Genomic DNA, 65,340 nt, shown 5'->3' with positions numbered 1-65,340 from the left:
ACAAGTTCATGGGGAAATCCTTTTATCTCTCCACTTTATTTGCTATGAACTTTTGGAAGTCTTCTCATAGGTAAATGGATATGGATAGAGAAATGTGAATTTTGTGAATATATGTCAATATTTTTCAAGAATCATAAAAAACTTTCTGCAAAGAAAATGTTCTGTATAGAGCCCCATTTAGATATTAATCTCCAATTTCTTTTTTTAATCATTTTATTGGGGGCTCACACAGCTCTTCTCACAATCCATCCATCTATCCATGTGTTAAGCACATTTAATCTCCAATTTCTGATGTAGGCTCTATGTCAACTCAATATGTTGATAAGGATTAGATACCAAACTCAGCCTGAAAAAGATAAGACAGAGTCTACTCTAATTGTATTTCCCAGAATTTCTCCTTTGGAAAATAAAGTTTTCCAGATCTCTTAGACTTGTTTCATCTTCTTTCAGCAAAATCCTGTTGAAAAACTTTGAAAATAGTCAAATTGGGTGCAGTATTAGGAGGCAAAAGTGACGAAACCAGGCACATTGAACTTTCAGACACTTTGTAATAAAAAGATTTTTAAAGTTCAAAGGTGGAGAAAAACCTCACACATGTAAGGAAAACTCGTACCCTGACCTTTGAGCTCAGCACTCACAGAGGTGCAATGAATCACCAATGATTCAAAGGGAGAGGTAAGCAGATTTTTCCTGCTGCAGTAAAGGGAACAGCCTTTAAAGATCTTATCTCCCTCAAATTGCACACCTTTCCATGGAAACCAACTGTCCCATAGATTCCCAATGGAAAATGTTCAGTCTGGAGGCCTTTCTTGCCCATAGCTCTATTGATTTCTCCACATACCAGATCATAGCAACATCTTAAAAATGAATTTGTCTTAGTAACATTTGCCTATAATCTGTTTGTTTGTTTTTCTTTTGCTATTGTCATATTCCTCCCATTTCCTATTTCCCATTGCCTGCCACTGGAAGTTATAATAATAATAGAATTAAAGCAGGTAATATCAAGAGCATCATTAATGCTATACACTTTCAGAATATTGTTTTAAATCATTTATTTTAATGTTGAATTTGAATTCTCTTTATTCCATCATAAATGCAATAAAAACAATAAGGAAATCCAATACGTAAAAGAAAAATTCATCAGAAAGACTGGTTGGTGCCTGGCTATCATTATGTTTTTGTTGTTTATTATTTTTTATTGTACATTTTAAAAATCATTTTATTGGAGGCTTGTACAATGCTTCTCACAATCCATACATACATACATTGTGTTGAGCACATTTGCACATTTGTTGCCATCATCATTCTCAAGACATTTGTATCCTTATTAAATACTTTACTTCAAAGATTCTGTAGAAGAATCTTGATCAAACAGGAAAAGTGCAGAACAGAACTTCAAATTTTCATGGACTCCAGATTTTCTGGAGATAAAGAGGCTGGATGAACCCTGAAGCTATTGCCCTGAGGTAATCTTTAAAATATAAAGCAAAACTATCCCCCAAAAACTTTCAAAAAAAAAAAAAAAAGAATGACCAAATAACTGTTTAGCTTAACCTGGAAAAAAAATACCTGCCTTAAGCAATGTGTTTTTTGAAAGAACTATTTGTTTGTGTTCAAAGTAATGACAACACTGCAGAATTAGATTTGGTACCTTCGGGGCCAGTGCATTGATATTAATGAGCGAAGAATAACTCCCAAAGGAGAGTAAGAATGGTGGCACAATTTGAAGAATGTTATCAATGTCCCTTAATTGTAAATGTAGAAATGATTTGACTGGTGTCGCTTTTCTGTGCATCTTCTCATCAGCAACAGTATAAAGCTAAACAGACATGAAACATATTTTTAATAGGTAGGGGGAGCCTAAAAGTGATGTTTTATGTCAATGATCCTTTCCTAACAGGCCTCTCCGCCATCTTTCAATTTGTATCTTGAAATTTGGTGAACGAAGCAAAAGGACTTCTATTTCACAAATACTTCTGGGTGAAATGATAGGATATGGCATTAAAGGAAGTCTGCTAACGTGGGCGGGATGTGGAGGTAGCTAGATCCTAGGTTAGAAGGGCAAGACTCTCCTCCTCTGGGCAAGTTTCCAATCCCCATTCAAGCTAGAAATATCCAGCATATGGCTTGGAGCCTGAGGACTGGTTCCTGCACATCGCTTAGAACTCTATAACTATTATTCAACTATTCAAAGTTCAATCTCTACAAAATTCCTCCTAGAAACCCTTTGCATAGGGGAGAAAAAAAATCACAATTTTAGCACCGTAGGAATATGCACTAAATTGAATTTTCTAATTCCAAAGCATAATTTTCTATGCTTTGCCTGAAAAATATATCACAATGAATAAGTAATAAAAGTAAGTATTATAATGAATTAAATGCCTGCTATACAACGAGTGTTAATCTAGTGAATTCTGTTTGACTAATTTACTAAAAAGGAACCTGATATTTGTGGAGTTTCTACCAAGCTCCCTAATTCACTCTTGCCTGTGTATACTTGCCCTGATACATCATCCTTTCATGGAAATAAAATTAGTTCATCAACCTGTTGGACAACCTCGGTGCAGACGAGACGTAGACCACATGTTGACCCAGAGATACAAATAGTGAAACAACTTTTTCATTCTAGAAGGAAGCAACAGGAGCCCTGGAGGCATAATGAGTTGGAAGTTGATCTCCCAACTGCAAGATCAGCATTTTGAACTCACAGACTGCTTTGCAGAGAAAGATTGGGCTTAAAGCTCCCCTCAAGATTTACAGCTGTGGCCACCACAGGAGAAGTACTACTGTCTTAGAGAGTCACTGTGAGTCCGGATTAGCTCAATAGCAGTGAGCTTGGTTTGGAGAAGGAAGCTGAGGGCCAGAAGATTGTCAGAGCAGCTTATCTTCCTTCAACCTCTGTTATATCCAAGACATGGGCAGGCACAACAAGGAAAAGCAGACAGAGACGTCTCCTCTTCTCCGATATTCCCAACCTACCTTTTAAGTACCCCTGTTTCTTTTTTTAAATTAATTTATTTATTTTGGGGGGGCTATAATTTTTTTAATCATTTTATGTGGGCTCATACAACTCTTATCACAATCCATTCATACAGACATTGTGTCAAGCACATTTGCACATTTTGTTGCCAACATCATTCTCAAAACATTTTCTTTATACTTGAGGCCCTGGTATCAGCTCCTGCTTTTCCCACCCTCCCTCCCTACATTCCCTCCCTCATGAACCCTTGATAATTTATAAATTATTATTATTATTTCAAGTCTTACAGTGACCAGTGTCTTTTTTCACCCACTTTTCTGTTGTCCATCCCCCAGGGAGCGGGTTATATGTAGATCATGGTGGCCAGTTCCCCTTTTCTCCCACCACCTTTGCCTTCCTCTCCTGGTATTGCTACTCTCATTATTGGTTTTGAGGGCACTCCTAGTCCTTAAGAAGAAGAAGAGTTAGAAGAAGCAAAAGGTCATATATTTGATTTATTCTCTCTCTGCTACCCAACAAGTAATAAGAATGATATTTTGCCCATTCTTATCCATCCATTTGCTTCTTATAACATAAGACTCAACATTCTTGGTTAACTCTTCCACCACCCATTATTTTCCAAACCACTGCCAGAGTTTCATTTTCCTATGTCCCCTTAACCCTCATCAATATCTTAAGTCTTTCATCATTTCCTCAAGTAACTAAGAGTTTTAAGTAATACCCTTTAAAGATAAGCATTTCCCTAGAGAATCCAATTGTTTTTACATGCACCAAGCTCAAGCATATGCGCTTACACTCTGATCCTGAGCAAGTCATACAGGTGAGGACTCAATTACAGGTTACAGCAGCAAAGGCATCATACAATGATGGAAGAGCCTGTACTTCAAATCTATACTGGATTATCAACTTTATCTTCTGAGATGACGAAAACCACAGGAACAGATTGCTTCCCTGTGGAAATAATACCAATGCCCACAGAGCTACCTGCAGAGAAAATCTGGCCCCTTCATTTCGGCAGTGAATCCCCAGAAATACTTTCTTTGCTTCCAGTTTAGTGGAGCATGGAAGACCGAGAAAATGACAGGCTACACTTTGATAATGAGCCAATTGGGCAGGATTCCTTGATAGCGTTGTTTTTCATAAACTTGCTAGCACGTTGCTGATGCTCTATAAATGTCACATATTGTCAACTATCAATTATTCAATGCGTAATGAGGAAAATTGTAGGCATGCATTACCCAGATGCTTAAACAAGAATCAATGTGATTCCAACACCATATGATAAAGCGGATTGGCATCTTTACTTAAACTGCTAGACTGTGTACAATTATATTAGTAATGACACATCCTTAAATTATTCCACATTTCGTAGTGATGGCCAGTAGAAATTGCTGAAATTTTCAAGCATCAGGAATACTTCAGGAACTGACAGTTAATTTGATGTTAATTTGATGGCTCCAAGGGATGCCTAACTAACGAATGTGTCAAATCATCTAATGGCTAATTTTAACATGTGCTGCTTCTTTTCCTAGAATGTTCTTTCTCTCCCCCTTGAATTTGCCCTCGATGGAGATTCTAATCACCTTACTGAGAAACCTTTTCTGAAATTACTCTCTCCCACACAGAAAACAGCATCTCGTGGATCTTTGTAACTCTAGTACTTGAGACAAGGCACACGGTATGTATTCAGAATAGATGGATCACTTTAAGTGCCTAGATTATGGGGTGTGTTGTTAGCTGTCATCACATGAGCCCCAACTCGTGGTGACCCATGTTTATGGTGCCCCATGCACAATAAAATGGAATATTCATTGTCCAGTGCTATCCCTGTGACGGGTTGTGGGTCAGACCAGTATATTCCACAGGCCTTTCAATGGCCGAGTGTTGAAAGCTGGTTGTCGAGTTTTCTCGCCAGTGGAAGTTTCAGTGAAATCGGTCCAGCATCGTAGCTGCACACAGCCTCCAGTCTTTCCCTGGTCTAGGGCTAGTGGCTGTGCATGAAGTAAATTAGCCACAAAGCAAGCGCAGGTGTCTGGCCTCCCTTGTAGAGGTATCAAAGAGCAGCCAGGTCTGATGGGAAGATCAAAGAAGGCGTAGTCAGGAAGAAAAATATACTGTAATTCCCTGTGAAGCTGAGTAGCCTAGGCCATATTCACCTCTGAGCACATTAGGACCATATCTAATAAATGTCATTTCACTGACTCGTGCACCCTATGCACATAGCTACCCTCTACTTCTGTTGCAAAGTTTCACGTGATGGAATTCCTAAAATCTCCTTGAACAACTAACGAAACCTCTCTGAGCCTAAATTCTTCGCCTGGAAAATGGTAATAATTATCCCTTCCTCACCATTGCTGTGGGGGCTAAATGGGACAGCGTTTGTAAAGCGCATGGAATAGAACTGACACTTCATGAAAGCTTAAGTGAAAGTTAATGATTACTATTTTATATGGGCACTATGTGTCCCATGCACTTTTGTGAGAGAAGTAAGGTGAAGGGATAGGAAGAAACTTCCAACTCCCCTTCTCCAGACAAGCCACACAATTACTCCAAAGGTTGAAGAATGGTGGATAGAAAAATGGGTGAGTGGATGGCCCACCAAGCCCGGAGGATGACCTTCCTGCTCAGAGCAGCCAAGGCACCGAGAGGACCATAGGGTGGGCCCCACCATGAGACACAATGTCCCTCACTGACCCATAGCACTACAGGGACAACACTGGGGTCACAGTGCGGGAATTGTGCCCAATCTGACCCCGCCACACCAGGGCTAAACACTAAGGGTGTGCAACAGAGCAAGCAAGGGGAGCAAACCAATGAAGTTCCCAGGGCATACCAAAAAGAGACTTATGTACAAATTGCTTGACACAATGGATGGATGTGTTAATTGTCATAAGAGCTGTAAGAGCCCCCCGATAAAATGATTTAAAATAAATAAGAACCAAAAAAATATAACCGACCAACCCTTTTTTTCTGTGTTCCACATGCCCTGTTTACATAATCACGCCCAGTCATTCGGTAGGAGTAAAAGAGAGTCATATTAAGATATGTCACGCCACCACAATTACTCATTCAGCTGTTATGAGCATTCCTTACATGTTTTCCTGTGAATGCAAGGTTGCATTGCTCTGAGATAAATGCCTGGCTGGGCAATTATTGGATCGGGTTCATTGCATGTATAGTTTTATAAGTAGCTGGAAAGCTATTTTCCAGAGTAACTTAACCACTCTACCTTTCCACCAGCACTCTGTGAGTGATCCAGTTTTTCCTGGTTCTTTTCCCCTCACCCCCACCCCTGCTCAGCATCATTAGTCTGTGTGGCTGGCAAAATTAGTAAATAAATAAATGACCCATATAAAGGCAGTGTGGATAAAGTCCAAAGGGTAAACAGAGCAGGTGTATATATATAAAAAAATCCTCAAGCAAGGTCCTTTCTGACGGCCTCAGCTCAGAGTGCTCCCAGGCATGCGGCAGTGGTTCTGCTCCTAAGAAGTGCCTGCTGTACCCCCCAAGAAGGCGCGGGCTGAATTAAAATAAATAACTCTCTCCAGAGATCATGGCCTATAAAATGCTTCAAGTGGCCCTGTGCTCAGCATTACTTCTCGGTAAGAGCCTGTTTCTTTTTTGAATTGCTCATCTTTTGTACCTATTAGGTTGCTAACCTCTTGTGACTTTGTAAAGGAATGAGCAAACACGTTTTCTTTCTAGACCAATTCTAAGGCCTTGCAAACCACGCTCTGTCATACTGTGGTTTTGAAAAGGTTAATGTTAATTGTGTGTGATCCTTTTATCCTGATTGTGGATTAACATGCTGCCACAGTACTGCTGCTGATAAGCCACTCTAAGGACTGCTTCAAAGGGATGGTTACAAGGATGGTGTCCTTCAACTAAGAAAATGTAAATATGCCTTCTACAAATTGCAATGCTTACATAGTACCATTATGTGAAGCCGCAAAGTACTTTGGATTCATTAACCTTCAGGTTCAGCCAGCACTCCAAAGAGTACTGTTTTAAAGACAGATCCAAGGAAGGTGCCAAAGGCCAGGAGATTTGCTGCCAAATTAATTCAGGAGCTCAGGGGTTAATGCCAGAATTAAACTGAGAGGACATTGGCTTTTCCTTTGGAACCCAAACTGGGAATGCTGTCCAAAGTGCATACTATTTGCACAGCTAAATGTCTATAATTTATCAACACATGGGGCCTCAAAACTTTGCACATATTTCTAGTAACCTTTACATTCCTTTTTTCACAGATTTTTGTAATTCCCCTCATATTTCTGATGAAATTGGTTAAAGCAAGATAAACATCTATTTCTCTGATGTATTTGAGACATACACAAAAATATCTTTTGCTTAAAGTATATATGTAGATATAAACAAGAAAATGCATTTTATTAACAGTATGTTAAGTGTATTTAATATATATTATATAACATATGCAACCAAACCTTTTATATATTTATGAATTGTAAGTAACTCAAACCCCTTCCATCAAGTCAATTTTACTCATGACAACATACACACACAATTATCCTTTTTTGTACAAATATATAGATAGTTTTAACACTCTTTAATCATCAATATTGCACTTTGCCTTTGGGCAATGCTTAAATAAATGATTTAGAATTATTTCAGCCAAGATAGTATTTAGCGTTTATCACAAGGACATACATGGTTATATGCCCTTACAGCGCCTATATTTTTGATGCTATTAGATTTCATCTGCAGATGCAGAAAGCAAGGCCAGCTAGGTGGCAGTGGATGTCTGAGACTCACAAGCACACTGTCCATTGAGGTCGTGGGCTGGTTGTACCTCATCAGGGCACTGTTTTGTCTTGTCCACTGATCCATTCCATGGCTGAGAGTGGACTGAGATGAGAGTGGGTGGCTACAAAACCAAAGCAGTAGAGCTGGGCCACATGCACCTGTGAGAGTTTCCAGGGCAAAGCCGTCTCCTTAAAGAATTCATTGCAAAATGGCTCCCATAAATTTGCTCAAGAAATAGGTTTGAGTAAACTTTCACTCTGGATGAGGAAAAATATATATCTACCTGTAAAGAGGACTAGTTTGACTTACTCTAATTAAAAAAAAATCTGTATTGAAGTCCATGAAATAACAAGCTGAGAAACAGAAGCTACAAACGAAGGAACATTTACCCTGCTTGGTTAACCCTTCCAACCTCAAGGATGAGTTTTCACAGAATGTTGACTGTTTGAAAGAGATTAAAAACCTCAGACTGCAGAAGGAAAGCAAAAGGAAACAGAGGAAAGGACTAGGAGTCAAGAACCGCATAGAGAGATATGTACAAATATAAAGATAGGGGTTTTGATCTATGTATATAGATTTATGTTAAATTATTAAGGTAGCACACAGACATTGAGCCTCTACTTAAGTCTTCCCTAAACACAATAACACTTTATTCTAATAACGTGGCATTCCATGATACTCACCTTCCTGACATGATCACTGAAGACAAAATCGGTGCATAAGCAAATGTGGTGAAGAAAGCTGATGATACTCGGCTATCAAAAGATATAGTGTCTGGGTTCTTACAGGCTTGAAGTTAAGCAAGTGGCCATCTAGCAGGAATGCAACAAAGCCCATATGGAAGAAGCACACCAACCTGTGTGATCATGAGGTGTCACTAGGATCAAGTATCAGACATCAGAAGACCCCAAACAAACAACATTTCCATGAGACCAAGTGTGGTTGAAATCGATACCCAAAGCCCATCTGTAAACAATTGGACATCCCCTCACAGAAGGTCATAAAGAAGGGATGAGCCAGCCAGGGTGCAATATAACACCCACAAAACACACAATATTCCTCTCGTTCTTTAATGCTTCCTCTCCCCCCCTATCATGACTCCAGTCCAATCTTACAAATCCAGCTACACCAGACCACATACACTGGTACAGATAAGAGCTGGAAACACAGAGAATCCAGGATAGAGAAACCCTTAGGACCAATAATGAGAGTAATGATACTATGAGGGTAGGGGGAAGGTTTGGGGAAGAAGGGGAGAAAAGGTGAAGTGATCACAATGGTCGGTGTACAACACCCCCCCCACACACACACACAGGGGTTGAACAACAGAAATGTGGGTGAAGGCGTCTAGACAGCGGATGGTGTAAAATATGAAAATAAAAATAATTTATAAATTATCAAGGGTTCACAAGGGTGGGAGGGTAGGGAGAGGAGGGGGAAATGAGGAGCTGATATCAAGGGCTCAAGTAGAAAGAAAATGTTTTGGAAATGATGGTAGCAACATATGTACAGAGGTGTTTGATACACTCGATATGTGGATTGTTAGAAGAGCTATAAGAGCCTCTAATAAAATGATTAATTTTTTTTAAAGATATAGTATCTGGGGTCTTAAAGGCTCGAAGATAAGCAAGCAGCCATCTAGCGAGGAAACAACAAATCCCACATGGAAAAATCATGCCAGCCTGTGTGATTACAAGGTGTTGATGAGATGAAGTTATCAGATCAAAATCAAATAATTATATTGATATGAAGAAGAGGGTCAGAGTGGAGACCGAAAGCCCATATGTAGACAGTCGGACATCCCTCACCGAAGGGTCATAAGGAAAGGACAAGCCAGCTAGGGTGCAATATAGCACTGGAGTGTGTACATTAGTACAAATAAGAGCTTTTGACACATGGAAGCCAGGACCTTCAGAAACAGTAAATGGAATAGCAATGCCATGAGGATAGGGGGAGAGGAGGGGGTGAGAAAGGGGGAAGTGATAGCAATGGTGAGTGAATAGCCACACACACCCCCACCCCAGCCCAGGGGAAGAAACAACAGATATATGGGTGAAGGGATACAGCAGACAGTGTAAGATATAATAATAATAATATATAATTTTTCAAGGGTTCATGAGGATGGGAGGGTGGACAGAGGGAGGGAAAAGAGAGATTGATAAATGCTCAAGTAGAAAGATAATGTTTGGAACATGATGATGGCAACATATGTATAAGTTGGCTTGATATAATTGATCTTCGGATTGTTATAAAATCTGTAAGAGCTCTGAATGAAATAAATTAAGAGAGAGTGAGAGCGAGATTGGGAGAGAAGCGAGAAGAACCTTGGACCGAAGCCCATGGAACTGTGCTACTTCCTGTGTTCTAGAAGGCCTGGGACCCCTCTCAGCCTCATGGATGATGGGATGAACTGCTGCTCTGTCCCCAAATTGCCCTGTGATCCGTTTCAGAGCATGATCCAGTCTTGGTCACTGGTGATTTAGGGGCTGATTTTCGGAAGTTGATTGACAGTTCCTTTTCCTGGCATGTCTCAGAACAGAATGGCAACCGCTTTACTATCATAGCAACATATAAAGCGCCACCCCCAGACAGAGGAGCAGTGGCTGTACATGAAGCTCGTTCGCTGGGAACTGGAGCTAGGTCCGCCACTTCCAGAGAGAATCCCATCCCTGAACGATCCATGTCCTCCCACAAAAGAATTCATTAGTTTAATGGACATTTTATGATTCATGTCATTGAAAAGCAGGAAGTACTAGCTTGAATCGAAAGACTTCCTTTGCCTTTCTAAGAATCCATCATAGTTAATCTGCAATTCCCTAGAGGATTGTTGGTCATCATAAGAAAATATTTAAGAAGAAAATGATTAGGGCAAAGAATGTACAGATGTGCTTTATACAATTGATGTATGTATATGTATGGATTGTAATAAGAGCTGTATGAGCCCCTAATAAAATGTTTAAAAAAACAATAAAATATTATCTTTTAAAGTGAAAAAAAAGAAAATATTTAAGAAAATATTTTGCCATCTTTCTTTTAAGAGTACTTTTTCTCCACTACCTAAAAAAGAATTCTTCTGAACTTGATTTAAGATAAGTAGGGAGAAATTTTCATTATGGTTTTTTTATAGGAACGCCGAGGAGCTTTATGCTAGTAATTACATATTTTAATAGATCCCCTCAAAATTATTTTACTGAGTTTCTCAACATAGTAACATGTACATATTGCCGCTGATACTCTGGTCAGAGAATTAAAGGTTTAAGTGTGTTTGATTTTTTTTTTAAAAAAAAGGGAACAAATCTTTCTTTGAGCATGTAGAGTTCAATAATTTCCTTCTCTCTGATGGTAGTAAAACCCAGATATGATGAAGGGGAAAGCATCAGAGCTTAAGTTGTAAACACTCGATTTGTGGAAGGTTAGGGAGGACAGTGGCCCCATAAAAAGCCATCTGCAGAATATCTGGTGAGGTGATGCCCCTGGCACATCCCCGCGAACCACAGGCGAGGGACTCACAAAGCGTACTCTCGGCCAGAGATGTTTGCAAACTTGATTATAGTGGATCAAACTGTGATGTAATATGATACTTGGTCAGTGCACTTCCCTCTTGACCCAAACTGAAATTGCTCTTGGCGCAAATATTTTTCATTTGTTCCATGACAGATATTTCTCCTCCGGCTTTTAAAAATATTGATGGTGCTCTTATCTTTCTTACACTTTATTTGCATCTTTATATTAGTATCTTCTTCTTGCTGTTTTGTTCTGCTTTTGTTTATTATTATTATTGTGGCTATTGGGTTTCCCAGTTTGGGAGGCACCGGAGTGGATGCAGAGACAATAATGGATGCAAAGGTGTATGGGGGGATGTGGGGGGGAGGGTACGGGAATTGGGGGAGTAAACAATGAATGCAGGAGGGGAGGGAGCATTAGAACTGATTGTGATGATGTATATACAACTCTTTCTATTTTATTTTTTTCTATACAACTCTTTCTAAAAGCTATTTAACTATGGAAAAGCAAAAACAAACCAAAGAAACGCCTTCTCTTGCACGGCCGCACCATTGTTCTTTCACAGAACAGCTGCTGTATTCCAGTCCCTGCAATCAGTTAGCAGCGAAGCACTTTAACCACTGCACCACCAGCGATGCTTTAAAATGAAACAAGCAGTATCAAGGCTATGTCTAACTCCTCCCACTTGTCAGTTTATCCTACAAATAGTAGTACTGCTACGTCCCGCCACCCCTTTGGCAATCTGAGTCACAATCGACTTGCTGGCAGTGACGGTGGCTCGTGTGTGGCTGTGACACTAGCAGCTTCTCCAACAGGATTTCAGATCCAGCAGGGTCACACATGGTGGACAGGTGTGAGCACAGCTTTAGATGAACATAAACCAATAAATGAAAGATACTATCATCGACTCGATTCCTACTCATCGAAGCCCTCTGTCTATGTCAGGACAGACCTTTCCCTGTGGCTTCTGGAACCTGTAACTTTTGACAGGTTCACAAAGCCTTATCTTGTTCCCACAGAGGCTGGGAGCTTCTAATGGCAGCACGATCTGTAACCACTATGCCACCGGAGTTCCTCAAAGACTAGGAAAAAGTGCTGGGGTGGTGTGACTTCCAAACAGGTCACCCTTTTGCATCACAGCAGAATCATCTGATTGCCTTGGTTTGGAGCCCATCCCCAGGAGGGCTCGTTCACCGGAGAAGGACCTCGTGTTTGGCGAAATAAAGGGCGGACAAGAGGGAGAAAGACCCTTGGTGAGATGGATTGGCACAATTACAGCAATCAAGGCTCCAGCACGCTGTCAGTAATGAGGATGGTGTAGAACAGGCAGCGTTTCATTCTGTTACACATAAGGGTGCCGTGCATTTGTGTGGACTGCCTGATAATGCCCCTCAAGGGCCGCCCTTGTGTGTCAGTGGCTTTACATATGATGCTGTCATTCAGCTATGATAATCATTCTGGAAATGAGTATTCAATCCTTATTTTACAAAGAGAAAATGTAGACTAGAGAAGCTTAAATGATGAAGTTAATCAGTGGTGGATGCAAAGTTCACGCCAATCCTATTTCCTGATCTTCCGGATGCAAAATTGTTCTTTGTGCTGCTTCTGTGGACACTGCAAGGCCAAACTGCTCTTTGCAGATCAATACAGGGAGAGGAGGCCAATGTGTGACAGGCCCTCCGCCCGGAAGAGTACTGGAGTCAGTATTGTAGCCATTGGTACCACAAGACAAGCCCCAGAATTGGGAGGTGGGTGTGATTCTGTATAGATCAGAATCAAGATCATCAAAATGACCGTCTCTTTTTCTTTGTTTTTGCTGCTATATTTTTAACATTGTATTAGGGGCTCATACAACTCTTATCACAATCCATCCATACATCAAATGTATACAGCACATCTGTAAACAATCTCTAATGGCACGGCGGGTGAAAAATACCCCTGAACTCAACTCGTTTCACCTTAGCAGGGCATTCATTAAAAGAAAACATTCTCATTTCATATAAAGAAGAAATCTGGGGAGTAGACATATTTAGGAAGTGCTTCCCTAAGAAACAATTTTTGAGCATTATTAGGAATTAGGCTAATCTTTGGAGATGTTTCTTGTCTGTGTTTTGGAAGTTGTTGCTTTCACTATCACGTTAAGATTACATAGACTATTTTCCTTCAGAATCATGTGCTCATGGGATTTGGTATTCGGAGATCCCCATATATGAAACAATGTGGAGGCGCATACTCACATTATTGACCTGCGATCACATCTATTCTGCTTCTGTTCCCTAGCATGGTTTCAGCTCTCATTTTTCACTGCATAGTTGGTAACCAAAATCGATCTATCTTCCAGAGTGCTGTTCTATTTTGTTTTGTTTTGGGTGTGGGGAGAAGCTTTTAAGCTCACCTTTTCTTCTCCAACATTCTGCCAGCTTCCCATTCTTTCCTCCCTCTTGGTCTACTTGCCTGGCTGGCCCTTTTCAGTCATCTCTTGCAAAATATGTGCTCCTTGTCACAATCTTAGGTTCTTTCAACCAGATCTTATTGTTAACTTTGCCTATTCTATTTGTCTGAAGATATCGTAATGCTCTGGAGAATGTGCCCAGTGAGAACACATTGGGAACTAATTTGGTTCAGGGAAAAAAATGATGTCATTGTCTATAATTAGATTTATTCTATGCCAGGTCCCTGGGAGTCCGAATCAATTCTATGGCAGTGAGTGAGATAATTGGATGCATTGAGCTCTCTGGATGTTGTAGAAAACTATTTTCTTCCCACATGGCATCATTTGTTAAGGTCTAAGAGATAGAAATCCCATGAACACACACGCACAGTGATCCTGAAAGAGTATTTCATGAATTACTGACCTCTGTGCACGGATTGAAAGGTACCAAAACATCTGTGAGCTCCAAAAACAAATCTGAGGGAGCTGGGTGTCTATACTGTATATTGGGAATCAAGTTAAAACCAACGCAAACTACACTCAAGTGAAAGCAACTTCTGTTTATTTATCAAAGTACGCAACACATCAGCAGTTGTGATGTCAATAGATCCAAAGGTCTTGAGTTAAGAGTTCAGCTACAAAAGGATCTTCAGCAGACAGCTTAATATGGAGGTCCTGCAACTCAATGCTCCTTCGCTTCCCCTCCTTGCTTCTTTCCACCCACTCTCTCGCCCCCTTTCTTTATATCCCTCCATGGACTCTGCTCCAGTTGATGACTTGAAGTTTTCTCCTATTTTATAACTTTTTATTTTCTATTTTCCTTTCTTTTCTTTTTTTCTTGTCCGTTTTCCTCTTGCTTGTTTTCACAACCAAAATTTCTTCTCTTTTCATCTCAATTAATCTCTCCCCCCCCCTTATTCTATCCCAATTTTATTGAAATTAAAATTAAGTGAGAGACTCCATTGTATGTGTATACTCAGATATACTCATATATTCATCTATCTACCAATAAGAGGATCAACATTTACAGTGAAAAGAAAAGAAAACTGACCAGTTTAAGGACATTGATTTACTTCATAAGGAAATGGAAGTTCAAGTGTATGGAAATATTAACATAAACATTTAAATTTTAGTCTCTCACAACTTTATAAAAGTTCTCCTAAAAGAGATATTTTTGAAGTTTACCATATTTTTTATATTAGAAAATCTTTTTCTGATCATGTTTTATATATAATTCTGAGTTATCATTTATACTTAATTATAGTTCTTAATTTTATGTGTACATAATTGTCCAGGAATTTTTTTTGAGATATAAACATTTTAAAGGCAGAGACTAAGTAAGACTTAATTCATATATAAACACATCAATTACATTGGATTACAGATCACTCTATTCAAATATGACCTTATGTTAACATCACATATATTAGCCCTATATATAAACAAGGTCAGATTCACAAGTACTAGGGTTTAGAATTCAACATATCTCTTTGGAACACAGAATCCAGTTCATAGCAAAAATCTGCTACTGTCTAGCTCATTCTGATTCATAATGACGCTATAGGACAGTATAAATGCCCCCATTGGGTTTCCATGGCTCTAAATCTTCATGGACTTAGACTGCTACATTTGTCTCCTGTATGGTAGATTTGAACCATTGGCCTTCCGGTTAGCAGCCAATATCTAACCACTGTGCGACCAGTGTTTCTCTATAACAAATAGCAAATAATGGTTGCTTTTTATCAGAGTCCTTTGAAAAGTTCATGGAAATTTGCTATTATTTTTAACTAAATTTTCCACATAATTTTAAAAGTCTTTTATACAAACGTATAGGGGTGGCAAAAGAAGAAGGGCCTTGACAAGATGGATTGGTGCACAAGCTACAACAATGAACTCAAGCATAAGAAAAATTGTGAGGATGCTACAGGACCAAGCAATGTCTTGTTCTGTTGAGCATAGGGTTGTCATGATTCAGAAGCAATCCAATGACACCTCACAAAAACAACAATTAAAACAATATTGATACTAAAACAATTAAACACCAATATTGAATGATAAGTGCTTTGCATTTAACATCCCCTATAGAAGTTGCTTTTTGTTGTTGTTGTTATTTTAACATGAGCCATGGCTATAGATTTCATTCTTCCTCTGGAGCATCGGGTATTAGAAAATATCATAAATACCAGTATCACCCATCTCCTAAATGAATAGCTAGTGGTGGACCTTTTGGTGGCTCTGTCAGGGATTGATTTCTTTAGCTCTCATTGAATCACGTAAGATTTCTTTCAAAGCCATACATAGACTAAAAGTTATTGGAGTAAAAAGATTCACAGTCATGGCTGTCCAGGGTTGGCAAGTTTCTACTATTAGAATGTCCTGGTCACTTCTCCATTTATGTATATATGAAAACAAAAAATATAATGTATATATGTGCTATCTTTCCTTAGTTCTCAAGGACAAGAGAACTGTTGGGATCTCTGAGTACCTCCTCCAACAAACCATGTCTTTCTTTAGCTTCACTTTGATCAACATGAGAAACAAGCAAAAAATGGTCATGGATACCAATAGATTCCTTTTATTACCTAGAACAGGTAGTTTGGAAGATATAGCTTAGGATAGGAACCCATGAGTGAGTGGTCCAACTGGTTAATGTGTTTGATTGCAAACCGAAAGGGTGGAATGTGGGGCCTTCCCTGAAGTACCTTAGAAGAAAGGACTGCTGATTTACTTGTAACGTATATCCATTGAAAACTCAGTGGAGAACAGTTCTATTCTGATACACATGGAGTCACAGTGAATCAGAATTGACTCAAGGGCAACCGGTTTAACTGGTGAACAGAAATATATTTTTCAATTCACATGTTGTATTAGTCTAGGTACTTTAGAGAAACAAATCCACCAAACTCAAGCCCACAAGTCCAACATTAACCCATATGTCCAACACCAATCCACAAAGTCCTCCTCCATCTCACAAAACACACACAATGATGCCAACTGCAGGAGGAAAGCTGAGTCTGTGAATGTGTAAGCATCTCAGCGCTAGCAGGGGTCTCCACACACGGCTGCTCCAGCCCCCAGGGATGCATTGGGGTAGGTCCATGTGGCTTCTCCTTGGGGATGTCTTATAGGAAGTCAGCCTTGCCAACTGAAGCAAGGAACTGCTAAGGCAGCTGCACCCTGGTCCAACCATCACAAAGCAGGAGACCCAAGAACGAGAAAGGCAAGGCAAGGCTCACTGAGCCATTTACCCCTCCAATTTCAATTAACCCTACATGTGTTTATCAGCCTGGTTGGCACAATAAACTACCTACCGCACATGAAGAGTACTGGCCTGATGACCTCAAAATTTGAGAAATAACATTCATTCACAGTTTGGAGGAAAAGAAAATAAAGTATGAACTCTAAGAGCAACTCACCACAAGAGGAAAATTTATCTGGATATGCCAAGTGATGGGTCCCAATAGAGCTGTCTCTTCCAAAGGACAAAGGGTCACAGAAAGGCTCCAAATGAACTCCTTCCACATGGGGGAATTGTTTTTTAATCTGCTATCAGATGCTGCCCTTGAATACTGTATTTTAATTTTCCTGTTAGGCTATCTTATCTCTTTACTAGGAAGGTATCAATTACAAACATCACTTTCATGGTCATGTGCACAGCATACTGAACGTTCAGTCGTTTCTACACCATCAAATTTTAAGACCCTTTTCAACCTTCTCTGGAAGTCTTTCCATCTCATTATGTATGCACCTTTAATTACTCCCATGCTGCTCATCAGTCAGTAATGAATACTCTGTCCTTTGTTTATGCAGAATGTGAATATATTTTTGTTTACTTTTGCTTTAATTATAAATAGGTCTTTGGTTTCTCCTTTATTTCTTAGTGCTGAATATATCAGCATGTAAATTACTTAGATGTATTAGAAGCTATGCCCATTTAGAAAATTTGATATGATTCTGATGACATAATATCATGCACAAAAGGTAATTTTAAAAATTAATTACCTATTTGTTATGAATATATTCAAGTCCAAATTAGAAGATTTGGAGGATGCCTTAAAGGTCATATAATTCATCCCCATTTTGCACAAAATGCAGGTGCAGTCTGGCTTACCAACCTAACTAATCACTGGAAGAAAACAAGATAGAAATCTGAATCTTCTGAACCTTGGTTTGTATGACGAGAGCTGCGACCCTGCTTATCTCCACACTATGAACCATCTGCCTGATATGCAGAATATTCTACAAAGTATATTCAAGACGTGTTCTGTTAGTAGAATGAGGCTTAACTATGCTCTAATTAAGAATTATTAACACAGGATAAAAGGAAGGAGTGTGTGTAGAGGGTTGGAAAGAAAACAAAGATGTTTTTCATAGCTTCTAGGCATAAAACTTTACAAAAGGCATGACTTTGGCTAGTATTAACTACATGAAAAACAAACACCGATTAAAAATGAGGGAAGTAAAAAACTCAAGACTTGGTTTTCAAGCTCTGGCAGCATCACACAGTCTCACAAACTCAAAGCCCTGCTCTTTCTCTCACTAACGTTCAAGGTTGATCAGGCGAAATGAAAACGGGTGGGGAAACTCCTCAAGCAGAGAGGATAATAGAATGCCCTTCTATATTACTTGTGTTTCATTTCCAGCCCTGTCAGTGACTTACTATGTGACCTTGACTGAGTCATTTCATCTCCGTGTATCAGTTTTCTCCTTTGTAAAGCAGTATAATAAATGCTATACGTCTGTCCCTCATGGGTGATGTTATTATCACCATCAATTAATATTGATGGGATGCCTATGGGGTGCATAATGCTGAGGCAGGTGGCTTCTTCTCTGACAGGGGAAAGGCAATTATATCAGTAACATATTTTCTGTTGAACTGAGCAAAAAATATAAAACATTTATAGAAGTTGAAAATATTAGAGCTTGAACTACCTAGGGTATATGTTTTTGAACATCCTTCTCAATCAAGATTTGTAAAATAACATTTTCTGAATGATTGTACAATGCAACCAGACTAATTGTGATGCAGAATATTGATTATACGTTGGGGTAATTCCAAGTAACATTGACTATACTTTTCAAAATCTCGCCTTTAAGCAAATATAATCCATCAAAAATATTACATGAGATCACTTCTAGAAGGATAAACACAAAGGCGGGCATCTGCTCTCGGGTCACGCACTCTTCTAATCACGTCTCACAAGCAGTGAGATGGTGTGCCTGCCAAATGCTCAAGATCCATCCAAAACTGCCTTATTGGTACTTCTTAAAAACCGCTTAGCTAGAGGAGACTTCAACTCAGTTGGGGTCAGTTTCTTAGGCTGGGGAGAGAGGAAAAAGACCAATCAGTCCCTTTTGTGTATCATTTTTCTTTGGTCACTACAAATCAACAGACACTCCTACAAGGGGACTTAATGGACCTTAAGGGAAATTAAAGTCCGTAGATTGGGGGTGGGGGTGGGGGGGGGAACAGGTCTATCTCAGAGAAGGTGATTTCACTTTCATTGGTGGGTAAGCCATATGGGATAGCCTGCCATTTGAAACAATGCCTAACATGACATATACTAGACCCCCCCCACACACACCCATGGGAGACGACACCTGGCATTTTATTCCTAATTGGACACTTTTGATCTAGTTTCTATCCAGCCCTTGGTAACCCAGGGTATAAGCTAAAGACTACTGGGACTTGAGGCTCTGTCCTTTTGAGGTGCGCAACATCCTTCATAGACCACACTAGAAAGAAACCCAACTGAGTGAACTGGACTTTACCTTAAACACACCTGAGGCAAATTAAAGGAACTGAATGAAATACTCCCTTGGACTTAGGCTACATTGTCCAACTGTGAGAAGCAGATGACTACTATCCCAAGGTTATGGATAAGGTTCTCGTTCTCTCCCTCTCCCTTTTCTCTCTCCCTCTTAATTTGTCCCCATGCGGCCAAGACAGACTGGCCACTCTCTCCAGCCTATATTTTCAGAGCTGTCCTCAACAGTACATTCTTCTAGGGAGAGGGGGCAACATAGCTTGGGGCCAGCCTGACAGTCCTCTCGCAAGTATGTTGCCCACAATGTTTGGTACACCAGAAAGAATTGTTTTTTCTCTCCCTTGCCTGTGAAGACAAAAACAATACCCTCCCCATAGGTGATAGTGCCTATCCCCCAACTAGCAGCATCTTTCCCCTCCCCCCTTTTTTGGCTGGATGCCATATGCATATCTGGGTTGGGTCTGGCCCCTGGCATAGTACCTGGACCTCTCCCCAGGAATATATGTGTACAGTAGCTTTCCCCTTTACTCCTTTTGCATTTTTAAACTTACCTCAGCAGACTCATGTTGTACTTGTCCTTTAGTGCTTGGCTTACTTTGCTTAGCATACTTTCCTCCAACTCTTCCCAAGAGATGATATGTTCCATACATTCATCACTGCATTGTAGGATGAAGGATGCATAGTACTCTATTGTGTGTATATACCAGAGCTTTTTAATCCATTCATCAATTGATAGAAATTAAGATTTTCCCAATTACTTGTGATTGTGACCTGTACCCAAATGATCATTGGAGGGCAAATGTCTGGTTATAGTCTACTTCTTACTTCTGGGTATATGCCCAGTAGGGGGATTGCTGGGTCATATGGTAGCTCAATTTCCATTTGTTTTAGGTATCGCCAAGTCGATTTCCATAGTGGCTGCACATATCCCCAGAACGACCAGCAGTGGATGAGAGTTGCTATCTCATCACACCCCCTCCAACACTTGTTGCTTTCTGATTTTTTGAATTCGGCTATTTTTGAGGGTGCTGGGTGGTATATCATAGTTGTTTTAATATGCATTTCCCTTATGGATAATGATCAGGAATATTTTCTTATATGTTTATGGGTCATTCTGATTCCCACCCTTGAAACTTCTGTTTAGGTGTTTTTTCCCACATCTTAACAATGGGCTATTTGTTTTTTGCTTGTTGTTGGCATTCAGAGTATTATAGATTTTAGTAATAAGACCTTTGGCTGATGTGTCATTGCTAAAGATGTTTTCCCAGTCTGTTGGGCTCTCTTGTTACTCTCTTGGTGAAATCTTTCAATGTACTAATGTATTTTTAGTATATCCCATTTGACATACTTCCTCTGTGTATGTGTCCTTCCCAATTTCCTGTAGCCTATGAATTTCCTGCACCAAAGTCCTTAGGTTTGTCCCGATTCCCTCATTGATGACCTTAATAGTTTGGGAGTTTACCTCAAGGTCTGTGATCCACCTTGAGTTTATTCTTGTTGGTGGAGTGAGATAAGGGTCTTGCTTCATTTTTCTGCAGGTAAATATACATTTTTTCCAACATCACTTGTTGAAGAAAACATCCACTTCCCATTTGATATTTTTTGGACCCTTATCAAAGATAAGTTGTGGTTCTTATCCTTTTTATTGTCAATGTGGTGAATAATGTTGATGGACTTTTGGTTTTGAATCATCCCTGGAATGAATCCCACTTGGTCATGATGAATTATCCATAGTATATAATTTTATATTCTATTGGTCAATATTTTGTTAAGAATTTTCTAATGATGTTCTTTAGACATGTGTTAGTCTGGGTAGATTAGAGAAAATCCACAGAAACTCATATGTATATAAGAGAATTTTATATAAAAAGAAAGTGTACATTAAGAAAGCATCCCAGCCCAGTCAAAGCCCATAAGTTCGACATTAGCACATATGTCAGACATCAATCTACAAAGTACTCCTCAAACTCCCAAAACACACACAATAATGATGAATGCAGGAGGAAAGCCAAATCAGTGAGCATGTAAGCATCTCAGGGCTGGCAGGGGTCTCCCATGTGGCTTCTACTGCACCAGGGCTGCATCAGGGTAGGTCCATTTGGCTGCTCCTCAGGAATATCTCGCAGGAATTAATTAAGCCTTGCCAGCTGAAGCAGGGAACTGGCTCAGGTAGCTGCACACTGGTCTCACCATCAGAGAACAAGAGACCAGAGAAGAAGAAAGGGGAGACTCCCTGAGCCATTTATCTCTCCGCCTTTCAATTAATTCTACTTGTGTTTATCGGCCAGGTTGGCACAATAAATCTTAACTATCACAATAGTTATAGATATTGATAAATATCTATCTCTAGTTCTTAATTTTGGTGGGATCCTTCCCCACTTTAGGTAACATCGTTATACTAACGTCATAGAAAGAGATTAGGAGTTTGCTGTCCTTTTCTGTGCTCTGGAAGAGCTTGTGTAGGACTGGTGTCAGTTATTTCCGGAATGCTTAGTTGAATTCTTCTGTGAAGTGTCTGGCCTGGTTTTTGTTTTTCAGTTGATAGTCTCTTGATAACCTTATATATTTCTTCTATTACTATGGGTCTGTTGACGTTGTTGACGTCTTGTCTGGGATAATCTTGGGAGGGATTGTTTTTCCAAATATTTGTGTCTTCCAAGTTAGTGAATTCATTGGAGTACAGACTTTATTGGTACTGTGCAATTAGCCTTTGAATTTCATTAATGTCTGTTGCAATTTCCCCTTTTTCAACCCTTATCCTGTATATAGATGTTTGTTCTTTTCTTCCTTTGCTTAGGTTTGCCAACAGTTTGTTGACTCTATTGATCCTTTCAAAGCACCAGCTTTTTATGACGTTGATTTTTGTATTATTTTCTTTTCCCACTCATTATCTCTGCCCTGATTTTTATTATTTAATTTCATTTGCTATTTGTGGGATTATCCTGTTGACTCTGTTCTAGTTGCTGGAGGTTTCGTGACGGTGAATTAATCATAAGTCTATCTTCCTTTGTCATGTGCACAGTTACCACTATCAGACCTCCTCTGATAGCTGCTTTTGCTGTGTCCCAAAGGTTTTGGTACATTGCATTGTCATTCTCATTGGTTTCTAAAAATTTTCTAAGTGTACCTCTAACCTGGGATAGTACACACTCATCTTTCAGACGAGAGTTATTCATTGTCCAATTGTTTGCCCTAGTTCTCTTGATCATCATTTTGTTGATTTCCTGCAAGATGGCACAGTGGTCCAACAGGGAAGTTCAAGTGATCTCTCTGTGTTTTAATTTGCTCAGGATTGACTTGTGACCCAGCATGTGGTCCATTTTTAAAATATATGCCATGTGCTCTTGAGAAGAATGTGATTTTTTTTAGTTATTATTATATTTTTACATTTAGGTGGAGAGCTCTAAAAATGTCTATCAGGTCAAGTCACCTAACTGTAGGGCTTATTTGGGGAGTTTCCTTGTTAAACTTTGTTCCCAGTGATCTATATTTCTCAGAGAGTAGTGTATTAAACTCACCTACTATGATTGTTGAATCTGTCATTTCTTTTTTCATAATTTGAAGAATTTGATTGGCGAATTTCGCAGATCTCTTGTTGGGTGTCTACATATTGATTATGCTCACTGGTTCTGGTCCACTGATCTCTTGAGCATTATGTAGTTCTCATCCTTATCGCTTGTTATGGTTTACACCTAACAATTTTGTCAGAGAGTAGGATTGGAACCCCTGCTTTTTTAAAATTGCTGTATGCTTGGTATATTTTTGCCAGCCTTTAATTCTCAGCCTGTTCTTGTCTGCGAGCTTGAGATGTGTTTCTTGTAGACAACAGATTGATGGGTTATGTTTCCTAAGTCTATAGAAGGGCTCAACCTTGCCTTTTTTCACCGTTAAGTCAATGTTATCCGTGGGGATGTTTGTGTTAGACAGGTTTCTCTATAGAAACAAAACAGGACACTTATGACTACATAAGTATAGATAGATAGATAGATAGATAGATCGATCAATCGATCGATCGATCGATCGATAGATAGATAGATAGAGCCTGAAAGCATATAGCAGCTAATTAGTCCACATAGCAGTACAAGGGGGTCAGTTCAACTCACTTCCATGGAACAGTTAATATACAGGAAGTCCTTCAACTCATTAAGGTCACTGGGTCAAAAATCAAGAAAGACAGCTGAGTCTTTCTTAGGTCAACAGGCAGTCTGGTCATAGGCAGCGAACAGCAGGGTGGGTCACCAACAGTCAGCAAGATGACAGCATCCGACAGTCCCAAATTCAAGTGATCTATACACCAGCAGCATGGTGAAGCAGGTCTCCAAGAAACCTCATGCTCTAGCAACACAATCCATGAGTTTCCAGGCCCACAGGTAGTGTAGCTCCCAAGTTGAGGCAGAGAACTAGCAGCCACATACTGGTCTGATCACCAGAGAGCAAGAGAGAGAGAGAGGGACAGGGCTTGCCGAGCCATTTATATCTTTGCCTCCAATCAACCTACCCTTATTAATTCCACATGTTCCTATTGGCCAGGTTGGCACAATAAACCTACCTATCGCACTGTTTTCAGTGTGTTGACTTCTGGTGGAATTACTCTATGTGATGGTCTCCCATTTGTGCTCAGTGAATGTTTTTCTTATGATTTTAGTGAGTCAACAAGCATATTTTGTAGTGTTGGGTTTCTTTTAACATATTCTTTGAGTTTTTCCTTTTCTGAGAATACACTTACTTCTCTATCTTGATAGATAGCTTGGCTGGGTAGAGTTCTTTGGTTGGCATTGCTCTCTTTCAACTTTCAGAAGATGTTACTCCACTCTCTCCTCCTCTTCCTAGTATCTGCTGATAGGTCTAAGCACATTCTTATCTGAGTAATTTCATAGGTGATCCTTGTATTGCCTACCTGCTCATATGATTTTCTCCTTTTCCTCAAAATTGTATAACTATTATATGCCTTACCAAATTCTTCCTGGGGTTCAGTCTAATTAGTGTCCTCTCTGCTTTCTGGACGGTTTCCTGATTCTCATTCATTAAGTTGAGGACGTTTTCTTTCAGGAATTCCCTCGCGATTTTTGCTGTGGATTTCTTCATGGCGTCCAGTTCTTGTAGGCCAATTATTCCAATGTTGTTTCTCTTCACAGCATCGGGGATTATTCTTAAATTTTCTTCAGCTTCTTTGATTATCTTGTTTGACTGTTTTTCCCATTTAATGAAATCTGCCTGGTTATTCCCAAGGTCTCTGTTAGGGTTCTCCACTTTTAGTCTGTGGGTGATATCTATTAACTTTTCATTTGATTCTGTTACCTTGTGTCATAACTCTCTCTTTATTTCCCTTTAGTGTGTGGCCTTTATCACCTCAATCATTTCATCCTTTTTCTGTATTGCTTCCCTCATATCCTATATGACGCCAAGCAGCATTTCTGTCGGTTCTAGATCAACATCTGCTTCTTCTCTGCACGTCAGTAGATTCTGGACTTCCTCTGACATTGCATTGTTTCTCTGCTCTTTTTTCATTGAGGTTGTTAAGGCAGATTGCTGTTTGTGTGTTGCTTTGGAGGAACTAGGCACCATTTTCCCTGGAGTCAAAGAGCCCTGGGCTTCTCTTTAGGAGGCTGGTAAGAATGCTTCTGCAGACTGCCTGTCAAACTGTGCTGGGAGTCAGGCTATTGCCTTATCTCACAGGGGGTTCACTCTCTCCTTAGCCAAGGAATTCCCTTTGCTGAGTCAAGGCTACTCTAGGGATCTAGGCACATACAGTGTGCAGCTGCCTGTCAAAAGCAGCTGCTCTAGTCTTATCACAAGCAGTGAGGATGGCACTGGGAAGGCTGGGAGAAGGAGGAATCTCAGCTCAGTGGTGCAGCTTTCCCTATGGGCAAGAATCTGGGTGGGGAGCCTAAATGGCTTCCATGTTGCCTTGAGCTGAGTCCAAATTCCAAGTTCTCTGTGTTTGCCTGCTTTGGTAGGGGGCAGGGTTTCAACCTGCTCTGGGGAGAAAATTACAATGGCTGGGTGAGGGGAACCTCAGCACTGTTGCGCTGCTTTCCCCAGGAATAAAAAACTGCGTGGAAGTCTAAATTGCTCCCATGGTGCTCTGATCTGAGTCCGAGTTCCCTGTGTTTGCCAGCTTTGGTAGGAGAGTGGGGCCACAGGCAGCACCAGAGAGGGGATTTCAGTGGTGAGGGGAAAGGGAGACCTCAGATCAGTTCGACCGTGTCCTCCATGCTCGTGAGTCAGAATGGAGGGTCTGAGCTGAATCCACAGTTCCAAGAATCTAAGCTCTGCATGTCGATCCCCCTACATGGCCTCCTTACCGATTGTTGTCTCATTCACACAAAGAGAGTTCTAAGTAGCATATTCTCCTTTGGCACCATCTTCCCGGAACTGACTTCATGTCTTATTGAAGTTCATGTCAATTGTTGTCTCATTCACACAAAGAGAGTTCTAAGTAGCATATTCTCCTTTGGCACCATCTTCCCGGAACTGACTTCATGTCTTATTGAAGTTCATGTCAATTGTTGTCTCATTCACACAAAGAGAGTTCTAAGTAGCATATTCTCCTTTAGCACCATCTTCCCGGAACTGACTTCATGTCTTATTGAAGTTCATGTCAGTTGTTGTAACTCCCCACAAATAGTATTGGTTAATAGATCAAAAGGTCAAAACCAATTGCCATCCAGTTGGTTCTTGTTCATGGCCATCCATGCGTGTAGAAGTAGAACTGTGTTCCACAGGTAATTTTTTTCAATTAAAATTAATAAACTAGTTTAAAGTCAGCTAATATTTTTCAAAAAGAGGTCACCAGAGACTTTCTTCATTGGTATCACGAAGCAGACTTACATTGTCAACCTTCCTAACAAGACGCTATAGTATTAACCTTTTGTATGACCAATCGAAGCCTATTGATTATGAGACTGTTGAATTTTTATGTAATGTATTCATAATTAAACTTTTTAATAAGCATATTTTAAATTGTAGAAATTATATATCCTATATGTATAGAGCCTTCAAAATGTACATGGGAAATATCCACTTTACACAAGCCTTTTTAAAGCACCCTCATATTTACATTTTAGCTTTGTTCAGTATAAAATTAAGATGTTAACTGATACTTTTTATCACAAGCAACTGGCAGATTATATCATTACCACATATAGGTTCAGATTATATTCTCCCTTTATATTATTAAGTTACAACTCTGACACATCATGTTGTATTTAGATGTGAATTCACAATATGAGCTTAACATATCAAAATTCTGAAATTATGAATTTTTAAAAACCATTAGCATATTTTCTTTTGTAAAAATAATTTTTGGAAGCTTTTATGGATATTATAGCAATCTATCATTTGATTAGATTAAGCATAATTGTACAAAGAAACACAAAACACAAGCTAATTCAACTTCATGATGAATTTATCAATACTGATCATTTAAATCACAGTATCAGAATTGAGAGAATTACTTTATTTAATAATCATACAAACCTTAGACATGGTACTTGTCATATCAGGCTGAAATATATGTTCTATTTTTGAGGGCTAGGAAAGCAAAATTCAGATTGCTGACTGACTATTAATCATTTACCGGCCAGTGGCTTACGTACATTAGTTTATCCATTCCTCAAAACATTCCTATCTTCATTATTATTTTTATTATTATTCCCCTTTACCTACAAGAAGGAAGACTTGGTGATGCAATGGGTATGTATTCACTGTGATCCACAAGGTTAGCAGTTTGAAACCACCAGCCACTCCTCAAGAGTCATGGAAATAGGTGCTAACTGAAGTTCTCCTCCTTACCTCTGAATTACAGGTGCCTTGGGAGCACCTTTTGCCTTCGAGGACCCAGCAAACCAATTCCTACATCTCAAAAGGCATATATACTTGCAGGATTACTGGGACCCAGATCACAGGCCAAATGTGTGGGGAGAGACGCTGCCTGATCAGGTATCTGCATTTGAAAACATGCCTTTGGTCTTTTTACTATTGACATCAGCTGACATTAACACATCAGCCTACCCCTGAGTTTTCCCCTCAGGCTGCCTGAAGTCTCCCTTTGCCTAAGAAATCCTACCTCTTCCTTAAAGACTCAGGTCAGAACACCCTTCTGTGACACTTTTTCCTTCTCCAGAAGATGGGTGCTCTTCTTTTCCCTCCTATTTCCATGCTGTTCCTATGCGAATGGTTCCTGAAATATCACTCCAGAATGATAGCTTCGGTGCACCCATCTTATCTAGACTACAAGGGTCAAGTTGCTGCCTTGTGCATCGAGGTAATTATTTTTTGAACCTAGAAAAAAGACTAGTTTGTAGTTAAGATGCAGTAAATTATTACATGCTTGGCTAGGTGGATGGATCGATAGTGGTGGCCTTTTAGTTCACTCGCAGTTATTCGGTTTCTAATTTCCCTCTGGGGTGATTATAGAAGCCTTCACTATAACTCTTCATTTGCTTGCCCTTTGTATATTTTCCTACTCAGGTTCACTCCAACTAGAGGAGAAATTACAAGGAAGCTTGCATGATCCCATTTTATTGCATGCTTGCCTTGCTTAAGGAAGAAAAGAACACTCTGACCTGGAAAAGCTTGCTAAATTATTTGAGGATATCAATAATTTGTAATTCCTTTCACGACTCATATTTTTGAAAACTATATAATTAATTCTCTTAGTCATATTCTCTCTCTCTCTCTCATGTTCTACTATGGTCTTTCTTTCCTTCTTTCAACAGTTACCAAGCTCTCACATTGCCAGACATAAGGATCATACAAAGATTTTTTTTTAATTGGACACCCTTGCTTTTGAGGGCCTCAGTCCTACCCTTGCTCTACCTGTGTGATAATTAACTGATGGTCTTCCAGGATCAGCTTGTTCCTGCTTAGCGTTTACTGATGAAAACCATCAGCTTGAATAATGCATCAATTTTATGACTCTTCTTCAAAAGGCATAATATAGAAGTATTAAAACAATACTTTGTTTATTTGTCAATTTAAATAGTTACATAGGCTGGAAGACTGTCTTTATCGTGGAACGTTGTAATTTTCAAGAATGCTCTTGCCTATACTTGTAGACTAGTTGTGTGATCAACTGGAAAATATATAACTAGACGATACATTTGAGCGTTGGCTTAAATAGGACACTGCAAGTATGACAACCAAGCCGTCTTCAGTATTATTCCATCAGGAATATCTGCATATTAATCTGATTAATTGTTGTAATTGGTGTTCGATGGATTCAGAGACCATGACTTCTGTTTTCTTTACTGCAGGCTCATGAAACGTGGACTGCTTGGAAAACAAGGGCACAGTATTATTTGGACCCATTTGCCTTCACCTCTTAGATGTCCGTGGATCGGTACATGTGCTTTGTTGGTTCAACCACAAAGGCAATATGATAAGATTTGGCATGAAAATGTGTCAAAACCAAGGGCTTTGTAGAACTGGGGACAAATCCCTCTCATCTACTAGGTGGGTTATTGTATCTCCTAAAACTATTTCAGGGTTTCGTTTTGATTGTCTTCCCTGTAATGCTGTTTGTTGGAAGTAGTAAACATGGCAACCTGTGCAAAGATCAGGAATTGGCAGTTCTCAGGAAATGATAACCCTTGAAAGGAGAACTAAATGTTATTAATAGTCAGTTAGAACATTCATGTTCTAAAAAGGGAACTTTTCTGGGGCAAGCAGAACCACATGTCAAGAAATGATGTCAATAAAATACTCTGCTCACAATTCTTACATTCTGTTGTCTCTTATTTAAGAATTAGCGCACTTCTGTAGTTTAAAGAAGGGAGAGTCAAGTGCAGCTGATTCTCTCCTCTTTGGTCATTACTTGTCACTTACCTGAGCCCTTGGTATCAGCTCCTCTATTTTCCCCTCCCACCCTCGTGAACCCTTGATAATTTATAAATCATTTTTATTTTCGTATTTTACACTGTCTGCTGTCTCCCTTCACCCACATTTCTGTTGCTCATTCCCCAAGGGGCTGGGGTTTGTTGTACATCGATCATTGCTATCAGGTCCCCACTTCTCCCCCTTCTCCCCCTATCTTACCCCCTCTCTTCATGGTGTCACTACTGTCATTATTGGTCTCCAGGGGATACTCTGTCATGGATTCTGTGTGTCGAGGGCTCCTATCTGTACCAGTGCTGTGCACTGGTACAGCCAAATTTGTAAGGTAGAACTAGGGTTGTGATATTGGGGGGGATTGTGGAATTTAATAACTAGAGGAAGGATGAGTGTTTCATCGGTGCTATACTGAACCCTGACTTGTCCCTTCCTTGTGACCCTTCTATGAGGGGATCTCCAATTGTCTACAGAGGGGCTTTGGGTGTCTATTCTGAACCACCTTGTTGACATCGAAATTGTTCTTTTTGGGGGTCTTCTGACGCATGATACCTGATCCTGTCAACAGCTTGTGATCACCCAGTTGATGTGCTTCTTCCATGTAGGCCTTGTTACTTCCCTGCTAGGTGGCTGCCATTAACTTCAAGCCATTAAGACCTAAGAAACTATATCTTGTAATAGTCAGGCACCATCATCTTTCTTCACCACATTAGCTTATGCACCCATTTTGTATTCAGCAATCATGTGAGGAAGGTGAGCATCACAGAATGGCAGGTTATTAGAACAAAGTGCTCACGATGAAATACACAACTTTCCTCTAGTTCTTTAATGCTTCCTCCCCCCACTATCATGATCCCAATTATACCTTATAAATCTGGCTAGACCAGAGGATGTACACTGGTACATATAGGATCTGGAAACACAGGGAATCCAGGACAGATGGTCCCTTCAGGACCAATGGTGAGAGTGGCCACACTGGGAGGTGGGGTGGAAAGGGGGAACAGATTACAAGGATCTACATATAACCTCCTCCCTGGGGAATAGACAACAGAAAAGTGGGTGAAGGGAGACGTCGGACAGTGTAAGATATGACAAAATAATTATTTATAAATTATCAAGGGTTCATGAGGGAGGGGGGGAAATGAGGAGCTGATGCCAAGGGCTTAAGTGGAGAGCAAGTGTTTTGAGAATGATGAGGGGAATGAATGTACAGATGTGCTTTACACAACTGGTGTGTGTATGTATGTATTGTGATAAGACTTGTATGAGCCCCCAATAAAATTATTGGAAAAAAAAGAACAAAGTGCTCTTGCATTGAGAAAGGACTTGAGTAGAGGCCAAATGTCCATCTGCTACCTTAATACTTTGCCTATAAATATATGTACATAGATCTATATCCCTATCATCATATATTAATATATTTACATATGTACATACCTATGTTTGTACATCTATAATCGTCTGTTGCCTCCTAGTTCTTTCCTCTGTTTCCTTTTACTTTTCTCCTGTCCCACTATCATTTTTGACCTTCATTCAGCTTTGCTGTACTTCCCCTCAGCTATGTAGTACTTAATCAGATTCCACCAGGCATTCTGTGCCCTCCTTACCACCGATTTTAGATCTCTTGCTATTCCCTTGTCCCTGGCTTTGTTATCCCTCCTCCAACCAATTTTCCCCACACAGCGATAGCTTGAGTTAGGCACACCTTAGTTGCTTTTCAATACTCCCAAAATAACATGGTTGCTTTTCAATACTCCCAAAAGGTCTTGTGCAGCAAATTTACCTAATGAAACTCATCTTTTGAACTACTGACTGCTGCTTCCATGAGCATTTATCATGGATCCAAGCAAGACAAAATCCTTGACAACTCCAATCTTTTCCCATTTACCATAATGATATCTGTTGGTCATGTTGTGAGGATGTTGGTCTTCTTTACATTGAGTTGTCATCCACACTAAAAACTGCCATCCTGGATCTTCATCAGCAAGTGCTTCAAGTCCTCCTCACTTCCAGCCAGCAAACTTCTGTCACCTGCATCTCTAGGTTGTTAATATGCCTTTCTCCAATCCTAAAACCACATATGCCAACTTTTCTGATGATTTGCTCCATATACAGATCGAATAATTATAGAGAGAGGCTACAACCATGATGCACACGTTTTCAGATTTTAAAAACAAGTAGTATTCCCTTGTTCTTTACACACAACTGCCTCTTGGTATATGCACAATTTCCACAGGAGCACAATGAAGTGTTCTGGAACTCCCATTCTTTTCAAGGTTATCTGTTCTTATTATGGTCCACACAATAGGAAGATGCCTTTGTATAGTCATTGAAACACAAGTAACCATCTTTCTGGCATTCACTGCTTTGAGCCAGGATCCTTCTGATATCAGCAATGATGTCCCTTGTTTCACATCCTCTTTCAAATTTGGCCTGAATTTCTGGCAGTTCCCTGGCAATATGTTGCTGCAACCATTTTTGGATGATCTTCAGCAAACTTTTACTTGAGTGCCATATGGATGATGGTGGACTCATTTGAGTATTCTGTTGGGTCACCTTTTAGTTGTCTTCAAAATTTTCTGGCATAAACAAGTAAGTGCTTCCAATGCATAAACCCCCTTTGGAAACATTTTAATTGGTATTCCATCAATTCCTTGAGCCTTGCTTTTGCATAATGCTTTCAGTGCAGCTTGAACTTCTTCCTTCAGCTCCATAAGTTCTTGTTCAGATGCTATCAAATGCCAACTAGTTCTTTTTGGTAAAGTGGCTCTATCTGTTCTTGCCATCATGTCTAGATGCATCCTGCATCATTAAATATTTTTTCCCATAAAATCTTTCAAGATTGCAACTCAAAGGGGGTGGTAGAGAAAAATGGCAACTAGTTAAGTCTCACCTGTTGAATGCTACTGTTGCAAGACCAGAAAACTGTGAGGTAAGGTAAAGAAAAATGGGAGGTGGAATCCCGAAATTGGAATTAGGGTACTAGGGTCTCTCCCAAACCCCTCTTTGTGCGTGATTTCCACTCACAAGGTGATCCAAGAATGCTCTAAGTCATTCTAGGTTCGGCGAGCTGGGTTTCTGGGCTCCAGCTGAGAAGCTCCTCTCGCCCTTTCTCTGGGAGTAGTGATTTCTCCAGGTGGACGCCCTAGAGGAGACATAGTCCCAGACACGAGGAGAACCCCATGCCAGCGCTCTCTGCACAGTTCGCTGCCTGGAGCTCATAGCCTGGGGAGTAGGGGTGACAGGTAGCCATAATTTGGAGTAGAAGAAAAGGAAGACCTTTACCTGAGGCAGATTGTGATGTGGGAGAAAATAGGTGGATAGTCGAAGTCCAGGGCAAATTCAGTTCCAATTGGCCGAGAAGGAACCCCCACCCAGATAAAGATAGATCTCCCCATCTGGGGGTCAGTGTGACAGCCCCCAAACCGAGCACCTCACAAGCATAATATAAAAAAGAGTGGGCATACATAGAGGCCTAAATACAGGCATGTACATATGTAAATATATTTATGATTATGGGTGAAATAGATGTATGCACATATATTTATAGGTTTAGTAGTAGGTTAGCAGATTGACATTGGGCCTCTACTGACGTACTCCCCCAATAAAAGAACACTTTGCTTAACTAAATGGTCATTCCATGATACCCACCTTCCTGACACAATTGCTGAAGACAAACATGTGCATAAGCAAATGGGGTGAAGAAAGCTGATGGTGCCTGGTTATCAAAAGATACAGCATCTGGGATCTTAAAGGCTTGAAGACAAACAAGCAACAAAGTCAACAGGGAAGAAGCACACCAGCCTGTGTGATCACGAGGTGTTGAGGGAATCAGATAGCAGACACCAAAGAACAAAAACCATCATTGTGTGATCACCTTCCCCACATAAACGCTGAAGACAAATGTGTGCATAATAAGTGTGGTGAAGAAGGCTGATGGTGCCTAGTTATTGAGAGATATAGCCTCTGGGGTCTTAAAGGCTTGAGGGTAAACAAGTGGCCATCTAGCTCAGAAGCAACAAAGCCCACATGGAAGAAGCGCACCAGCATGTGTGATCATGAGGGGTCGAAGGGACCAGGTATCAAGCACCAAATAACAAAAAAAAAAATAATATCATTGTGAATGAGTGAGAGTGCAGGATGGGGACCCAATGGCCATCTGTAGACAACTAGACATACCTTGCAGAGGAGTAGTGGGGAAGAGATGAGTCACTCAGGGTACAGTGTAGCATTGATGAAACACCCAACTTTCCTCTAGTTCTTAAATGCTTCTTCCCCACCTCCCCCACTATCATGATCTCAATTCTACCTTACAAACCTGGCTAGACATGAGGGTGTACACTGGTACAGATAGGAACTGAAAACACAGGGAATCCAGGACAGATGATATCTTCAGGACCAGTGGTGAGAGTGGTGATACCGGGTGGGAGGAGTGAGGGGAGGCAAGAAAGGGGAAACTGATTACAAGGATCTACATATAACCTCCACCTTGGGGGACAGACAACAGAAAAGTGGGTGAAAGGAGATGTCTGGAAGTATAAGATATGATACAATAATAATTTATAAATTATCAAGGGTTTGTGAGGGAGGGGGAGCGGGAAGGAATGGGGAAAAAAGAAAGATGAGAAGTTGATTCCAGGAGCCCAAGTGGAAAGCGAGTGTTTTGAGAATGATAAGGGCAACGAATGTATAAGTGTGCTTTACACAACTGACGTATGTATGGATTGTGATGAGTTGTATGAGCCCCAATAAAATGATTTTTTTTAAAGAGTGAAATATATATTATTGGTAAAAACTCAAAGCCCAGTCTTGTTGCTTAGCTCCACGGAACACATTGGTGGGGTCCCCTAACATAAATCAACATAAGAAGAAGGCACACTAAGGAATGTCAGAATTTAGCTACAGGGCCTGGAGGCTTTTTGCAAAATAAAGACCCACTGAAGCAAGTCTAAGTTTCTAACAGAGCACAGAGCTGGAGGCCAGAGCCAGGGAGAAAATTTAATTTGATTCTATGTTAGCTGGCTGGGGAGGGGTGTAAAAATAAAATCCTCTGATCTACTAGGGCACCAACAGTCTAGATAGGACAATAAGCCCAGCTTCTCTCTGTGTTTCTACACACAACTAGGAAGGCCCTGCCTGTCCTGAGGCTCTATATGGAGCTGTGGTAACACCGGCCCGCTGCCCCTGATGTAGTGCTACATACAGCACAAGGCAGGTATACCAGTGAACTCCAGCGCTCAGTATCCTGGTGAGAATGGATGCCTGGTCATTGGTGTGATCTTGCCTGCGAGAGTAATCCCACCATGCATCTGTGGAACCCTGCATCACGCAGGCATTCTACACCACTCCCGTGAGAAACAGTTGGAACTCCTCCACCCCACGGACAGGTGATCAGGTCTCAGTTATCTCCTTACTTACCACTCTGTTTCTTCTTTACTTGGTCACCATTCTGTCTTTCTCACCACAGTCGGTCTCAATGAGTTCAGGTTTGTGTTGGGTTTTTTTCTCTCTTTCTTCTTTTTCCCTGTCCCCCCCCCTACACCCTTTTTTTCCTCTGTCACCTCTTCTCTCCCTCTCTTTCCTATCATACGCCACAACTGGCTTCCAGGTCACTACCCTCCACCTAGGGCAAATCAACCCGAATAGGGGAACTCCAGGCTGCCCTCTGTGGAAGTGCTGCACACCACAAGAGGCAGCTGTGACAAACATCTGCACCATGCTGTGCTGCTGAAGAAACCTCCCTGGGCTCTAAGGCAATCTCGTCAACTGGGGCAATTCTGCCCAGCACCACTGTGTCCCTGCATTAAAACAGCACACCAGCCGGCCAGCTTGGGGCAGGGTTTAAACCCCTCTGGCCCCACATTCAGGCAATCAGGCATCAGCTATCTCTTTATTTTTTATTTCTTCCTTCTCTGTGTCTTCCCTCCTTACCATCACAGACAATCTTAGTGAACACCGTTGAGTTTTCCCCCCTTCTTTCTCTTTCTTTCCTCTCTTTCTTTGTTCTCTCCTCTCTCTGCTTGTATGACTCTTCTCCCTCTCTTTCCTTCCACATGCCACTGCAGGTTTCCAGACCCCTACCCTCTGCCTAGGACAACTCTGCCACCCAGTGGGGAGAGCTCCAGCCTGCCCCCTGCGACAGTGCTGCTCACAGCACAAGACAGTGCTACACATGGCAAGGCACAGGGTTCAACTATCCCTATTTTTAAATTTTTCTCTCCATTGCTTTCTTTTTCTTTTTTTCTTTGTTTCTTTCTGTTCTTCTTTCACTTTTCTTTTCACCTCTTTTACGATCTCTTCTCTCTTTCCTGCCACAGACTCAGCAGATTCAGTTGTCCTTTTTTTTTTATTTTTTTTTAACTATTTTCACTTTTGTGCATTTTAGTTGTGTGTGTGTGAGTGGGTGTTGCTTTCCTTGGCATTGCTGCTCCAGTCTTTGTTTTCTTCTTTCTCTCGTTTCCTTCCCCTCTTCCTCTCTTTCCTTTCACAAGCCACTACTGGCATCCAGGCAACTCCTCTCCGCCTAAGACAACTCTGAAGGCCCACGTAGGGGAGCTCCCAACCGCATTGGTTGGCTTTGCGTGCAGCTGGGGAAATCACACCGGTCCTCTTCCATACACCAAGAAGCAGGCAGTTCTGTCCTTCAAACAGTGGAGCAAACACAAGCCTAAACCCTGAGGCCCTACAAGTGACTGGGGGAAACTCCTGCCTACCACTGGTGGGGTTCCACACTACTGAAGGAACATCCGCCCAACCTCCAAGACGATCTCTCTGTCTATGGTAATTCCCCCTGCCAGCTACAGAGTTCTACACCAAGGACAGTGCACCCACATGCCCTCCTCAGCACTCTAGTTGCAGAGGGGAACACCACAGGCCACCCTGGGTCCTCCAAGCACCATGAGGCCTACTTAGAAATCAGCCAGTGAAGAGACACTTTGTTCTATTAAATTGGTGTTCCATGATGCATACCTTCCTGACATGATCACTGAAGACAAATGTGTGCATAAGCAAATGTGCTGAAGAAAGCTGATAGTGCCCAGCTATCAAAAGATAGACTGTTTGGGGTCTTAACGGCTTGCAGGTAAACAAGCAGCCATCTATCTCAGAAGCATCAAAGCCCAAAGGGAAGAAGCACACCAGCCTGTGTAACCAGGTATCAAAGGGTTCAGGTATAAGGCATGAAAGAACAAAAATTCATATCATGGTAAATGAGGGTGAGTGCAGAGTGGAGATCCAAAGCCCATCAGTAAGCAACTGGACACCCCTTACTAAAGGGTCATGGGGAGGAGACGAGCCAGTCAGGGTGCAGGGTAGCAAGGATGAAACATACAACTTCCCTCTATTTCTCAAATGCTTCCTCCCCCCACTATCATGATCCCAATTCTACCTTACAAATCTGGTTAGACCAGAGGATGTACACTGGTACAGATAGCAACTGGAAACACAGGGAATCGGGACAGATGACTCCTTCAAGACCAGTGATGAGAGTGGTGATACCTGGAGGTTGGAGGGAAGGTAGGGTAGAAAGGGGGAACTGATTACAAGGATCTGCAAATAACCCACTACAGAAAAGTGGGTGAAGGGAGATGTCGGACAGTGTAAAATATTTCAAAATAATACTAATTTATAAATTATCAAGGGTTCATGAGGGAGGGAGAAGTGGGGAGGAAGGGGGGAAACGAGGAGCTGATATTAAGGGCTCAAGTAGGAAACAAATGTTTTGAGAATGATGATGGCAACAAATGTACAAATGTGCTTGACACAATGGATTTATGTGTGGATTGTGATAAGAATTGTATGAGCCCCCAATAAAATGATTAAAAAGATTGCACCTCAAAGCTTGAATTTTTTTCTTGATTTCTTTTAGTTTCAGATATGCAGAATGTGTTCTTCTCTTTTGCTCTTTCTAATTCTCGGTCTTTGCATATTTCATTGTAATATTTGACTTTGTCTTCTCAAGCTGCCCTTTGACATTCTCAATTGAGCTATTTGACTGCATCATTTCTTCTATTACCTTTACTTACTGTACATTTAAGAGTACGTTTCAGAGTCTCTCCTGACATCCATTTTGGTATTTTACTTCTTTCTTGCCTCTTTAATGGTCTTTTGCGTTCTTCACGAAAGATGGTCTTGATGTCCTCCCACCGCTCACCAGGTCTTCAATCACCAGTGTTCAATGCATCGAGTCTGCCCTTGAAGTGGCACTATCTCCCACGACCTTCTGCTTCCATTCATTAGGCCTTCAGTATCTGACGATATTTTAAAGTTATACATAAGTTTTTCAATGTCAATGGAGTGTCCTATGGAGTGGGGAGTTGAGTCTTTCTTTGTTTTCTGTTCTTAGTCTGGAATCTCGATTGAAAACTGTTCACTTTGGGTGACCCTGCTGGCATTTGAGATGCCAGTGACAGAGCTTCTTTTTGTTTCACTGGAAAGGAAAGATGCTCAGGTGTAAACGTTAAATGTTTACAAGTTGCTTTGTTACAATAAAACTAAAGGTGTATACACACACACACACACACACAAAGAAAGCCAAGGCTTAGGGACAGATAGATAAATGTTGATCTTCAAGTCCTGGCTTCACTATACCTAGCTGTGCAATTTTAAGCATGCCACTTATCTCTTTGTGCTTCAGTTTCCTCCCCTGCACTCTGAGAATAACTGAACCTAATGACTCTGAGGAACAAATCAGATAATACATGTAAAGCATTAAGAATAGTGCGAAGTGTGTAAGTAAACATCCGATAAAAGTTGACAATTAGTTTTTCTAGAATCCCTAAAAAAGTCATGTTATTTTCAATATACAGTTATGCAGCGCCAACATTTTGTTGTCTAGAGCATAAAGTTTTCTTTAATTTGGCCCTTGTCTTGTTATTTTATCTACTTCACTCAAATATTCTTTCTACGCTGTATAATTTGTTAATCAATCTATTCTCACATTGAACAAAGGGTCTTGTTAGCTTTCTTTTTATTTTTAATCTTTTCATTGAGGGCGCGTACAATGGTTATCACAATCCATACATCCAATTTATGTCAAGAACATTTGTACATTTGTTGCCATCATCATTCTCAAAACATTTGCTTTCTATTAGAGCCCTTGATTTCAACTCCTCATTTCCTCTCCTCCCTCCATTTCCCCCTCCCTCATGAACCCTTGATAATTTATAAATTATTATTATTATTTTGTCATATATTACATAGTCCGATGTCTCTCTTCACCCACTTTCCTGTTGTCCATCCCCCCAGGGAGGAGGTTATATGTATCTCCTTTGCACCCCACATTCCCTCCACCCTCCAGGTATCGCCACTCTCAGCACTGGTCCTGAAGGGATCATCTGTCCTCGATTCCCTGTGTTTCTAGTTCTTATCTGTACCAATGTACATCCTCTGGTCTAGCCAGATTTGTAAGGTAGAATTAGAATCATAATAGTTTCGGGTGAGGGGGAGGTTGGAGGAAGCATTTAAGAACTAGAGGAAAGTTGGATGTTTCATCATTGCTTTACTGCACCCTGGTGGGTTCATATCCTCCCCACAACCCTTCTATAAGGGGTTGTACAGTTGCATACAGATGGGCTTTGAGTCCCCAATCTGTACTCCCCCTCATTTACAATGATATGATTTTTTTTCTTTGATGCCTGATACCTGTTCCCTTCGACACCTCCTGGTCACACAGGCTGGTGTGCTTCTTCCATATAGGTTTTGTTGCTTCTGACCAGGTGGTCACTTCTTTATCTTCAAGCCTTTAAAACCCCAGACACTTATCTTTTGATAGCGAGGCACCGTCAGCTTTCTTCACCACATTTGCTTTTGCACCCGCTTTGTCTTCGGCGATTGTGTCAGGAAGGTAAGCATCATGGAATGCCAATTTAGTAGAACAAGGTGTTCTTGCATTGAGTAAGTACTTGAGTGGAGTCCCAATGTCCAGCTGCTACCTTGATATTTGACATATAAATATATGTCTATAGATTTATTTCTCTATTTCTATATAAATGTATTTACATATGTATATGCCTGTATTTAGACCTCTATAAATGCCCTTTGCCTCCTAGTTCTTTCATCTATTTCCTTTTACTTTCCTCTTGTCCCACCATCATGCTCAGCCTTCATTTGGGTTTCAGTAATTTCTCTCGGTCACATTGCCCTTGCTGAATCCCTACCAGGCCTCTCGCAACCTCCTTTCCACTAATTTTGGATCACTTGGTGCTCCCTTATTCCTGGGTTAGTCAACACCACCTCCTTTCCCCTGCCTCCCCCTCTCCCATGTCCCCCAGGAACCATTGGTCCCATTGATTTCTCCTCCAAACTGTTCATCCAGCCTGTCTTATCTAGATAGACCTGCATAGATAATAATATGCACAAAAAACAAGGCATAGCAAAACAAAGTGACGAAAGAAAACAAAACGATGACAAAAAATGATAAAAAATAAATAATAATAAAAAGAAAACCTGTAAATAGTTCAAGGTCTGTTTCTTGATCTCTAGGAATATTCTCCAGTTGAGTCCAATGGGTGACACACCCTGGCTCCAAAGTATATCCTTGGCACTCTATCAGGACCTCGTTGCTCTGCTGTACACCCTCGGTGAGATGGAGTCTGACCGGGCCAATCCCAACACTGTGTCTTCAATTTTGTCTCCCTAAGACCATGGGTCAGTGAAGTACATCGTGTCTTATAGTGCGGCCAGCCATAGGGCCCACTCTGTGCATTGGCTCTTCTTAGCAGGGATATCACCCTGCAGGCTTGGTGTTCCAGGATGCGCTCTACTCTTCCTCCTCCTTCATTTGGTCCCGGGTAGCTTTCTTTAAGCTAGGGAAGAACCAAGAGGACTGAAAGGTAATCTCTCTTCTAGATAGCCACTGTTCCCTCAGAGATGAATTTCAGAGGCTTACATGAAATACCATGTGTGTTTAGAGGATCAATAATTTACTCAGCTTCAGGAAGTCAGCTTCACTGAAGACTTCGCCTCGGGTGTTAAAGGATGAATGAATGAGGGGTGAAATACACAATTGCTATTATTACAGATGTTTTGATATGTTTGCATTACGGGTTAAACCTTTGAGGGTCGGGATTTCTGTGAGCTGTATCTTTGCAGATCCAGCAAGACCCAGGCCAGTGCCTGGGGGATTTGAGAGGTACCGGTGAGAAGGGTATCTGCAGTACGTAAGTGGCATGCACACGATTTTACTTAGACTTTTGTATGGATTGAATTGTGGCTCTCAAAAGGATTGTTGAACTCCTAATACCCGCTGCTGTGTCCCTATTTGAAAATAAGGTGTTTTATTTTTTTAAGTTAATGGACTCATACTAGAGCTCAGTGACCTAATCCCTTCTGGATGGCGCCTAACAAAATGGGGAAATGGGCATGAGTGGCAAGGTCGCAGGGGAAGACAGACAATAGGTGAAGATAGAGGCAGGTCCTTTTTCAAGCTCAAGATTATTTTCAGCAGCTCCTAGCAACACAAACAAACAGAAACAGGACTTTCCTTTAGAGATAAAGCCATAACTTTGAACTTTTAGCCTTCTAAACTTTGATAAAATAAAATTTCTAGCCTTAAAGATACCCAGTTGTGTTATCTTCTTTGCTACCATTGGAGCAGCTAACTAGGACACCTTCCTACATCAGGTACAAGACGGTTAAAGATTTGATCAAATGTACCTATATGTTGTACAATGAATCAATGAGAAAGTTTAACAAGAACTCAGTAATGACTTCCCCCTTCTGATCTTTAGTTTCATCTACACTACAGAACCAATCTCTAAGGACATGCATCCTCTGTGCCAATTCATTATAATTTAAATTGAATAATTAATATATGGGAGCGACTGCACATAAAGAACAAAGTAGAAATGAAGGTATTTATTTTTATCTGTTGATTTTACTTATTCCATTTATTTTCCTCTGATTGAACTAAAACATCTCAGGCAAAGGAACAAGGAAGATAATGTATATCTCTCTCACACCCTTTTTTCAATGACAGAGACAGCCTGAATGAATTTTATTAAAAGTAATTTAGCATGGACTGGTTAAACATACAAACTACCCATCTGAATCAGAGATATTGCAAGACTTCTTCAAATTAAAGGGGAAAAAATATTGGGAGAGTGCATTACAAAGGGAAATTGTCTTGGCAGGCAGTTCAAATATCACACTGAAATAAATTATCTAAATTTAAAATATTTTATTCCATCTATCACAGTTTTTTTGAAAAAGCAGCTGAATTTTCCCTGTCTGATCAAAATATTAATTAGTTTTAACATTTTGAGCTAATTATTTTTTAAAAAGAATTTTGAGCAATGTTATAGATTCTTGCCCCTGTCCCAAATGGTACCTTCAAAAGTGTATTTTTAAAGGAGTTCTTAGATGATATTTAATCTAGAAACTAACTATAAAGATGGAGAGGAAAGTATTGTATTTATTGTTGACATTCTAAATATCTTTTAATAACTTAAGTAGAGTCAATAAAAATTTTGAGCTAGATTTAATATTTAACTCCCTGTTCTGCCCCTTTCTGGACACTGGAGAGAAACTGACCTGTGGAAAAGCCTGCTGTTTATTCTCTAGCCTCTCGAGAGCCAACATCTATTTCCTAGCATTGTCTCAGTGGCAAATGACAGCCCTCCTGTAACTGAATTTCCTATCGATGAGACAGGAATGATGGAAACACCTCTCTTGTAAACCTTGAATGAAAAAGAGCTCCTACCATATAATAGGTCCTCGACAATCACTGGCTTACAGTAATAGAATGTACTTCTCTCCACTTCAACTTCAGAAACGAGGTTGAACTGTTAGGAAGGTTCTTCATCATCGAAACACCAATGTGTTACTATTTTAAATTTAAGACCCCTGGCTTATTTTGAGAGCAGTATTAAGAGAATCCCCACAGGGTACCTCAGTCAATAACCCTGTTTTGTCATTTAACTATCCACATTTTGATTCATACACCTTCACAGATCACTGCACCTTCATGTACCAGAAAAATAGAAACCTAACCTAGTAACAGCCAGGAAGAAATTACAATCCAAAATTTCAGTTGCTGCCAATCTCAAAGAAACAGAGAGTAATCTCACTGTTGCTCTGTTGTTGTTTATTTTCTAAGGAATCTCATGTATAGAACCCAGAGCTATACCTTCAGGAGCTTAATATGCCCGAGGCACAACTTTGTCAAGGGACCAGAGATGAATGAAGCAGTGACTGCTCTCTAGAATATGAAGGAAATTAGTGTGCAGAGAGGGACTGTATGCTTTCATGAGAGGAATGCTAAGATCAGAGTCATGCCACCTCCCTCTTTCTCTCTCACACCACATGTAGGCACGTTGGCCCTCACTGTTACTGTAAAGCATGCCAGGTTTAAGCCAACCTCACTTACTCCGTATTTCTCTTCATTCTGCTTATCGTCTTCTTTTCATGAGTTGAACGAGCTTGGTTCCTTGCTATCAGTTAGTTCGCTGCTTAGATGTTGTTCCTCAGAGAAAGCTGTGCTCACCTAATGTGCTAGTCGGGGTAGACTAGAGAAAACAAATCCATGAAGACAGTCATATGTGTGTAAGCAAGAGTTTTCTATCAAAGAGTAATCGTATATTAAGAAAACCTCCCCGCCCAGTCCAGATCAAGTATCTACCATATATATTCGAATATAAGCCGACCCGAGTATAAGCCGAGGTACCTAATTATTACCTGGGAAACCAGACAAACTGATTGACTCGAGTATAAGCCTAGGGTGGGAAATGCAGGATGTGAATTAACACAGAGACCAGAGGGGAGAGACGGAGCGCAGCCACAGACACATCCTTACCAGTTCAGCTGCCGGCGTAAGTGAATCACTACAGGTGCTTCTGTGAATTAGAGCTGTCCACGTCATAGGATGGCTCTGATTGGTTAGATGTGAGTAAACAAACATTCAAAGCCCTGCAGTGTCAGCAGGGCTTTGAATGAACAGCGGAGGAACGGCAATCACCCACAAGATGTCACACCTCACTGGGGTACCACTGACCCTTGTATAAGCCGAACCCCAGTTTTTCAGCACATTTTTGGTGCTGAAAAACTCGGCTTCTACCCGAGTATATACAGTAACTCTGATATTAGCCCATATGTCAGATTCCAATCTGTAAAATTCTCTGCAGGTTCAAGCAGCACATGCAATGATGCCAAATGCAGGAAGATCACAGGCCAGTGGGTCGAAAGTCTTGAGGATCTAGTGGCGGGGAAAGTATCTCAGTGCTGGCAGGGGTCTCCAAGTGGCTCCTTCAGCTCCAGGGCTCTAGCGTAGCTCCATGAGGCTTGTCACCAGGAAGACGAAGCAGAGAGAGTCTATATGTATCTGGCCTCCAGTGAGCTATTTATCTCCATCGAGCCTCCAAATGAAGGTCATCAATCTGCGACCTGATTTTTGTCTGGCTAGGCTGCACCCCTTTGCAAGTTGACAGGAGATTATGTAACTTGTCACACCAGCTCATCAGAAGTATTTTACTGTATGAATCTCCTATTGCTGCTGTAACAAATTACCACAAATGTAGGGACTTAAACAACACAAATTTATCTTACAGGCCTGCAAATAGGAAGTTGAACACCAATCTCACTGGGTTGGGAGCAAGATGGCAGCAAGGTCATCTTTCTAGATGGTCTAGGAAATAATGGATTCCCTGCCTTTTCCAGCTTTCAGGCTACCATATTCTTTGGTGGTGTAGTGGTTACACATTGAGCCACATTGGTCCACAAGGTCAACAGTTCAAAAACAGCAGCTGTGCTTTGGGAGCAAAATGGGGCTTTTTCTACTCATGTAAACAGTTACCGTCTCAGAAACTCACAGGGGTAGCTCTACTCTGTCCTAGGAGGCTGCTATGAATTGGAATCAACTCATTGGCAGTGAGTATTTTATTTTTTGCCTTGTGGTCCCTTTCCATCACTTTTGAGCACTGCAATATTGCCTCTTCCAGCCTTTTCTTCTATAGTCATATCTCTCTGTCTCTGACTAGAGCCAGAAAATATTCTCCATTTTCAAGGACTCATGTGATTAGATTGGGCTCAGTTAAATAATGCAGGCTACTTTCCTTTTCCCAAGGCCCTATAACCTTAATTATATCTGCTGTCTCTCTTCCCGTGTAAGGTACTATGTTCACAAACTTCCTGGCATTGAAACATGAAGATCTTTTAATGCCCTTTATATTGTCTACCAAGCTCATCCTTCCAAGCCTCTTTTAAGTTGTTTTTTGTTTGTCTCTTGCTTGTTGTTGTTATTGTTTGATGACACTGTATGAAATTATCCAGGGTCTCTGGTGTTACAATGGTTAAATGATTGGTTGCTAATAGAAAAGTTGGCGGATTACATCCACCCAGAGGTTATAGGGGAGAAAAAGCCTAAATGATATGCTTTTGCCAAGATTACAGCCTGGACATTTCTACATGCCAGTTCTCCTCTGTCACACAGGCTCACATGAGCTGACATGGACTCTAATACACATATCAACAGCAAATAAGTTCTCTTAAACAAATACCCCATCTGTACCCTATATGCCTACATTATTTTGAGTTCTTCATAAAAATAAGAACTTACTGTATTTTGATCCCAGCACCTAAAAAATTACTTTCATGAAGAATCACTATATTTTATTAATTTAGTAAATAAATGTAGCTTTGGCAATTGGCATAAAGTTTAAAGAGGCATTCCTACCCATATTGTGCCTACAAGATAGATAAGCACATGATTTAGAGAAAACTGGGGAGCAATTTTCCGGCATACGTCACAGTGGAATTATAATATGATTGTGTTCTTGAAGAAATAGTTGAGGACAAGTGAGGCAGAAGAAATAAGATTTGGCTCTCCTAATCACAAAGGGCATTTAGATTTCATTCTGTACGTAATGAGAACCATCGAAGGATTTTAAATAGAGGACTAACTTGATTAACCTTGTGTTTAGGGAGATACTGTGTTACCAGTGTCATTGTCAAGGACGTTTGCTTGGAGGAAGGCCAAATGGGAGGCTTGGAAGTGAATGCTCCTCTATGTTCCAAGATGTTAGCTGGTTAATCTGATAAACTAATGAATGGTAAAGTGCTAATAAAATTTTTTATCAGAGAATCCATCTAGTCCTCAGAGTTATACGAGTGAGTATTTTAATAGTTATACACTGCAGATTTTCTGGTTTCTGCTATTGATGGCAGAAAAATTTTGGAAGCATCTATGGCTACCTTATTGCGATTTTCTTGAAATATTAAAGAGGGCAAATTATATAAACCCCACTTGGTATTTCAAACCCACCAATATTCCAGTGGGAGAAAAGACCAAGCAACCAGCGCTCATAAAGATTGTAGTTTAGGGACACTGTATGGAGCAGCTCTATGCTGTCCAATAGGGTTACTATGCATTGGAATTAACTTGATGGTACAAGAAAAACAAGAACTGCAAAAAAAGATTCAGTTGTACAGGTTCCAGTTGGAAGTGGCAAACAAAGTTACATTCGGCAAGTAGTCCAGCTACCTTGTTGTGTTTTGTTTTTTCAACTGTGCAATGGTGAAACAAAACTAACAGCTCTGCCATGTGAGGATGGCTTATAACTATGTGGTAAGAGAAAGGAAAGTGTCAACGATGATATCAAAGTTTTCAATGTGGGTGTCATGAATAAAGTGGTGTCTAGTAAAAGAGAGAGAGAGAGGGTGGCAGGAAAACTGTATAAAGTTATAAGGTCTGCAGTTGTGTTTAGTTTGAAACATTGAATTTTGTGCTCAATTCTCACTCCATTCCACCACCTATTTAGAATATGTTTTGCACTGTTAGATCTAGGGAACTATCAACTCTTCGCTGGAGATTTTTATATAGCAAGCAAAATCATTTGTTGTTCTGGTAAAAAAGACAAAAATATTAAACAGATAAACAAGATACTTGATAAAGTACAAAATGTTTCTTCCACTATCTCTTTAGACTCTCACTTTTGCAGTAATTGATTTGTTTAAAGACACTGATTTTTAACAGTAATATTTACAGATTCAATTACTTTTCAGTTTAAAATAAAAAATACTCCAAATTGATAATTCCATAGAAAATACGAATTTTCATGCAATTTTTTTCTCTAACAAAACCAATCCTGACTTTTTCCCTAGACTGTTAATGTTCAAAACTATTTCTTGAGCCGGCCCCAAACCCAATTATGCGGACAGACCCCCTTCCATCAGAAGAATTCACTTCAGAGCACAGCACTGAAGCTACAGTTCGGGGAGAGGGACATATCCAATCAGAGCAGACAGGAACAAATGAAGGGGGAGGAAGAGAGAGTAGAACACATCCTGGCCCACCAAACCTTGAGAATGATAGTCCTGCTCAGAGCAGCCAATCCACAGAGAGGAATATAAGGCCGGTCCCACTATGAGACATGATGTTCCTCACTGACCCATAGCCCTACAGGGACAACACTGGAGACTAAGTGTGGGAATTGTACCTGATTTGATCCCACCATATTGAGGTGAATCAAGAAAGGCATGCAACAGAACAGCAAGTGCAACAGAGCAACAAAGTCCTGAGGAAATACCAAAAAATAGACTTGGGGCCAGGGTGTGGCACACCATCAGACACAACCGGAAAACACTCCTAAAGGTCAACAAACAGACCTTGAACTATTTACAGGTTTTTCTTCTTTTCTCATTGGTTGTTGTTCTGTTTTCTTTTGTTGCTTTGTTTTACTCTGTCTTGATTTTGTGTGTGCATATTATTATCTCTACAGGTCCATCTATAAAATACAGGCAAGATAAACAATCTGGAAGAGAAAACACCAGAACCAACAGTTCCTAAGGGGTACGGGAGAGGGGGAGGTGGGGAAATGGAAATCGGTGTTAACAAACACAGGGACAAGGGAACAAGTGATCCAAAATCAATGGCCAGCAGGGTGTAGGAGGTAGAGCTTGATCAAGGGCAATGTAACCAAAAGGAATTACTGAAACCCACATGAAGGCTGAGCACAATAGTGGGACAAAAGGAAAGTAAAAGTAAATAAGGAAAGAACTAGGTGACGCATTTATAGAGGTCTAAATCCAGGCATGTACATATGTAAATATATTTATATATGATGATGGGGAAACAGATCTATGTGCATATATTTATATGTTTAGTACTAAGGTAGCAGATGGACATTGGGCCTCTACTCAAGTACAGCAATGCAAGAACACTTTGTTCTATTAACCTGGCACTCCATGATACTCACCTTCCTGACACAATCACTGAAGACAAATGGGTGCATAAGCAAATGTAGTGAAGAAAGTTGATGGTACCCAACTATCAAAAGATATAGCATCTGGGGTCTTATAGGCGTGAAGATAAATAAGCAGCTATCTAGTTGAGAAGCAACAAAGCCCACATGGAAGAAACATACCAGCCTGTGTGATCTGGAGGTGTTGATAGAATCAAGTATAAGGCATCAAAGAACAACAACAACAAAAATGTATCATTGTGAATGAGGGGGAGTGCGGAGTGGATACCCAAAGCCCATCTGTCGGCAACTGGACATCCCCTCAGAGAAGGGTTATGGGGAGGAGACAAGCCAGTCAAGGTGCAGTACAGCAACTATGGAACATACACCTTTCCTCTAACTCTTTAAAGCTTCTTCCCCCACACTATCATGATCCCCATCCTGCCTTACAAATCCAGCTACACTAGAGCATGTACACTGGTACAGGTAAGAGCTGGAAAACACAGGGAATCCAGGACATATAAACCCCTCAGGACCAATAATGAGAGTAGTGATACCAAGAGGGTAAGGGAAATGCGGGGAGAGAAAGGAGGAACCCATCACAATGATCTATATATAAGATCTACATATAACTCCATCACTGGGGGATGGTTAACAGAAAAGTGGGTGAAGGGAGACATCAATCAGTGTAAGACATGAAAGAATAATAATAATTAATACATTATCAAGGGTTCATAAGGGAGGCAGAGGGGGTAAATGAGGAGCTGATACCAAGGGCTCCAGTAGAAAGCAAATGTTTTGAGAATGATGATGGCAACAAATGTACAAATGTGCTTGACACAATGGATGGATGGATGGATTATGATAAGAGTTGAAAGAACCCCCAATAAAATGATTTTTAAAAGACTACTTCTTCACACTTCATCTTAGCCAAAAGGCCGAGAAGCGATAAGACTACTTCTTTAGATTAATTATGATTGATTTGTTTTAGAGGATTCAAGCAAGGAAAGAGGATTCAATGACTTTAATATAAGCTCAAAATTATTTCTATCATTACAGAAAGTCTGAGTGAATATCGAGTCCTGTAGTAGTTAGTGATGATCGGAGGGCTATAAAACTAGTGGAAAAATTAATAATAATAAACGTCATTTTGTTTTTTGAACAAACTTGTGCATTTTGGATATTGAATGGCAAGAACTCTTTCTTTCAGGATGCAAATAAAGGTGGAAGCCCAAAATATATTTGCAGGATCTACACAAGGAGTAAGCCTCCGGTGATTTCCCTCTGACCATAACTGAGGACGGGCATAATTGGTTATCAGACACAGAGGATTGAGAGAGTACTATCGCAGATTAAAATGATAAATCTGATTTGAATGGTTAAAATGTGGGAACTTGATCTCCCCTATGGTACACTTTGGACCTGATCTGGTTTTGAATATTTTCTCTGTGCGTGTGTCTTTCTTTCTTTGCTTGTTTTCATAGTGGGGTTTGTCTCTGTTGTATTTTGTCATTGTTGGTAGCCCTCTTGAATCTTTGTTATGTGCTTTTCTATGTTTTTCAGTACATGAAATCCAGGATGGATGAATCTATAGAGACAACAACTAGAATAAGGGTTCCTGGGAGATATGGGGGGGAGGGGGGATGGTGTAAAGGAGAGCTGATATCAAGGAGTTCAAGAAACGGAAAAAATGTTTTGAAACTGATTTTGGTAGCAATTATACAATGCTGCTTGATATGATTCGCTCCTAATAAAAGGGTGGGGCGGCAGTGGGGGGGCGAGGGGGGATGCAGGGAGGCACGGGGGAGAACTCTGTTTCATTGGTAGTTAGAATGCAAAATGGAAAAAGCAATTTGAAAAACATGATGGCAATTTCTGAGAAAACTATCACAGTACGACCCAGCAATCAGGCCCATAGGTAGTTATTGAGTTGAAGCATACCCACAAAAACCTACATACAAATGTTTATAGATGCTTGATTCATTTTTTTTAACAATTTATTGGGGCTCATACAATTCTTATCACAGTTCATACATATACATACATCAATTGTATAAAGCACATCTGTACATTCTTTGCCCTAATCATTTTTTTCTCCTCTTTTCTTTTTTTACATTTTATTAGGGACTCATACAACTCTTATCACAATCCATACATATACATACATCAATTGTTTAAAGCACATCCATACATTCCCTGCCCCAATCATTCTCAAGGCATTTGCTCTCCACTTAAACCCCTTGCATCAGGTCCTCTTTTTTTTTCCCTCCCTCCCCTTTCCCCCCTCCCTCTTGTGCCCTTGGTAATTTATACATCGTTATCTTGTCATATCTTGCCCTATCCGGAGTCTCCCTTCCCCTCTTCTCTGCTGTACCTCTCCCAGGGAAGAGGTCACATGTGGATCCTTGTAATCAGTTCCCCCTTTCCAACCCACTCACCCTCCACTCTCCCAGCATCGTCCCTCACACCCTTGGTCCTGAAGGTATCATCCACCCTGGATTCCCTGTACCTCCAGCCCTCATATGTACCAGTGTATAGCCTCTGTCCTATCCAGCCTTGCAAGGTAGAATTCGGATCATGGTAGTTGGGGGGAGGAAGCATCCAGGATCCGGGGGAAAGCTGTGTTCTTCGTCGGTACTACCTCACACCCTAGTTAACCCATCTCCTCTCCTAAACCCCTCTATGAGGGGATCTCCATTGGCCGACACTTGGGCCTTGGGTCTCCACTCTACACTTCCCCCTTCATTTAATATGGTATATATATACATATATACATACACACACATATACACATACATATACACACTTATATCCTTTTTTTTTTTTTGCATGATGCCTTATACCTGGTCCCTTGGCACCTCGTGATCGCACTGGCCGGTGTGCTTCTTCCATGTGGGCTTTTTTGCTTCTGAGCTAGATGGCCACTTGTTCAAGATGCTTGATTCATAACTGAGACAATTAGAAGCAATCAAAAGACCTTTCAATAGGGAAATGGATCAGCGGTGTGGTGTGGCATGCAGCAGAAAGTCCTTCAATAATGAAAAGAAATGAACTATCAAGCCAGATAAGGAGGATACTTAGATTTTGCTAAGTGAAATAAATCAGGAATTCTAGATCATTAATATAAATTGCCAACTTAAGTGATTAATAATGTGTCAATATTGATTCATCAATTATAACAAACAGACCACAGAAATGCAAGCTATTAGGGTTTTTTGGGGGGGCTGTTGGGGGAGGGAGTGATCTTTAGGGACTATGTGTACTATAAGCTCAATTTTTCTGTGCATTTAAAACTGTTGTAAAAAGAAAAATTAAGTATTCCATCTACTAATTTAAAATGGAGAAAAACAAAATATCCCACAGCTATGCCAACATCTACCTGCCCTATAGAATATTTTATTTCAAGATGATCATATTCCTCTTTGCCTGGGCTCTTTTCTGGTGTGTTTTGGCCTATTGTCCCAGTATACGTTATTAAGAAGAGCCCCGCTTCTTCTCAAAAAGTATCCTGTTGGGATGATATACTATGTAGTCACTGTACTCAGAAAGAAAAGTAAATTAACATCTTTTAAAGATGAATCCAAGAAACTGGATCATGACCTTTACTTAGAGTCTCATCAAAGCTTCACAATGTTCCCAGGAGTATGATTTGCTTCTTCCGATTTCAGATGGGAAAACTGAAGTTCAGAGGGAATGAATCATTTGCCCATAGTTATTCAATTTATCATTGGCCAAGGCAGTAACTGAACCTTGGTAGTTGGTCCCTGCACATTTTTCATTAAAGTACTTGGATTTTGGGGAAAACCATGTGAACTTTTGACAGTCTTTCCAGACTCTGTAGTTCTTGAAAGAAATATATGACATGCAAATGAAGGAAGCTAATTTGCATCAGACTGAGGTAGAAATAGAAATTAAACATTAAGATGTATTGAATTATTTAATATGCCCTGTCTAGCCCTAATCCCTCTATGTCACAATCTTTTTGTAATGCATGGTGAATTTTTGGCTCTATTTTTATGGTTATCATCCCATTTTGGAGGGAATGTTCTGTTGCAGGATTAAGGTAGGATATAACCCTAGTCTTCACTTTACTAGAGGGCTTGACTTAAGTCACCCCTCTGTTTGTCTTAGGGGGATGATCTGATGAAAGACAAAAAACACACCTCAAAACCATTCTTCTGTGTATAAGAATGAACCACATCAGAATCAGGAACAGAGCATTCTCAGGACCATCACAAGACGAACCGCCAGTGGAACACATTTGTGTTCTCTGTCTGAAGTGAAAAAGGTTGAGACCAGGTGCAACAGAACCTGTTAGAGAATTAGAGTGCCTTGAGGGGATTCTGCCTCATGTCAATACAAAATCCAAGGAGGTTAGATGCAGCCCCCTCTGGATCATTTTCCTACATATAAAGAGAGTTTTATTTATTAAACGCCTGAGAAATTTTTCGACAATGGCATATGACAGTATCTCAGTTAATGTATACTTTAGCTTTGGGTAAGCTGACAATAATCATCCAGGAATACAAGTATCACCCAACTCGATAATCTGAACCCAGAAGGGAAAATTATTAATTTATGCCACCCACTCTCTGAAGCTAGGAAGTAGTCTGTGTGGGGAAACTAGGAAGCAGAGTGTTGTGTGTGCCACGTGGCTCCAGTTTCCGGTTGACTAGAAACAACAAATTTTGCTTTTTCCACACTCAAACCAAGATTGTCATTTCCAAGACAGGTCTCCCACGCACACTCTCCTTTTTCCAAATTCTCATAGTGTATCACCATCTTGTCAATTGCTATCATTCCCCCCCAAAAAAAGCCCTGTCTTGAAAGTACTGTTTCCCTTGTGATAGAATAAAACCATTGGCTGCTGGATTGAAAGTCATCTCATTAAGATCTCTTCAGAAGATGAGTGAAGTGTCTGACCTTGATGGAACATTGAAAAATTAGGAAAGGAATTTTGCTCTTTGTTGCTATAGGAGGCAGTTGGTTATTTGGACACGACATCATCTCTGGAACCAAAAGCACTTATATTGAGCCTCAAGTTTGCCATTTTTCAGGTTCATGACCTTATTACCTTTTGTTTGTTCTTCGTTCCTCAGTTTACTTATATGGGAAATGGAAGCAATAATAGTCATTGAGATAGTTATTTTATTGTGCCAGCCTGGCCAATAAACACAAGTGGGATTAATTGAAGGACGGAGAGATAAATGGCTCAGTGAGCCTCACCTTTCTTGTCTCTTGCTCTTTGATCACTGGACCAGTGTGCAGCTGCCTTGCTTGTTTTGTGCTTCAATTTACTGGCTACATGACCTATAGGACGCCTAGCCTGTGGATTGTGTCGCTGTAAATTGAGGTCCCTTTAAGACCACACGATTGAAATTTACATCTCTGGACCTGGGGATGGACAGTTGGTGACCTGGCTGGCAGTTGGTGACCTGCCTTGCTGTTTTGCTGCCTGTGCAGGGATAGCCTAGCTCTCTCTACAGAGGACTACCTGGTGGCTCTCAAGACTTGAAGGACTGCCAGTGTCTCAAAACTCTCTCACGGGAGTGAGTTTCACTGGGCCATCTGTACTGCTTTAAATTTAACTGTTCATTTCTTGTATTATATATCTATCTGTACATAATTTAACAGTTCATTTCTTGTATTATCTATCTCTCTTTATAATTATATATATATATACATTAACTTTTCAGCAATCTGGTTTTGTCTCTCTAGAGAGCCCTGTCTAATACAGTCATTTTAATTACTAAAATAGGACTTTGAATAGCCGTCTAGTGTTACCGTATCAGCTACATAGCAGTTATGACAGTGTCTAGACGATCCTGATTTATAGTTTAAAGGTAAGATAAATCATGTTAACTATCATCTAAAAGGGACGTTTACAAAGTGTAGGTGTAGAATTTGTCAATTTGTTTGTAGTCTGCATGGTGCTTGAGGGCACCCGTTGGGCTGCTAAGCACAGGGTCAGCAGTTTGAAACTACCAGCTACTCCAGGGAGAAGGACAATGCTTTTGACTCCCAAAGTTAAGGGCTCAGAAATGCACAAGGACGTCGTTCTGCCCTGTCCTATTGAGGCCCTATGAGTTCCTATGAGTCAGAAGCATCTCCATGACAGTGAGTTAGGTTTTGGTTTGGTGATGCTGAAAACTATGCCACCAGTATTTCAAATACCAGCAGGGTCATTAAACCTTCCTGATTTACTATCCCAGTTGAGACTAGAGGACTCCCTGAGATTATTGCCTTTGAGGAAATTATCTCTGTGGTTACCTGCTAGTAACTACGGTGCCCAATGTGGAGTAAACCCTAAATAAATAAGTGCTAATTGCACAACAGAGGACTTGGTTCAAAGAATTCCTCAAAAACAGCATTTCTTCTTCTGCTGGTGTTGCTCTCCAATGGTGATGACAAGAATCATCATATGACGAAGTCTGGCACATACTCAAAGATAGACCTATGCTGGGGCAGAAGTTGCCTGAGTAAATTCAAGCACATGCAGATCACTCAAACTTGCCTCGCAGACCACTGCACAATAGGGCTGGAAATCACCAAAGGGATGGTTAAGAAAGCAAGGGCAAATAATCATAGGATGCATAACTCCCTACTGCAAAATGAGTGTATGTGAGGAAACCAGCCCCTAACATGCCATCACCCGTCCGGTAGGCACAATTATACAGCGATAATAAGTAAAGATTATAGTAGAGTCATACAGAGAGAGAGAGACCAGAGGGCAGGAGAGAGGGAGAGCAGAAGGAGGACAAGGGGAAAGGGAACAGGGGAGCGAGGATAGGGAGAGGAAGGGGGGTCAACGAGAGGCCAAGGAGAGGAATCCTTTTTGCTAACCAAGGCTAATATAACTTTGGGGGGCATGTAAGCCCATTAATTATAGGTCGACAGACATCACAGGAAGGGGTTGCCCTATAGGTTATACAGCAATGAGAGAGGGAGAATCTAGGGATCTACACACAATAGGAAGGGGAGGGATTGAGGTATACATGTGACAAGAAGGGCAGATCCTAGATTCAGGATGGCAGCCTAACTTTGGATGTCACTACGCAGGTTTGATCTCCTCTCTGGATTGCCATAGAAACCATTATTAGTAGGGTGTAAAGCCCACCTACAGGGACCAGACTAATGGTCACGGCCTTTAGGGAGAAGTAGCCCATTGTCCTTACCAGCAGGGAGTGGGCCCTTCCTGTGGTGGGACCAGACAGTAGTCTGCAACTGACTGCCTTCAGGGAGGTAACTTGACAATCATTTACCATTAACTACAAGCAGTATCCTAAGTCTAGCATATATATGGGGGAGACAACTTGGGAGAAATCTTTCTGTTTCCCACAAGTTTTTACTGGTTCAGATCAGAGATGAAATTAGTAAGTTTTTAGAAACCAATGAGAATGAGACTACAACCTACCAAAACCTTTGGGACACAGCAAAAGCAGTTATCAGAGGAAGCTTGATAGTGGTAAATGTACACATGTAAAAGGAAGAGAGACTTATGATGGACACTTTGTCCCAGAGCCTCCAGCAATTAGAGAAGAGTCATCCTACCAATAGCAAGAGAAAAGAAATACTAAAAACCAAGACAGAAATAAATGAGTGGAAAAACTACCCAAAAAATCAATGCAGCAAAAAAAAAAGAAAGAAAGAAAGAAAGAAAGAAAGAAAAGAAAAAGATTCTTTGAAAGGATTAACAAAATCGATCGACTGTTGGCAAACCTAACCAAAACCAGGAAGGACAGTCAGAACTGGAACTATTTATTGGCTTTTTAAAAAATTGATTTTGTTTCTCTCTCTCCCTATGTCTCTCTATATAACATAGGCAGTACAAAAAATCCTGAGGAGAAAACAACGGAACTGGCAGTTCCAGGAGAATATGAGAGAGGAGAGGGCAGGGAGTGGGAGTGGGAAGCCAACAAACTCAGGGAGAAGAGAACAATGAGTCATCTAAAATTGATGGCAAGAAGGGCCTATAATGCCCGATGGGGCTGAATCAAGTGCAATGGAGCCGAGAAAAATTACTGAGAGCCAAAGAGGATGAGCACAATAATGGAACAGGAGGAAGGTGAAAGGAAATAGAGGAAAGACATAGGAGGCAAAAGCTACTTAGAGAAGTGTAGCTATAGTCATGTATATATGTAAATATACTGATTTACAGTGAAAGGGATAGAGACCCATGTGCATATATTTATATGTTAAGTATTAAGATAGCAGATGGACTTTGGACCTCTACTCAAGGCCTCCCTTAAAACAAGAACACTTTGTTCTAATAACCTGGTACTCTTTGATACTTACCTTCCCAGCACAATTGCTGAAGACAATATATAATGAGGGTAGGGGTATGGTTGGGAAGTGGGGAGAGGGAGAAAGGGGCAACACGTCACATGGTTGAATATATAGCCTCTCCCCAGCCCCCAAAATGGGATGAATAACAGACATGTGGGTGAAGGGAGACAACAGACAGTGTAAGATACGAAATAATAATAACAATATATAATTGATCAAGGATTCACGAGGGTGGGAGGGTGGAGGAGGAAGGGAAAGAAAGGGGAGCTTATACCAAGGGCTCAAGTAGAAGATGTTTTAGAAATGATGAAGGCATAATATGTACAAATATGCTTGATACAATGAATGTATCAAATGTTGTTTAAGAGCCCCCAATAAAATGATTTTTAAAGTAAATAAATAAAAGTAGCTTAAACTTGAATATATATATATATATATATATATATATATATATATATATATATATATGACAAAGTCTGAAAGCCAACCGTATGATTGAAGTTAATAAACGGAAGAATTATGTTAAAAATCTTACCTTACAGTGTTCGTACTACTTTTCCCTTAGCTCTTCTTTTCCTGCAGAGGGTTTTCCTTCTTTTCCAAGTCAAAACAGCATTGTCACCTCAGAATCCTGACAGTCTTACTTCATCTCTCTATACTATATATAATTTTATGAACAAGCTAGAGGATTTCTTTCTACATGAAGGCTTATGACCACAGAAAGTTATGACTTATGTCTTTCCTTTACAATGATATAGCATATTGAGAAACAATATTTATTATAAGAACATAAGATTATTGGTGATCCGCAATATATGGGTATGGTGGTGTTGAAACAGCTCGGGACAATGACTAGCAAGAACTGCATTCCTAACCTCATGTGTTAGTCTGGGTTGACCAGAGAAACAAATTCATAGATGCTTAGATGTGTATATGAAAAAGCTTTATATAAAAGAGCAATTGCACATTAAGAAAACCCAGTCCAGGCTCATGTCCATATATCCATTACTAGTCTATAAATTCTGTTTCAGATTCATGCTACACATGCAATGATGCTGAATGCAGAAAGATCATAGACCAGTGGGTGGAAAGTCTTGTGGATCCAGTGGTGGTAGAAGCATCTCAGTGCTGATGTGGGTTTCCATGTGTCTCCTCCAGCTCCAGGGCTCTGGCTCTCTCAGTGGAGCTTCATGTGGCTTGTCAACAGCAATATTTCACAGGGAGAGAATGTCTTGTCTGTATCTGGCCTCCATGAGGTTACTAAACTGTGAACTGATTAACAGGCTAGACCCCACCCCTTCGTAAGTTGACACAAGATTATGTAACTGCCACACCTCACCATTAATTTGCTGAGCATTCTTAAGAAAATAATTTAGTCACTCTGAACCACAAATATTTTGTCCTATAAAATGAGGGTAATTGGAAATATGATTTCAAAGAACATTTTCATTCCTTAAATTCTATGCATCTGTAAGCTTGGTGCTTTATATAAATAAGTTATAAGACCTACCTACTCCTTTTCTTAAAATTCAATGTCATTTTGATTTGGTGCAAAGTCTAAGAGGCCACAAAAAATGTAAATTCAAAAGATAAATATTTTTCTCCCATGCAAAATGTACAATTACATGATAAAATTAGGTTTTATTTTCTGTGTGAAAGCCAAACCATCTCCAAATATGAAATAAATCTAATCCTTGTAAAAGTCCCACAATTCTTTACTTAATAACTTTTTTCCTTTGGAAATTTCAAAATGGATTTATCCCTAAATATGGGACTAGTCCCAATCAGATCAAAATCATGTCTTTATTTTTCCGTTGCTTCTGTTAACTCGAAATGCATGGGGAAGTAATTTCAGGGCAAAGGGCTGTGTATAATCCTTTTTGCATGGTTTGACTTGGCATTCTGGAATTCACAATTCATGAACAGGGACAAGCAGACTGTTTAATGCTGATATGGGATGCAAATTTTCAGCCTCTTTTCTCAGCATGATGATCAGGTAGTACTTGTAAGTGAATTTAAAAAGCATCTATTTCTTTGCCATTTAAAACAGCTGGGAACCAGTATCTTCCACGTTATTAGCTTATTTGCAATGTAGACTTTTGGGCCTTATCTCAGACTTGGTGAGCCAGACTCTGTTTTATCAAGATCCCAGGTGACTTCTTTGCCTGTTTTCATGAACTGTACACAACAGTTCCTCTAAGTGCTAATCGAATACATGCTTAAGTGTGTTTAGCTGCAGGTATTCACTACCTCACAAGGCAACTCATTTCAATCTCTTCTTCTTCCAAAACATCTAGCCAGGACTTGAGATTAATCTGAAAGCACTGTTTTTATGATAATTTTCTAATTCTCAACTGAGCTTTTTGATCTCTGAGTGTATTCGTCTATAAATTATAGCCAGATATATTCTGACCCTTTCCGTCTTTGTTTTCTCTCCTTCACCAGTATGGTTCCCTAACCCCGACAAAACGGATCTATCTCTACCTCATAAAAAGCCTGAAGTCAACTCTGCCTGTAGCCTGAACAGCTCACTTTCCTTCTCTTAGTGCTGATCTCAGTTCTACCAATACATGAAATGCCATCTCCTCGGCTTCCTAAGGACACTCTAACTCCCACTCTGCCCAGAGGGCCAGTGCCTTCCCGATGTCTTCTGTTTTTAAGATTACTGTTTTACCTGGGCATGCACTCTCTGATCTGGGAAGTCCTCGCTATTCGCTTTTATGTCACCCTTGTTATGAGATACTACTACTGTCTACTTATTCACCTACAAACCAAAGGTCTCTTGAATGCTCTTCTCATTTGTCAGCCAGTTGTACTTGGTGACTTGCATATTGCTGGGAAACCAGATGTCATCCCACCGGGGTTTCAAATATCAATAAGGTTTCCCGTAGTGAACAGACTCGGGAGAACTTCCAGACTAAGACAAGACTAGGAAGAAGGAATACACTGTTTGCTTATGAGAGATTAGCCAATGAAAATTATATGTACAGCAGTAGAACATTATCTGACATAGGGCATGATGACGGACCCATCAGGTTGTAAGAAATTCAAAATATGATTGAAGAAGAGATGGCTCTTCAAAGTAGAATTGGTTGTAATGACATGGATAGAATAAAACTTTCAGAACCTTCATTTTTGGATTTAACAATACTCACACTAAGGAGAAACAATTTGCAAACCTCCATTAGTAATCAGAACGTGAAATATAGAGGTATGAATCTAATTGGTAGATTTCTACAAAGTATGAAAAATTTTAAATCATAAAAAATGAAATAGGACACAAAAAGAACAATATTAGGTATTAGTGAACTGAAACATACTGGTATTGACTATTTTTACACAAACAATCTCATGGTTTACTATTCCTGAAATGACAAACACAAGAGTAATGGCAAAAAATTCATCATCATAAATAGCAATTCAAGATCTACCTTGAAAAGTAATGTTGTATGTGTTTGAAAAATATCTATATCCCATAAGGATGAATAGTTATTATGACTATTATTCAACCTTATGCAGCAACTATTAAAGTTGGGGGTTTAAAAAATAACAGAAAATAAAGTTGATAATATAGATGATTGGAATGGGAGAGTTGGGAATAAAGAACAAAGGTCAGTACCAGAAAACATGGTCTTGGTTATAGAAAAAATTGTTGGAGACTGCAGGATAGAAATTTTCAAGGCAAATTACTTCCTCATTGAAAATACCTTTTTTTCCATAACATGAGCAGTGATTATATACATGCTCCTTGCCAGATGAAATACACAGAAATCAAATTGACCACGTCTGTGGAAAGCAATAACCAAGAAGGGCATTATCACCAGCCAAAACAAGGCCAGGAGCCCACTTTTGAACAGACCATCAATTGCTCATAAGCAATTTCAGTTGAAGCTGAATAAAATTAAAACAAGTCCACAAGACCCAAAATACAATTTTGAGGATATCCCATCTGAAATTTAGAGATTGTCTCAAGAACAGATTTGATGCGCATGTTTACTAGCCATCTGGAAGATTCAAATAAAAATTACAATGAGATTTCCTTACGTCCACAATGGTAGCTCAATTTTATTTTTGCAAAAGAAAAACAATAAACACTGAAGGGGATGTGGAAAAACTGGAACCCTTTTCACTGATGTGGAGCTTGTGAATATGTACAATCATCGTGGAAATCAATATGACATTACCTAGAACACCTGGGAATGAAAATCCCAAATAATCCAACAATACCACTACGAACAGTTCAGGGAGACATGGGAGGGGGTGGGGGGTGGGGGGAAAGGTAGTGGTGTTAACAAACCCAGGGATAAGAGATCCAAATCGGTGGTGAGGAGGGTGTGGGAGGCCTGATAGGGCATGATCTTACCATAGTGAATGAGGTGGGGGGAAGTGCAGAGTGGAGACCCAAGACCCATTTCTAGGCCACTGGACATCCCCTTACAGAAGGGTCTCAGGGAGGAGACAAGCCATTCAGGGTGTGATGTAGCAATGATGAAACATACAACTTTCCTCCAGTTCCTAAATGCTTCCTCCTCCCCACCACTATCATGATCCCAATTCTACCTTGAAAGTCTGGCTAGACCAGAGGATGTACACTGGTACAGATAGGAACTGGAAACACAGGGAATCCAGGGCGGATGATCCCTTCAGGGTGGCGAGTGGCGAAACTGGGAGAGTAGAGAGAAGGTGGATTGGAAAGGGGGAACCAATTACAAGAATCTATATGTGACCTCCTCCCTGGGGGGTGGACAACAGAAAAGTGGGTGAAGGGAGACATCAGACAGGGAAAGATATGGCAAAATAATACTTTATAAATTATCAAGGGTTCATGAGGGAAGGGGGAGAGGGGAGGGAGGGGGGAAAATAAAGAGCTGGTACCAAAGTCAAAAATTCATGTATTCAAATAAGCTGACATGGAAGAAACACACCAGCCTGTGTGATCATGAGGTGTTGACGGGATCAGGTATCAAAAGATCCAAATCAAACAACTTTATCAATGTGAATGAGGGGGCTTATAGAGGAGACCCAAAGCCCATCTGTAGACAATTGGATTTACCCCCACTGAATTGTTATAAGGAATGGATTGTTCAAGAAAGCTGTAGTATAGCACCAACGAACACACATCATTCCACTAGTTCCTGAATGCTTCCTCCCCTTCTCCGCCACAACTATGACCCAGTTCTACCTTACTGGGTAGACCAGAGAATACACATTGGTCCAGATAAGAACCATGGAATTCAGGACAGATAAACCCCTCAGGAGCAGTTGTAGGAGTAGTGATATAATGAGGTTTGGGAGATGGCCAGGAAGGGGGAAGGGAGAGAAAGGGGGAACCCATCACAAAGTTGGATATCCAGCCCCCCAGCCTGAAAGGGAAGAATAACAGAATGTGGGTGAAGGGAGACAACGGACAACGTAAGATACAAAATAATAATAACAATATATAATTGATCAAGGATTCACGAGGGTGGGAGAGTGGGGGAGGGAGGGGAAAGAAGTAGAAAATATTTTGGAAATGAGGATGGCAACATATGTACAAATGTGTATATATGTACAAATTCCACACAATTGATGTATGGGATAGTATAAGAGCTGTAAGAGCCCCAGAGTCAGTCAGGGTGCGATGTAGCACCGATGAAGAATACAGCTTTCCTCCATTTCCTAAATGCTTCCTCCCCCCACCCCCCTACTACCATGATCCGAATTCTACCTTGCAAGTCTGGACAGAGCAGAGGTTGTACACTGGTGCAGATAGGAGCTGGAGGTGCAGGGAATCCAGGGTGGATGATACCTTCAGGACCAGGGGTGTGAGGGGCGATACTGGGAGAGTGGAGGGTGAGTGGGTTGGAAAGAGGGAACCGAGTACAAGGATCTACATGTGACCTCCTCCCTGGGGGACGGACAACAGAAAAGGGGGTGAAGGGAGACGCCGGACAGGGCAAGATATGGCAAAATAATAATGTATAAATTATCAAGGGCTCATGAGGGAGGGGGGACCGGGGAGGGAGGGGGAAAAAAGAGGACGTGATGCAAAGGGCTTAAGTGGAGAGCAAATGCTTTGAAAATGAGGAGGGCAAAGAATGTACAGATGTGCTTTATACAATTGATGTATGTGTGGATTGTGGTAAAAGTTGTATGAGTCCCTAATAAAATGTTTAAAGAAAAAAAAAAGAAAGAGTGGTATCTGAGGTCTTAAAGACTTATCTTCAAACAAGGAGCCATCTAAGTGAGGTGTCAGTTAATTGCACAGAAGCATACCAGCCTGTGTAACCGTAGAACTGTACATTATAAAAGAAAAATCCAAAGGGATTGATATCAGAGCATAAATTATGAGCACCCTTTTTGTAGAAGGCCATGGAAGAGAGTGGAAGGCCCATTTGTAAGTTCCACCCTTTAGTGAATCCCCTCTGTCTATAATCCAGGGATATGGATAGCCTTGCTATCAAGCAGAGAGCATTATAAAGTCGATTGTGACTGATGGTAAGTTAAAATATAACACCTTATCATTGGATCTGCCTTGTGACCCATTTTCACTTCAGCTATTTCATTTCTTTCATTTCAGTAATTTGTTTTTAATACTTTCTCTTTTTATTTTTATTGAGGTTGTTCTGGGTTTTGTCTAGTCATTGCTGTTGGGTTTTATTATTTGTTTGCTACCTGTTTGCATTTTGTTTGATTTTTCTGTATATTAAATTCAGGAAAGGTAAAACTATAGAGAGAGTATTGAATTAATAATTACTTAGGGGCGTGGCAGGGGAAATTTGGGAGTTAACAACAATGAGTATGAGAAGAAAATATTTTGAAATTAATTGTGGTGATTATGACACAACTCTTCCTAATATAATTAATGATGAAATTGTTTGATGTGTGAAGTAAATGCCAATTAAGCTCTTTTCCTCTAAACTCACTTCCAAAGAGATCTGGTTGGCCAGTGAAATGCAAGGCAGAAAGGTCAGCTCAGGTTATGTCAACTATTTTTTGACAGTCCAACAGTGTAATTATGATATACTTTTTCAAATGTAACAAGAACATCACAGGGCTATTAGAAAGAAGTTTTAAGAAAATTTAAAACTGCATTGGTGAGAAAAAGGCCGGGAAGCCATGTTGTAAAATTATTTTTCCATCACTACAATGCACCTGCTCATTCTTCAAGGTTAGTAAGAACTGTCTTCCAAGAATTTTGTCAGGAAACCTCCTTTTCCCTAGAGCCATGGTCTTTCCCATCACACCTCTTGTTCCCCAAATTCAAATAGCAATTCAGAAGAGGATGCCAAAGTTGCCATTTTAACAGGGTGAAAATCTAAGAGCACAGAATTGTTTGCGGAAGTGTTTGAGAGATGGATACACTACTTACAGAAGTTTATAGACTAACATGGAGAATAAGTAAAAAAAAAACCTATCCCTTCACATTTTGTTATTTTTGTTTAATAAAGGGTTATATGATTTTACAGCAATACTATTTTAGTTAGCTTAGTATTTAAGCCAGTCTATCTAAATCCACACCAGAGCGCTTAAATATCCCCAAAGTTACTTTTCAATTTCTTCAAAATTTCAAACAAACCATGGATAAGGAAGATAATTAATATGTGATTGTAAATATAGGGAGATTATTTATTTGTTTAATTTTTTATTATCTTTGGGGGAGATTATTTTTTATGTAAAATGATATAAAAAGAAAATTCAGATCGAAAGAAAAAAATAATATGATTATGCTTTGGGGGAATCAAATTCGACAAATCTATATCTGTTCATTTATTCACTAATTCAGCGATCTTTGCTGGAAGGTATCAGAATTATACACCTAAGAAATTATCCTTGAGGAAGATTATGTTTTACTTGAGAAAACAAGATTATGTACCAGGAGGTTAGCCTTTTTTTAGTTTTCTAATGCTACTCTAAACAAAAATGCCACAGGCAAATGGCTTTAACAAACAGAAATTCACTTTCTCACTGTTTAGGAGGTGGGAGATGCCAGATCTAAGGTTTTCTCTCTGTGTTGCCTCTAAGGGATGGTCCCTTGCCATCATCTGTGGTTCCAGCATCCCTTGACCTCAATCCTACCTTAAGTCCAGGAGATTCTCAGCACAGGGATTCAAGTGATGCACTCTATTCCGGCCTCTTCATTCTTGGTAGTAAACATTCCTTAATACCTGATCAGTTGTCTAATCTCTTTTATATCTCAAAGTGATTGACTCATGATACAGTCTAATGCTTGTATATCATATCCTAACTCTCTATAATCCTGCTTCATTTTATAACTATCTCTGATCCTGCCTCACTAACATCACTGAGGTTAGGATCCACAGCCCGTAAGATAATTATAGTAGATCACAAAGCGGGGCATGATTGCATCAGATCATAAACAGAGGGTAATCACCGGGTACTGAGAATCATGGCCTAGCCAAATCGATGCATACACGAAGAAACCCCACCTTAACCCGCAATAACAACAGAAAGTGAGATTGTGGGGTGATAGATGAGGAACATTCAAAAGTTCATGGAAAAATCCTATCACCTTTGAATAAATTCAATTTTTACAAGCTTATAAAGACCCCTCATATATCTAAATGTCAAATGAGAGTCATGATCAATAACACTGTACACTCATTAGAGGGGTAAAGTCATCAGAGGTAGATGTGGCCAGGAAAACCCTTATTGAGGACCCGCACCTCAGAAGTCTGCGGCAGGAAGGTTTGTCTTAGTCATTTCAAAGGGAGGCTAAAGAGAGTGAGAAGGGAACAATTCAATCATCATGCAGGGGAACCTCCTGCTTACACGCTCAAAGATAACAGTGCACAAGGGAGGGCATCGCAAGCCCAAAGGAAGATTAATGGGAAAAGCCATAGCTACTGATAAGAAAATCCTTCTCTAAGCGCTTCTTTTTCACTTTTATTTTTTTCTCCTGATAGTACAGCTAGAGATGCCTTCTAAAGATATTAGGCAGGCTTTTAATTCATCAACCAAAATACTTCCTGCCATCAAAGTCAGTAGGCATCTGCTTGCCAGTCACACAAATGGCTCTGCTTCCAAGCCTTCTGGGGTTCTAACCACTTTAGGAAGTTTCTGATTTCTTGACAAGAATGCCAGAGTGTATCGACAAGCAGAGAATTTTCCTTTCTGAATGCTTGGCAAGTTCTCATTGGTGCTTGCGTACGTAGGCACAGATACACAGCTGCGTGTGCTCCCCTATGACTAAGTATACTGACACATCGATACAGCAGATGTCAGAACACTCCCATCTGGACACCAGGTAGGACATGTTGACTGAGCCAAAGGCCATTGTCTCCCCTTTCAGTGAAAAGGGAAGCTTTTCCTTGTAGCAGGAAGTTCCTAGTTGATGGCAATGTAATAAGGGAAGACTAGTTCCTGCAGAATCAGTCAAACGAACATAGTTTACCTCTATACTTCAGTCCTGGGAAATCTCCTGGAGGGAGCAATTATGAGATCTTTTCAGCCAACTGAAAATATTACATTGAAAACTTAAGGTACATAGTGACTATATTCTTATGTCATTGTCCGACTAAGGAACATAGGCAACATCCTCAATGCGCGAAGTGATAAAGCTATGCAGAATCCCAAACAGCAAATAATCCAGAATCACTTGTT

The 65,340-nt window shown here is 40.3% G+C and overlaps 1 protein-coding gene across 1 annotated transcript; it reads left to right on the top strand.

Annotated features, from left to right (window-relative positions):
- Positions 1–27,138: 27,138 nt before the first annotated feature.
- C2H3orf85 (chromosome 2 C3orf85 homolog) lies at positions 27,139–28,859 on the top strand. Its single transcript, XM_075542960.1, has 3 exons — positions 27,139–27,142; positions 27,255–27,388; positions 28,705–28,859. Exons 1-3 carry the CDS (start codon positions 27,139–27,141, stop codon positions 28,774–28,776), a joined length of 210 nt encoding a protein of 69 aa, XP_075399075.1. The 3' UTR covers positions 28,777–28,859.
- The last annotated feature ends 36,481 nt before the right edge of the window (positions 28,860–65,340 follow it).

Source organism: Tenrec ecaudatus, chromosome 2 (genome assembly GCF_050624435.1).
Source record: "Tenrec ecaudatus isolate mTenEca1 chromosome 2, mTenEca1.hap1, whole genome shotgun sequence".
In the NCBI taxonomy this organism is placed as follows: domain Eukaryota; kingdom Metazoa; phylum Chordata; class Mammalia; order Afrosoricida; family Tenrecidae; genus Tenrec; species Tenrec ecaudatus.
This window is presented reverse-complemented; position numbering and strand designations above follow the sequence as displayed.

Bases quoted from the DNA above. Each gene is read 5' to 3' on its own strand.
- C2H3orf85 (XM_075542960.1), top strand. The intron at 27,389-28,704 runs GTATCTGCATTT...TCTTTACTGCAG, and splicing joins GAGAGACGCTGCCTGATCAG to GCTCATGAAACGTGGACTGC.